The following is a 72,089-nucleotide window of genomic DNA, read 5'->3' as shown; positions in this document are numbered from 1 at the left end:
ATGGCATATCAAGCTCTTAAAGCATAGCATGAAACATAACATAATCGTATCTAATCATGGCATATCATAAATCATAGCATCATCACAACATGATCATAAGGTATATGCAATATGATTTTGAAAACATGTATCCGAAAAACATGTGTATGTCTCATGATCTTTAAAACCATTTCTTCTTACATATATACTTGAACATAATATCAACATAATCAGGGCCCCGGCTTGTACCACACATAGATGAATCACGTAGATATGTGCGCTTCCTAAGTATATCCAAGGTAGTAAGTCTTGAATCATACTAGGAACTAGGTCCGGATCACACAGCCATAGACCTAGGGGCATACTAAGGAGCCCATCCCTTTGTTTTTACTAGCCTGGATCACACAGCCAAACGCCTAGGGGCTGATTAGGAGCCCACCCTTGGTACAAGCCTTACAAAGTAAAGTAGCATGTATAAAAATGCATCATTTAGTCACATAGCATATCATAGAAGTATGCATCACTTAGGCATACGTTATGTCATAAAAGTATGCATCACTTAGGCATACATCATGTCATAAAAAGTATGCATCACTTAGGCATACATCATGTCATAAAAAGTATGCATCACTTAGGCATACATCATGTCATAAAAGCATGCATATTTTCACCACATAGCATATCATGAGAGCATGCATATTTTAGGCACATAGCATATCATCAAAGCATGCATATTTCTATCCACATAGCATATCATGAAAGCATGCATATTTTAAGCACATAGCATATCATCCAAGCATGCATATTTCTATCCACCTAGCATATCATGAAAGCATGCATATTTTAAGCACATAGCATATCATCAAAGCATGCATATTTCTATCCACATAGCATATCATGAAAGTTTGCATATTTTAAGCACATAGTATATCATCAAAGCATGCATATTTCTATCCACATAGCATATCATGAAAGCATGCATATTTTAAGCACATAACATATCATCAAAGCATGCATATTTCTAAGCACATATCATATCATGGAAAGTATAAATCACAAGCATACATGTTTAAGCATAAGGGTGTATCATGTGATTATACTATCATAAGAAACATGGTAACATAGTTAGCTTGGGTTCTAAGCTTCTTAATCCCTTGGGTTCTTATCATGGCCGAACCCCCCCTTAGATCTCAATTTAGGTAAAAACAACCTCCAAGCATGTGGAACCTAAATTATCATCACATCAATTTCATAGGAAGCATTATAAGCATGATTAACTTGGTTTCTAAGTTCTCCAAGTCCCTAAACTTCATGTGGCCGAACCCTATCAGGTGTGAAACAAGGTCCCAAATGTCATGAAAGCATGGAAACCTTAAACCATATTTATAACATTTTTTTCCAAGTAACATAGTAAGCATATTTGAGCTAGTTCCTAAGTTCTTCAAGCCCTTAACATATGTCATGGCCGAAATTTAACAAGTATTCATTAGGACTAAAAGCAAGCATACAAGCATGTGAACTTGAACTAACATCATGTATAAATTCATAATAAGGCATCATACAATGGGTATGGCCGAAACTTACCCTAGCCTCATTTTAGGTCATTGAACAACATATAGCATGAGAACTTTGGCTTTCTACTTATCATATTTCATGTAGAGTGACATGAGCATATTTAATTTTTGTTCTAGGGTTTCTAGGGCATCTATCCCTTCATGGCCGAAACATACAATGGTCCATGTAGGTCATGGAAAAATTATACAAGCATGTGACTCAATCAACATATTATCATGTTTCCATAAAAAGCATTTTTAACACAATTGGCTTCAATTCTAAGGCCTCTAGGTCATTTAAACCCTACTTGGCCGAGACTCATCAGTGTTTAAATTTGCTTCAAATAGCCTAAAAGCATAGGAAGTCATACAAGTTTCATAGCATGTACAAAGACAAGCATAATAAACATACATGTGAATTGTGTCTTAGGCTTCCTAGGTTTCTTTCCTTTTTCTTTTATTTTTCCTCATGGCCGAAACCTACCAATCTCTAAACTAGGTTTTAAGTGGCCTAAAGCATGGAAAACCTAAGTAAGTTTCATGGCAAAAATTACTAAGAACATCATATACAAATTTGGTTCATAAACAAGCTAGGACCCTTGTGATCTTACATGTCATATATCATGTAACTAAATTCTCTATACCCTAATTAAGCATGAGAGCATTAAACAACTTTCATATCTTAATATCACAGAGGTCTTGAGCATGTTAAAATTTTGTTTAAGCTTTTCTAAGCTATCCATCTTATCATGGCCGAAAATCTTAATGAAGAGTTCATGAATTTCTAGCAATATTCAACATGCAATTCTTTAAGAGAACTCTATATTCTATCATAAAAACATGGTTACTTAAATTTAAAGGTCTTCCTAACCCTAAGCTCTTTTCTTGGCCGAAACATATGAGTGGATTTCTTTTGGTTCCAAGTAACTTTTAAGCAAGAAAAACCCACAAAAGACCCTTAGTAATTCATGGAGGAAATCTTGTACTAGTTTGGTTAAACAATGATTTCCCTAACCTCTTTAAAATATTTTTGGCCGAAATTCTAGGGTTAGGTACTCCTCTGACCAAGCATCATATAGGTATAAAAAACATGAAGGAGAACCTTCCTACATAGCATAGAAAAATATCATGAAATGAGGACTTGTTTAAACCTTCCTAGATTTGAAAACTCTTCTTTGGCCGAATTTTTTTCTTAAATTCTATTCTAGGTTTAATCCTCATAAAATCTGAAAAGCACATAAAACGCCTTGTACCACAGGTGAGGGGAAGCTTACTTCCTTTTCGCTTGTGGATCTAAGGTGTGGTGATGGAAGAAGTAGCCTCTTCTTCTAGTTCCTTTCCCTTGATTCCTTGCTAAGTCCTCCTTGTATCTTAGGCTTTCTTAGGAGAAAACCTTGGCTTGGGCCGAAGATGGAGGAGAGGGGACTGAGGTTCTCGGTGATGGAGAGGAAAGAATGAGAGAAATGAGAGAAAAATAAAATCTCCTCTTTACATACTCTCTTTTATGTTAAGGGGGAAGAGGTAGCAAAATCGATTTTTGCTTTCCTTCTCCCTTAGCCCTTTTTTTCATTTCTTTTTTTTATTTTTATTTATTTATTTGTTCTCATCATTCATGATGAAACAAGGGGGAATGAATCCCCTTAATTCCTCTCTTTAAGTCACGGCAAAGAATGAAGAAGAGGGAGAGAAAAGAAGGAAGGCAAGTTGCCTTTCTCTTGTTCTTTTCTTGTTTTCTTTTGGCTAGCTTTTACTCACACCCTTATCATGAGTTTCCCTCCTTTGCTATCAATATATTATTCCTATCCCAACTGGTTATTACCCATTAATCCTATCATTTAATAATGAGAGGTTCAAGGTTCAATCCTTGACAACTCCCTATTTTATTTCTTTTTATTTCTTTTTGGTTCAACATTCTACTAATATTTTTCTAAGGTAAATTCATCATTCTCATATTTATCTTAAAAGCTTAGTGGGTGTTACAGTGTGGGCGACGATCTTCCAAGATGAAATCCACCCAAGCTTATTCCTTTCCTTCCAAGATCCGGCCACCAACTTGTTGGGATCGGAGCGCAGCGGAAGACATATAATGAATCATGGATCTTTCGTGGTACATATAGTTTTGCACAAAATAATATAAAACATACCTCGAGTCCTCGATAGGTGTGAATGATATCACAGACAGATAGACAGATAAGAGCCCCACGTGTGACTCCTCTAGCAGTATCCACGCGCACTAGATCACGAACTTGACACGATCCATTAGGTGCTAGCCACTTGGATCGGCAAAGTCTTGGAAGCACTACCGATCTCTTTCGGTGGAAGACGAAGTTGACGAAGGAGAAACTGAGAGAATGAAATCCTTACCTTGAATTTTTCCGAGGATGGCTATTTATAGCTTCCAAGGAATACGAAGAGTTAAGCTTTCAATTAATTCATCATTTATGATCTTCATTAGTAAGGAAGATGAAGAGTTATAGGCTCCATAAATTCTTCATTTATGACCTTCATTATGATGACTCTTCAAATTCTCCATTAATTATCATTATGATGACTATTCGAATTCTCCATTAATCATCATGATTATGGCTATTCGAATTCTCTCTTCTTTGTTTCAAATAAATCCATATTTGATCTCGATCTCGACTAGCTTCCGATACTATTGTTCATGTCTACGTGCTATGCGTGCGACCCTCTAGGTTTTATACACGAAGGCAGTGTAAATCCATACACAGACTAAGGTAACCGTCTAGCAACAGTTTTAAGCCACCCAACGTGATAAAATTAATATCAGTCATAAATTGTAAACCACTATGAACCGATTACTGTGTAATTCAATCTCTTCATCTAATGCCTACATCCCAATTAATTCGATACATTATGCATCATTATCAAATTAATTGTTTTACATGATTTCCAAGATATAATAGACTCCTCTTGAATGATAAATCATTCCTCCCATGGCCATGGATTTTGAGTCACTAATATCTCTATCAAGCAGCCAGGATGTTAACTCCTAATCCAAGAGAGCGATGAATCCTCTATTGACTCAACACTATTCTCTCTACATTTTGTCATACACCCAACTACTGTATTAATCACAATCCGATTAAAGACTGCTTTTAACGGCGTCAAAGCACATAACTCCACGCATAGAATAAATGAAGGTCTCAAGTCAAAAGATCAGTTACACTCGTTCATAAGAGGAATAACCAATGATGCTTAATATGTGGTCTCCTCTTGAGCGGGTCGTGTCCAGTGTACCTCTAAACTCAAGGCACCCCCAAGTACAACTTGGATATCCATCCCTCCGGTCTATCTCGACCTAGTCATACTCAGTGTTGATCTAGATATCCATGTCCCCTCTAGATATCTATCCGATCAAGGACTGTTTTCAGATTAATATACCCATTAATCTGTGGGACTTTATCATTAATCATATACGTACAGAAAAGTAAATAATTAATGATAAATTCTTGCCTTTATTAAATAATTATCCACAAAATATATAAGGAGTGTCTTGGCACATAAGTGCACACACTAACAATCTCCCACTTGCACTATTGCCAAACACTACGGACTCTCAGTCCTAAGCTCCTCACATGGGTCTCATGTTTCTGTAGAGGTAAGGCCTTTGTGAGTGGGTCTGCGATATTCTCGCTGGTATCTACTCTACTAACCAACACATCACCCTTATGAACAATCTCCCTAAGGAGGTGATACTTCCTTAGTACATGCTTGGATCGTTGGTGAGACCTTAGCTCCTTTGCCTGTGCTATGGCCGCATTATTGTCACAGTATAGCACAACTGGATCAACAATGCTAGGAACCACTTCAAGCTCCGCTGTGAAGTTCTTGATCCACACAGCTTCCTTTGCTGCCTCTGAAGCTGCTATGTACTCAGACTCAGCTGTTGAATCTGCAACTGTCTCCTGCTTGGAACTCCTCCAGCAAACAACTGCACCATTCAGACAAAACACATATCCTTGTTGCGACTTCAGATCATCCCGATCTGTCTGAAAACTTACGTCAGTATATCCTCTGATGACTAATTCCTCGTCTCCTCCAAAAACTAAGAACATGTTCTTTGTTCTTCTAAGATACTTGAGGATAGTCTTTACCGCAGTCCAATGACCCTCTCCAGAATCTGACTGATATCTACTTGTCATGCTTAATGCATTCGAGACATCTGGTCAAGTGCATATCATAGCATACATTATGGACCCTATAGCCGAAGCATAAGGTATCTTGTCCATTCTACTTCTTTCCTCTTGTGTTCCTGGACACATAGCTTTGGAAAGATGCACACCATGTGACACTGGTAAATATCCTCTTTTGGAGTCCTGCATACCGAATCTATTCAGCATTTTATCAATGTATACACCTTGACTTAACCCTAGTAACCTGCTTTGTCTATCTCGGTATATTCTAATACCTAAGACATAGGTTGCATCTCCAAGATCTTTCATTGAGAAACACTCTCCCAACCAAGTCTTGGTAGATTCTAAGCTAGGGATGTCATTGCCTATAAGAAGTATATCATCAACGTACAACACTAGGAATGTAACCTTACTCCCACTAACCTTCTTGTAAACGCATGGTCCTTCTGGATTCTTGACGAAAGAAAAATCTTTAATGGCTTCGTCAAATCGCAGATTCCAACTCCGAGATGCTTGCTTTAGTCCATAAATGGACTTCTTGAGCTTACATACTTTATTGGCGTTCTCGGATTTTATAAAACCGGGAGGTTGTACAATATATACTTCTTCCTGTAACCTTCCATTTAGGAAAGCAGTTTTAACATCCATTTGCCAAATCTCGTAGTCCTTGTAAGCTGCTATAGCTAGCAAAATTCTAATGGACTTAAGCATTGCAACGGGTGAAAATGTTTCATCATAGTCAATTCCATGACGTTGATTGAAACCCTTTACCACAAGCCTAGCTTTATAGGTATTTATGTTCCCATCCATGTCAATCTTTTTCTTGAAGATCCATTTGCACCCTATGGGTTTTACCCCAACTAGCACATCAACCAACTCCCAAACTTGGTTGGTGTACATGGAGTCCATTTCAGATTTCATGGCTTCCAGCCATTTCTCAGAATCATTTGAAGCAACTGCTTCCTCGTAAGTCGACGGTTCATCATCTTCGATGAGTAGCACTTCCTCATCTTGGGTTACCAGCCAACCATATCTGTTTGGCTCTCGATGTATTCTTGTAGACTTACGTTGATCTCGCGTTTCTTGAGCAGTCCCGGATGAAAGAGACACTTGTGCTTGTGGCACTGTCTCATTGTCCAACTGTTCATCTTCTAACCTGTTTGTAGAGTCTATAATTTCTTCAAGACTTACTTTACTCCCACTATTTTCTTTAGAAATAAATTCTTTTTCCAAGAAAGTAGCATACCGAGCAACAATAACTTTATGCTCACTTGGGAGATAAAAACAATATCTCATTGTAGCTTTGGGATAACCTACAAACATACATTTTATGGATCTTGCTGCAAGCTTATTAGAATTTTCATTCTTCACATAAGCATCACAACCCCATATCTTTAGATAAGACAAATTTGGTTTCTTTCCAAACCATAACTCATAAGGAGTCTTATCTACTGTCTTGGTAGGAACTCGGTTAAGTGTGTATGCTGCTGTTTCTAAGGCATAGCCCCAAAATGACATTGGAAGACTTGCATGACTCATCATTGATCTAACCATATCCATGAGTGTGTGATTTCTCCTTTCCGAAACACCATTCCACTCTGGCGTCCTAGGAGGTGTAAGTTGGGAAATTATCCCACACTCTTTTAGGTAATCAATGAACTCTTAGCTTAGATACTCGCCACCTCGATCACTCCGAAGGACCTTAATCTTCTTACCAAGTTGATTTTCTACCTCATTCTTGAACTCCTTAAACTTGTCTAGAGTTTCAAACTTATGTCTCATTAAGTAGACATATCCATATCTACTTAAATCGTCAGTAAAAGTCACGAAGTAGGTATACGCTCCTCTAGCCTGAACTTGCAATGGTCCACAAACATCACTATGTATGAGTTCTAGTGGTTCCTTTGTCCGTTCACCTATCTTGGTGAATGGCTTCTTGGTCATTTTTCCTTGTAAACACGCTTCGCATGTATCTATGGGCTCTAATTCAAAAGAGTCCAAATACCCATTATTGAGTAATCTAGCGATGCGTTTCTGGGTTATATGACCAAGTCTACAGTGCCAGAGATACGTTAAGTTTGAGTCATGTAATTTCTGTTTCTTACTTTCAATACAATAGATCGATTCATCTAAGTTAAGAACATAAAGACCATTATTCAATGAACCATTCCCATAGAATACATTATTCAAATAAAAGGAACATAACTTGTCCTTGAATTGAAATACAAATCCCTTGGTGTCTAAACTTGATACCGAAATGATATTCTTTGAGAAACTAGGAACAAAATAACAGTTTTCTAAATTCAAAACAAGTCCACTAGGCAAATTTATTGAATATGTTCCTATACCTAACGCAGCAACTCTCGCTCCATTAGCTACTCGTAGGTCCATTTCGCCCTTGGACAACCGTCTGCAGTCACTTAGACCCTGCATGTTCGCACAAATGTGAGAACTACTTCCAGAATCTATGACCCATGATGAAGAAACAGAAAGATTGCACTCTATCATAAAGATACCTGAAGCATCCGCTCCACTGGCATTCTTCTTCATGAAAATATAGCAGTTTTTCTTCCAGTGACCTTTCTTGCCACAATGGAAGCATATTGCCTCCTTCTCATCAGATTGGGGTACCTGCATCCCTTTCTTAAGCTTCTTCTGAGCTTGATATTTAGGATTCTTCACTGTATTAGCCTTGGGATTGAACTTCCCGGTGCTTGGACGCTTGTTGGTCTTTCTGACCATCATTGCATGCAGTGAAGGATTTACCTTCATATCCTTCTCAGCAGTTTTCAACATTACCATCAAATCAGTCAAACTCTTGTCCATGCTGTTCATGTTGAAGTTCAACACAAACTGAGAAAATGATGGAGGTAGTGACGATAAGACTAGGTCAACAGCCAAGTCCTGGTCTAACTTGGAACCTAAGCTCTCGAGCCTCTCTATGTACCCGATCATCTTGAGTACATGAGGCCCAACTTGGTTTCCTTCCTCCAGCATGGTACGAAACAGTGCTCGAGAGGTTTCATACCTCTCTACTCTCGCACTCTCTTGGAAGAGCTCACGCAAGTGCTGATCAATCTCCCTAGCACTCATGTTCTCATGCTGTCTCTGTAACTCGGGAGACATAGAAGACAGCATGATGCATTGCACATCCAGTGCATCTTCCATATACTGAGAATAATATGACTGATCTTCCTCTGAAGCATCGGGTGTAGGCTCTTTCAGTGGTTCGTCTTCAAGCACATAAATTTTTCTCTCATGTCTTAAGACGATTTTAAGTTTCCTATACCAATCTAGGTAGTTGGAACCGAGGAGGATATTCTCTTTCTCGAGAATGCTTCGCAGAGATAAGGTACTTGTGTTTGTCATCTAAAATTTAAAGCAAAGTTTTAGTATTTGTGGAATTATTTAATAAAGGTCTTTTATAACTCCTATTATTTTATTCAAGTCCAACAGCCCTCACTGTCAGAATCGGGAATTAGTTGGTAACAATTCCTAATAGGACCAAAACCCTGAATCATATAGAATGCACACAGCTGAGCTGTACCTACATGCTATATTCATCAAGTAGACCTTAACTTGCCAATCACAAATCTATGTGATTTTCGGTATATTCTTGTCGAGCCTTATATTCTCAACACTTGCCCCTCAAATCAGTTAACCTTAGCTGAGCTAAACAAGTCAACGAATTTGAGTTAAGTCGACCCACTAATAATTATAATAAATTATAGATGTTTTGACATAAGCCCACAGCTGAGCTGTACCGACTTTATGTAAAAACTCTAACTATCATCATAGTTATTAGTGGAGGGCATTTAACAAATCTTGACTTTAATATATTTAAGGGATTTTATAATTATTAAAATGTCTCACCATGATTAACTTCTTGTGCGTTTGCACAATCTTATTACGAGATTTATCTCCATTAATCCTTATAGTCTTTTAAGACAATAGGTCTCGAAGATTTTAACACATTAATCTACTTATGTCACAAGGAATTTTATATCTAAATTACAACATGCATTACTTCACAAGTTTTTAGACAAAATTCATTTCTATCATGAAATATTACGGCATATAACTTAAAATAAAGAAATTAAGATTTCTTCGAAATCTCTCGAAACACTGATTCCTTCAAATAAATTTTGAAGAATCGGTTTCGTACTATATGATCCGACCACGAATTTGCTCTGATACCACTGTTGGGATCGGAGCGCAGCGGAAGACATATAATGAATCATGGATCTTTCGTGGTACATATAGTTTTGCACAAAATAATATAAAACATACCTCGAGTCCTCGATAGGTGTGAATGATATCACAGACAGATAGACAGATAAGAGCCCCACGTGTGACTACTCTAGCGGTATCCACGCGCACTAGATCACGAACTTGACACGATCCGTTAGGTGCTAGCCACTTGGATCGGCAAAGTCTTGGAAGCACTACCGATCTCTTTTGGTGGAAGACGAAGTTGACGAAGGAGAAACGGAGAGAATGAAATCCTTACCTTGAATTTTTCCGAGGATGGCTATTTATAGCTTCCAAGGAATACGAAGAGTTAAGCTTTCAATTAATTCATCATTTATGATCTTCATTAATAAGGAAGATGAAGAGTTATAGGCTCCATAAATTCTTCATTTATGACCTTCATTATGATGACTCTTCAAATTCTCCATTAATTATCATTATGATGACTATTCGAATTCTCCATTAATCATCATGATTATGGCTATTCGAATTCTCTCTTCTTTGTATCAAATAAATCCATATTTGATCTCGATCTCGACTAGCTTCCGATACTATTGTTCATGTCTACGTGCTATGCGTACGACCCTCTAGGTTTTATACACGAAGGCAGTGTAAATCCATACACAGACTAAGGTAACCGTCTAGCAACAGTTTTAAGCCACCCAACGTGATAAAATTAATATCAGTCATAACCTGTAAACCACTATGAACCGATTACTGTGTAATTCAATCTCTTCATCTAATGCCTAAATCCCAATTAATTCGATACATTATGCATCATTATCAAATTAATTGTTTTACTTGATTTCCAAGATATAATAGACTCCTCTTGAATGATAAATCATTCCTCCCATGGCCATGGATTTTGAGTCACTAATATCTCTATCAAGCGGCCAGGATGTTAACTCCTAATCCAAGAGAGCGATGAATCCTCTATTGACTCAACACTATTCTCTCTACATTTTGTCATACACCCAACTACCGTATTAATCACAATCCGATTAAAGACTGCTTTTAACGATGTCAAAGCACATAACTCCACGCATAGAATAAATGAAGGTCTCAAGTCAAAAAATCAGTTACACTCGTTCATAAGAGGAATAACCAATGATGCTTAATATGTGGTCTCCTCTTGAGCGGGTCGTGTCCAGTGTACCTCTAAACTCAAGGCACCCCCAAGTACAACTTGGATATCTATCCCTCCGGTCTATCTCGACCTAGTCATACTCAGCGTTGATCTAGATATCCATGTCCCCTCTAGATATCTATTCGATCAAGGACTGTTTTCAGATTAATATACCCATTAATCTGTGGGACTATATCATTAATCATATACGTACAGAAAAGTAAATAATTAATGATAAATTCTTGCCTTTATTAAATAATTATCCACAAAATACATAAGGAGTGTCTTGGCATATCAGTGCACACACTAACACAACTAACCTCCAAGGGATGCTAGACAAGAGAGCTTCCTTCTCTTCTTCTTCTCCTTCAAGCAACCGGCCACCAAGAGAAGACCAACCTTGATGTCGTCGGCCTCTAAGAGAGAAAACAAAAGGAGAGAAGAGAAAGAATAGGGCCGACCACCAAGGGATTGGAAGAGAAGAATAAAAGATGTGTTATCATCAGGTGAGGCACCCCGTCCTTCTCTTTTATAATCCTTGGTCTTGGCAAAATAGGAAAATTTTAAACATAATTAAAACTTCCTTATATTCTTTGCTAATGACTAAAAAGGAAAGTTTTAAAATAAAAAATTAAAACTTCCTTTAATACTTATCATGACGGGCCGCCACCTACTTGTGCTCCAAATAAGAAAAGTTTTAAACATAAAATTAAAACTTTCTTATTTGTTTCCGGTAAGAAATAATAAAATTTCTCTTTTAAATCCCTTGTTGGTTATAAAAGAAAAATTTTATAAATTAAAATTTCTCTTTTAAATACATGTGGATGGTTAAAAAAAGGAAAGTTTTATCAAAAATTAAAATTTTCCTTTTAACTACAAATAAGGAAAGATATCAAACATTTCTCTTAAAACTTTGAAGAAAACTATAAAATGAAAGATTTTAAAATTTAAAAACTCTCTTTTAAAACCATGGCTTCCACAAAAGGAAAGATTTTGAAACCTTGCTTGGGCTCCAAGCTTGGCCGGCCATAAACTTGGCTCCATTCTTTGGCTTGGCCGACCCTAGCTTAGGCTCCAAGCTTGGCTTAGTCGGCCACCATAAGATGGGTAAGAAGCTTGGCTCTATGTGGATATAAAGCTTTATAAATAAAAGGCTACAACAGAGACCGAGAGGAGGAATTGGTTTTGATCTCCCGATGAGCTTGAGCTTCCCGTGTTCGCCCCGAACACCCAACTCAAGTTCATCAATAATAACTCATACCACTAAAGAGTTTTTATTGCACTACCGCATCAATCCCATTTTACAATATTGGCTCCTTCTTATTATGAGTGTGTTAGTCTCCATGTGTTTAAGATATTGAATGTGCACTAATTAAATGAGTTACTGACAACTCACTTAATTAATATCTAGCTACAAGAGTAGTACCACTCAACCTTATTATTATGTTAGATTAAGTCCACCTGTAGGGTTTACATGAAAATCCTTATAAGCTCCTCAAGAGGACATCATCAACCTAGATTACTAGGGCACGGTTTCATTCTATAATCAACAACACACCATATAAACAATATCATTTCTCAACTTATCGGGTCTATTGATTTAACGAACTAAATCACACCCTTTGATAAATTAAAGAAATAAATATTAAATATACGTATTTGTTATTATATCATGATTAAGAGTACGTACTTCCATAATAACAGAGACTTTGTTCTTTTATATAGTCAGTATAAAAAGAAACTACTTCAAATGGTCCTGCTCAATGCACTCATAGTGTACTAGTGTAATTTTATAGTCAAGATAAACTAATACCAAATTACACTACAACCACTCTAATGGTTTTCCCCATTCCATCTTGATTGTGAGCTACTATTTATAATTTATAAGGAACTGATAACATGATTTTCTGTGTGTCTAATCATACTATGTTATTTACAATATAAATTAAATGGACAACTATACTTAGCATAAATATAGACATTTGACTAATGTGATTCTTATTTCAAAATAATTGTTAATATAAAAAACTAGACTTTTAGTATACATTCTAACAGTCTAAGTCTAGTCAACCAGTGGGAGTGATTTGCCAAGTCATAAGTTGATTTCTCAACAACCCAACTTACGAAGAAATGGTTTAATATTGAGAATAAGGTATTAATAACACTCTCAGTTGACGCAATGAACCTCGAATGGTAGAGAAAGCATTAAGATACTCCGTTATAGAAAAAAAAAAAGGTAAGTTACAATGGATGAGGAAATGAATTCAATGAGAAAGAATCAAGTTTGGGATTTAGTCGATCTTCCTCTGAGCCAAAGGGCTATTGGGAATAAATTGATTCTCAAAATCAAAAGGAAAGTGAATGGATCAATTAATCGATACAAAGTTTGACTAGTTGCAAAAGGATAAACCCAAGTGATGGGTATTATTTTTGAAGAGAAGCTAAATACATCTTATGAGTGAAGATCATGTAAGATCGATCAAAAAGGCTTTTGAGTTTGTCTTAAGAGACTTATATCACTCAGATGCTACAACACTTAATTGCAACATTGTATCCCAAGACTCCTGAAGAAATAGCCGAAATAAAAAAAAACATATGTCAGTGCTATTAGTAGTTTTATGTGCACTATGTTATGTACTTATCCTGATATAAGTTATAATGTTGGCTTAGTTAGTCATTTCTAGTTAAACCCAAGGTCGAGACACTGGAAAGTGGTGAAGAGAATATTAAAATACCTCAGAAGGACAACAGATTATGTATCTATTTTCAAGGATCTAAGATGAGTCTGAGTGGCTACACAGATGTAGATTGGATAGGAGACCTTGATGACAGAAAATCCATATCTAGCTATACCTTCTTGCTAAATGGTGGCGTCATCCCATGGGATAGCAAGAAGCAGGTTTATGTAGTCGTGATGACAATGGAAGTTGTGTGTCTTGGCTTGTGTAGCCTTGTTGACAATAGAAGCTATATAGCTAGGCTTGTGTAACCTTGTCGACAATAGAAGTTATATGGCTTACGCATCAGTTGTGCAACAATCTATCTAGTTGAAAAGGTTCCTAAAGCATTTGAACATTGCTGAGGACAATGGGAGTCCTATTACAATGTACTATAATGGTCAAGCTAAGGATCCCAAATATCACAGTCAAGGCAAGCATATAGAATTAAGCATAATTTTATAAGGGATATTGTGGACAAGAAAATGATAATTCTTGAGTATATCCCTACACGTACTATACTTACAGATCATTTTACTAAGCCATTAACTAAAGAGTCATTTCAAAGAATGGGAAGTCTTTGTGACTTCGTAAAATGTAGCACGTTGTAAAATGTCATGATCTATTCAGTATATAAATTGCTACATTTTGGATTAAAGTCTCGATGAGCATGTTGGCAGATTGAGATTGGTTCACTCACATGGTCAATCATCTCTATATGTTAAGTATAAATAGAGGTAAAATCGTTATTTATGGGACAGCTTATGTAGTTGTGAATAAAGACATACCTATAAGTTAAGGTCACCTTGATAATTGTATTAAGATGAGATTATTTATGTAATGACCGGAGTAAATGTACCCACCATTTACTGAATCTGTTTAAAGGCCATATTGGAATTCATATGTTGAATTCAAGATTAGACATTAGATATGTCTAGATCGAAATCTATATGATATTAAAATTTGAGAAAAACATGCACTCTTTTTAGTAAAGAGACTAACATCGTAGTATGTGATTCATACCACATGTTCTATGGCGACAAGAAAGGTAATAGGAGAATGGATCCCTGCTTCTCTACTATGTGAGACCTTTGAGATTATAAGTTAATCTCAATTTTATCCTCAGTGACTATTTAGCTGTCTACTTGAAGTTATAATCAGTGTCTGCTACTTTAGCATGTTTCCTATTGACTATGGATAATTCAGTTTATAGAGCATAACTAGGAAAGTCACTGATTAAAATGAATAGATTCTAGCTAAAAAAGAAAAATTAAATAGATTTACATCTTTTGATGTTATTCATTGGTCGACCCATTTTTATTATGTATAGAAATGATTGTGAATATTGAATATGGAATATGTTATTGACATAATAGTCATTATGAGAAATTAGATATGTTCATATTGATGTAAATGAAGATTATTTAATCTAGGTAAATAGCAAGACATGAATATCTCCTAGATAATGGTTGTGTGCCACTGGGAGATTAGATATTTCCTGGGTAACGGATATGTTCCGCCAGGAGAGAGGCTATGTGCCATAATGAAAGTGTCTCTAATTCATTTGGAAGAGCGGCTAAGTAAAGTGTAACGAATTTGTTAGCATTGATCGCTCAAAGAGTAGCTATGTAAGGTGTAACAATCTTCTTAGCAATAATTGCTCAGTGTGCTTGTTGTCGCACAAACCATTTTCCCTAATGTGTGGAATGGATGTTCTTATTTGGTCTTTGTGACTAACTAGTTCTTATCTGGTCTTTGTGACTTGATTATAAGATAGTTTATGTGACTTATATGGTCTTTATGACCAGTTAACATTTAAGGATTGACTTATCTGGTATTGTTAGATTTTACTATTAATAATTTTATAAGCTTACTCTTCCCCTTCATCATTATATCAATATAATCATTATTCTATTAATGGAGATCTACTCTTTGTGTATTTTATCAACATGACACATTTTGAAGTGAAAACTGAACAAAAATGAACATTAGAGCATCTTTGGAGAAAAACAGCAAAGCATGGTTGTTCCCCCTTGGCAAAGTCATGTTTCATCAGCTAACATGACCGTGTCTCCAAGGAGCAGCAGAGCTGCCTAGAACTATACATGGCATGATCATGCCCAAAGACATGTCCATGTCTTGCTCCTACCAGCCTAATGATGAGGTCGTGCCCCAAAGGCACGACCGTGCTTCAGTCTAGTAAACTCCACGAGCAGGTTGTGCCCAAGAGACACTAACGTACCTCCTCTTTTTCTCAAATCTCACAGCCTAGTCGTACCTAAGAGGCATAGTCGTGCCCTCTCCACCGTGGCTTACACGTCATAGTCGTGCCTCTCAAGCACAACCGTGTGGGGTGCAGGCAGGGCCATGTCCCCGACTATAAAAGGGGATTTTTCTTACTCTTTCGAATGAGGAAGGATTTTCCCCTCTAGAGAAACCCACGAGGTCCAAATCCATAATAGATTCCGGTGATTCTTCGACAATCCGAGGTTGATTTCATTATCCCGTCTATCAAGTTTTCCTTCTCTATTCTTCTAGATTTAGGTTATAGCTTGCTTTCTTTGATGTATTTGGGTTCTCTTTCCCCTTGTTATGAAGTAAATATTTTCCCTTGTTATGAAGTAAATCTTTGAATTAGATATAGGTAATAATTGTAATGTTGATGTTGATCAAACTGATTTCTATGGTCTTGATTGAGCATCATACGACAGGCACAAATGAAGGAACTGGTTTCTGACTATCAATTTGCTTTAATTATCGGCAGGCCAGAAAAGACTGCTACTATTTCTGTGCCAGGGAGATAGTGAACTTGAGCTTAAAGAGAACAAGAAATTGTTACAATACAAAATTGATTATCCAAAGACTTTGGATACGAGTTAGAGTAGTTTGTGGACTGTGTTGAAACTATGGGCTTTCCCATTGAATGCGACAATGGGAACCTTAGACAGTCATCTCATATTATAAATGGCAGACGAGAAAATGCTTTGAACATAGGAGGAACCTTAGACACTGCAATACTCTATCACCTTTATTTTTAATCTTCTTCACCAATCTACCAATCTGCATAACAGATCCTTAGAAAAAAAAAAATAATAATCTTAATTAATCTCATTAATTATCTTTAGAAGATCGATCCGGTTCTATAAAAATTTTTCACCGATCATCAGAGTAAATCAGGAAACGCACATGGCAGCCAACCCAAAAGTCCAATATACATTAATTGCACCCCCATTTAAAGAAAAAATTCTTATAAATACATTATAAATAAGATTCGAATTATAAATACGTAGATGACAACTTAGATATCCTACATACTAAAAATGATGACATTCAAAGAATTGAGATATCGATGGCTGGAGTTAAAGACTTCTATTATAAAACAATATGATGTTGGCATACTTATCTTGAGAGATCTGAATATAAGAAACTACAAGTTGCAAAAATGGTCCTCTCTACTTTTTTTTTTTTCTTATTTAGTAATCTCACGACAAATTATGATCAACCTAGTTTGATCTATTTGGAAATCCATCCAAGAATGATCAGCCAAGTGATGCTCTTGGCGATCACAAACGATATTACAGGAGGCAGACTCACCCTGACAAATAAGAAGCTAATCACAAGTTCCCTTTAGGCAAGTGTCTATCTCCTAGTTAAATGGGCAATCCAAAATTGATAGACATTGAAAAGAAGCTTCCTATGGTTTGGATAATAAAACATGGGTGCGGGTCTAATAAACATTTCTCAAATAAACTAACTCACACAAATAAAACAAAAATATGATAGTGGTAGAAAATAAACTTTACAAGTTTGAGTTCAATAACTAAATTGCTCTCGTCAACAAAATTTTGATAGTGATAAAAAAACAAACATATTCTTACTTGAGTTTAGTAGTTTCATAAATAAATTTGCTAAATGTAGAGTAATAGCAAATAAATCTCACACTTGAGTTTTGTACAAATTGGTAATAAAAATATATCATTCTTGGCATACAAGTGCAACATATAAAGAAAGTTCCCCTCCAAATGTAAATGAGCAAGAAATGTGGTGATTTCCCCTCTTAGATTCTTGGTCAATTATATTGGTAAATGGTTTATATGGAATTTTCAATACCACAATACTGTTAATTTTTCTTTCTCTACATTTTGTTGTTGAACTTGACACGGGGCTTACCCATACTAAAATTAAGGACCTTACAATTCATATTATACTTGATCTCACCGTCATAAAGTAACTTGCGAATGAAGTGCTCGATGTCTGAACCCACCAGGCGAAGTGTGTACTCAGAGAGTGGTGCACCCTGTCATTGAAAAAAAAATAGTTAATTGACTCCCCAAATTCACAACTTATTTTTCCCCAGTGTTTGTGTCATATGTATGTTGCCACATGCAACTATGTCCTTGGCAGTTTAGTTCGATGTATGATGGACTCAATTGGTTGATTACTCTATTCCGATTATAGATATTACAAATTGGATAAGAAGAGTACTAGTAGAGGATATTAATTCCTTTTGTCTTTCCTTCTTTGTTTGTTGTAGTCAAAAGTAACACTATGTCATCCTATACTTAACCATGGCAGAGTTTGTGGCTACGTGAGGGTATGTTACGCAATCGCTTTGGATGATTCACACACTTAAGGATTATAGACTTAATTACAAGAATGTCCAAGTATTGTGTAACAATATGAACACCATAAATTTGACCAGATAATTCAATGAAATACTTAGGAAGAAGTGATTGAAGTAAAGCATCACTTATTCTGGAAATTTTGGCAAGAGATGACATAGTGCTTAACTATGTGAAATCCAAGTCAAACCGTGCTTACTTTTGTACTCTTTGAAAAAACCTTAGTATTATGTGTCTAGGACAGTGATTCTAGATTTGCATGATCACATGGGTAGGATTATACCTTAAATACATCTAAAAAAAAATAGGATAATTGATTTATATATTAAGATGCTTAGAAACCATGTGTGATGTTAGAGGTGGGTGCTTTTTTCAAGATTTTAATTAATGATGCATCACTTTAAACTAAAATATCATTATACAAATGAATAATGTAAATCACCAATCACAGGAAAAATATGAATAATTCATGTGCATATAGTTCAAAAATCATGATTGAAAACTTCAAAATGTTTATGAAAAATTGAAGTAAACAATTTTTTGTCTAATGTAGTTGGATGTAAAACACTGAGTTTTTTCTTAGTTTCTAACTTTGTGCCGAATTTTAAAAATAGAATTTAATTTCATAAAAATATGGGGAGGAACCTAACTTAGAGGACTTAGTATTAAGATCAACCTAGTGAAATGTTCAGTCAAAGTTCAAGGTTAAACTTATTCTTGACTACGTACCTAATTTTGTCAAAATACATGTATCATGGAGAATCGAAGTTGACTTTTGATACTTATTATGATCTTTTAAGGGTACTTAATAAAATACAAATTGGTATCATTAGAGCTCAAGGTTAAGCATTGTGTTGGATCGAAATTGTGACTAGAAGGGGGAAGTGAATAGCCAATCACTTCGTTTTTTGTTCGTATCTACAATAGAGTTAGTGCAAGAAGAAAACAAAAAAAAATACACAAACAACAAAACCCACAAGCAACAAACTAATATAAATGATTCAACAACCCTTTGTTCCTACTCTCTAACATATGATTAGTTAATGGATTACTCTCGGAATGTCTTGTACTTTCTCCTTCTCGAATACTCTCCATAGGTGGAGAATCCGCATACAACCTTGAACTTACATAACATGAGAATACAAATGTTAACTAAAACAATTACAACAAGAAAGAAGGAATTACAACAATGGAGCTTTACTTATTTTGTCTCACTTTGAATACTCAAGTAGGGTAAGGAATGTTGTTGCATTAACTCAAGAATTGGTGCCAAAATCTCCAACAAGTCCCCTTCTTACACAGCTCTTGCATGCTACTAGAACCTGCCTTATCAGTTGACTGATTACTTACCCCCAATTGACAGATTACTACTTCAACTAAGTCGAATGAACCTATATATAGTTGATTGATATGGCTTGAAACGGCTACTTGAGTCTAATGATCTTTCCAATTGAAAGAACCTTAGCATCTTAGTCATCAATCAAATTTGTTGTATCAATGGCTTTCTTCATTGATTCCTGTAGTTGCTTTAGTCGATCGATCTCACCTATCTATCGACTAGTCATACCCAATCAACTAACTCTCAAATAAAAACATTTTGTTTGTTTGCATTCCAAACTGAGATGACTGTCTAGTCAACTCAATTGTTAGCCGATTAAAACTTTACATTAGTCAACTAAACTCTTAACTCCAACCAATTTAAGGTTGAGTCTCATCTTGCCAAGAGGCACCATGTCTTTGGGACATCTTTATCTACCTAGTCTCGATCAACATCGACCTATTAGAGCTTCAACTGCATACAATCCTTGCCTCCAACATGATCATTTACCTAGTATCAATCGACCTTAACCTACAATGGCATTCGCGGCCTAGCCTCAGGTTAATCTTGACCTGCCAAAACTTTCACTTGATGAGCCTCACGTTAATCTTCACGGGCCAAGACTTCTATGCGCTAAGAGGCCACTCCTCTAGGACTTTCACTTGTTTCTCATCCAATCAACATTTTTCTTCCTATTGACCTACCGGATATTTAGTCAATCATTACTCACCAACCATCCAATTAACATTAACCTACTTAAAACTTCCACACCTATCAAACATTTAGTCAATCTTAATTTTTTTGGACTTTCCATCTATCAAGTCCTTGTTGGACTTTCACCCATGTCAACACTTGTTGAACTTCTCCATATTAACTCTGTTGGTGCAATCGACTACAGGGTTTTAATATTTGTTTGACAATATGTTTAATGGAGTCTAGTTAAGTCAAGGTTGACCGGATGACTAGTAAGGAAAGGGTAAGAAGTCTACCGAATGACTAGTCATAACTGCGATTAGGCAAGGAAAGTCCTAACTGCAGTTATGCAAGAGAAGTCCTAGTAGTGGCTAGGCAAGGGAAATCTAAGCAGATCGTGGAAACCAAGTAGGATACAATAGATCTAGAGGATCCAATATCGAATCCCTAGTGGGCTGATCTAATGCTGAGTCTTTGTAAGTGAAACTAGGTGGTCAAAACCCTAGAGGGAGATAATCCTAGGTCATGGTAAGTGAAGTCAGATGTTGAAAACCCTAGGGGGAAGTAACCTTAGGTAACGAGAAGTCTTGGAGGAGCAAACTCCAAACAAGATCTAGCGGATCTCGGTAAACCTAAGTTTAGTCTTACCATAGTATTTTGCATTACTATTATTGTTGTTGGCTAATTTAGTATTGCAGGAAAAGTCTTAGTGGATCAGGCGATTAAACACTGAGCATAGAAAGTTCAAATAGGTTTAAAGGATAAAATGTTTGGCAGCTACGATGAGATAATCAACTGGAATGGAGTGACGAAGAGGTCGTGTCCCAGAAAGGGACAACCCCTAGGTCGCTGATCCGACTGAAGAAACAGGAAGGTTTCCAAGTTGAGATCAAGACAGGTCTTACTGTCTTTTCTTACTCATGCAGCATTATACTACTGTGCTAACTTTGTGTCGTAGGGATATTTTATACTGTATAAACTAACTCTATTTTGTAGAAACCAAGTGGATTGGTTGATCGAACAGGAGGTTCGATCAACCGAACCTAGTTGATATGACAGGGTTTAGATCACACAGAGCAGACCTGGAAGTCAAGTGGATCGATCGATCGAACCCAGAGATTGGTCAATCGAACCTAATTTGGTAACACACTTGGCAGATTCGATCTCAGCAAAACTTGAAAACCAGAGGAATCAGTTGACCAATCAATTAATGCTCTTAATGACACGAAGATCGAATCTCAGCGAAGAAGGAAATCCGGTGGATTAGTCAACTGATAGGGGGATTGGTCGACCAATAGGATCAGTCAATCGAACGTCTTTTCGGTCAATCAAACGAAGCTTATAAAAAGACCTCGAGATTCGAACTGACAATAACAACTGTTGTGCAACCTTCTAATCTACTGCTCTTATGTTTGTGCTGCTACTACACTTCAACTACGTGTGCAAGTTGCTACGAATCTTCTCCGACGATCTGCGCTCTAATTCTTCAATTATTGTCGATATATTTGTGCTTGCATTATTTCTATAAGATAATAGTTTGTTACTATGAAATACATCATTTGTTCGAGTTACTTCTTCTCTAAAGTTTTCAAAAAGAAGACTATTAGTGAATTGTCCAATGGTGCGATCAAGGATCGCAGGTCTTGGGGTAGGAGTCGACATAGGTTATGAACCAAGTAACCAAACGAGTCACTTGTATTACTTTTACTATTCTATTCCGCTGCTTACTTTGATAAAAGAAAAGTATTTTAAACAAACGATATTCACCCTCCCCTCCCCCCTCTATCGTTTCTTTTCGATCCTTCAATTGGTATCAGAGCCAAACGCTCTAAATTAACTTAACTGTTTTTCGAGCACTTTAAAAATCTTTTCTTCTTTTTGTTAAAAAAGAAAATTACTCTTATTTTTGTTGTATTCCTTTTATAATTCCATACCGCACCACTAATCCTAAGATGGAGTCTTGAAAATTCGTTTTCTATTTTCTTTCTTGCAAAAATGTCAATATCCTATCAAGGGAGAAGCAACTATGAACCTCCATTGTACGATCAAGTCTATTTCAATTTCTGGAGATGAATGATAGAATGTTTCATAGGAAGTGCCAGTTTCGATAACTAGATTGCATTGAAACAACTTTCTTAAAACCAAGAAGCAAACACAAAGGTAATGGATATATTAATTAGTGTTTTGCCTAATGAAAATTTGTGTCAAATAGAAAATTATAAGAATGCATTCGAGTTGTGGACCCAATTGATTGAGCTTCACGAGACTCCATCAAGGCTAGAAGATTAAGGAAAAAGTGAATTTGAATCCGAGTCCGAAGAGTTATCCTCAGAGTTTAGACCAAAAGATCAAGACCAAATTAACTTCATAGCACTAATAGCTAAGGAGAAGGTGATGGATCCGAACTCGAATCGTAACAAATGTCCAAGCCCGAATCGAAGATGACAATGGTCAAGAGGAGAATCCTACTAAGAATTCAAAAGGTAAAATTGTCAATTCAAAATTTAAATATCATATAACATGTTTCAAGTGCAGTAAAAAAGGACACTTTAAAAGTAAATGTCTAAAGAACAGATCCGCACAACTAGAGATAAAGTAAAAGGAAGGAGCAATTAAGGAGCAACCGATGCCTGGAGTCCTGAAAAGGAAGGATCACATCAAATGTTTCAAATACAAAAGAATGAGTCATTACAAATTTTAATGTCCGGAGAGAAGATCAAGATCCAGGGGGAGCAATTAAAGAAAATAAATTTAAATTACATGAAAATTTATATACTTTAGATCTTTCTTATTTAGATTTTACTATGAATTTAAAAATGTATGAAAATCCAACATTAACATTACATAACAAAAATAACTTAATTAATAAAAAATCAACTAATTCAAATTTAACAAGCATGGATATAAAATCAACCTAAACTTTAATCAAAACTTAGATCTAGTTAATCAAAATCTATTTATTCAAGATAATTTAAAATTAAATTTAAATGATAATTATCTATAAATAAAATTTAATTAAAAACTTGGAAGATAAAAAATTAAACTATAAAAATTTAAAATTTAATCCTTTAACCTTTGAATATATGAATTTAAAAAATAAACTTTTACTTATAAAAATTAGAAAATAAAAACAAGAAAATAAGTTTTCTAAATTTAAAAATACAAATACAAATTTTAGAAAACTAGAAAAAATAATCTTTTGAAAAATAAAATTGATAAATTAAAAAATTTAATTAATAATTTTACTAACTCACAAAAATCTAGACGTAGGTTACAAGTTTAAGTCAAATCTTTTCTTCTTTTTGTTAAAAAAGAAAATTACTCTTATTTTTGTTGTATTCCTTTTATAATTCCATACCGCACCACTAATCCTAAGATGGAGTCTTGAAAATTCGTTTTCTATTTTCTTTCTTGCAAAAATGTCAATATCCTATCAAGGGAGAAGCAACTATGAACCTCCATTGTACGATCAAGTCTATTTCAATTTCTGGAGATGAATGATAGAATGTTTCGTAGGAAGTGCCAGTTTCGATAACTAGATTGCATTGAAACAACTTTCTTAAAACCAAGAAGCAAACACAAAGGTAATGGATATATTAATTAGTGTTTTGCCTAATGAAATTTTGTGTCAAATAGAAAATTATAAGAATGCATTCGAGTTGTGGACCCAATTGATTGAGCTTCACGAGACTCCATCAAGGCTAGAAGATTAAGGAAAAAGTGAATTTGAATCCGAGTCCAAATCCGGAGAGTTATCCTCAGAGTTAGACTAAAAGATCAAGACCAAATTAACTTCATAGCACTAATAGCTAAGGAGAAGGTGATGGATCCGAACTCGAATCGGAACAAATGTCCAAGCCCGAATCGAAGATGACAATGGTCAAGAGGGAGAATCCTACTAAGAATTCAAAAGGTAAAATTGTCAATTCAAAATTTAAATATCATATAACATGTTTCAAGTGCAGTAAAAAAGGACACTTTAAAAGTAAATGTCTAAAGAACAGATCCGCACAACTAGAGATAAAGTAAAAGGAAGGAGCAATTAAGGAGCAACCGATGCCTGGAGTCCTGAAAAGGAAGGATCACATCAAATGTTTCAAATACAAAAGAATGAGTCATTACAAATTTTAATGTCCGGAGAGAAGATCAAGATCCAGGGGGAGCAATTAAAGAAAATAAATTTAAATTACATGAAAATTTATATACTTTAGATCTTTCTTATTTAGATTTTACTATGAATTTAAAAATGTATGAAAATCCAACATTAACATTACATAACAAAAATAACTTAATTAATAAAAAATCAACTAATTCAAATTTAACAAGCATGGATATAAAATCAACCTAAACTTTAATCAAAACTTAGATCTAGTTAATCAAAATCTATTTATTCAAGATAATTTAAAATTAAATTTAAATGATAATTATCTATAAATAAAATTTAATTAAAAACTTGGAAGATAAAAAATTAAACTATAAAAATTTAAAATTTAATCCTTTAACCTTTGAATATATGAATTTAAAAAATAAACTTTTACTTAAAAATTATGAAAATAAAAACAAGAAAATAAGTTTTCTAAATTTAAAATACAAATACAAATTTTAGAAAACTAGAAAAAATAATCTTTTGAAAAATAAAATTGATAAATTAAAAAATTTAATTAATAATTTTACTAACTCACAAAAATCTAGACGTAGGTTACAAGTTTAAGTCAAATCTTTTCTTCTTTTTGTTAAAAAAGAAAATTACTCTTATTTTTGTTGTATTCCTTTTATAATTCCATACCGCACCACTAATCCTAAGATGGAGTCTTGAAAATTCGTTTTCTATTTTCTTTCTTGCAAAAATGTCAATATCCTATCAAGGGAGAAGCAACTATGAACCTCCATTGTACGATCAAGTCTATTTCAATTTCTGGAGATGAATGATAGAATGTTTCGTAGGAAGTGCCAGTTTCGATAACTAGATTGCATTGAAACAACTTTCTTAAAACCAAGAAGCAAACACAAAGGTAATGGATATATTAATTAGTGTTTTGCCTAATGAAATTTTGTGTCAAATAGAAAATTATAAGAATGCATTCGAGTTGTGGACCCAATTGATTGAGCTTCACGAGACTCCATCAAGGCTAGAAGATTAAGGAAAAAATGAATTTGAATCCAAATCCAAAGAGTTATCCTCAGAGTTTAGACTCAAAAGATCAAGACCAAATTAACTTCATAGCACTAATAGCTAAGGAGAAGGCTGATGGATCCGAACTCGAATCGGAACAAATGTCCAAGCCCGAATCGAAGATGACAATGGTCAAGAGGGAGAATCCTACTAAGAATTCAAAAGGTAAAATTGTCAATTCAAAATTTAAATATCATATAACATGTTTCAAGTGCAGTAAAAAAGGACACTTTAAAAGTAAATGTCTAAAGAACAGATCCGCACAACTAGAGATAAAGTAAAAGGAAGGAGCAATTAAGGAGCAACCGATGCCTGGAGTCCTGAAAAGGAAGGATCACATCAAATGTTTCAAATACAAAAGAATGAGTCATTACAAATTTTAATGTCCGGAGAGAAGATCAAGATCCAGGGGGAGCAATTAAAGAAAATAAATTTAAATTACATGAAAATTTATATACTTTAGATCTTTCTTATTTAGATTTTACTATGAATTTAAAAATGTATGAAAATCCAACATTAACATTACATAACAAAAATAACTTAATTAATAAAAAATCAACTAATTCAAATTTAACAAGCATGGATATAAAATCAACCTAAACTTTAATCAAAACTTAGATCTAGTTAATCAAAATCTATTTATTCAAGATAATTTAAAATTAAATTTAAATGATAATTATCTATAAATAAAATTTAATTAAAAACTTGGAAGATAAAAAATTAAACTATAAAAATTTAAAATTTAATCCTTTAACCTTTGAATATATGAATTTAAAAAATAAACTTTTTACTTATAAAAAATTAAAATCCTCCCTTGAAAATAAAAAACAAAGAAAATAAGTTTTCTAAATTTAAAAATACAAATACAAATTTTAGAAAACTAGAAAAAAATAATCTTTTGAAAAATAAAATTGATAAATTAAAAAATTTAATTAATAATTTTACTAACTCACAAAAATCTAGACGTAGGTTACAAGTTTAAGTCAAATCTTTTCTTCTTTTTGTTAAAAAAGAAAATTACTCTTATTTTTGTTGTATTCCTTTTATAATTCCATACCGCACCACTAATCCTAAGATGGAGTCTTGAAAATTCGTTTTCTATTTTCTTTCTTGCAAAAATGTCAATATCCTATCAAGGGAGAAGCAACTATGAACCTCCATTGTACGATCAAGTCTATTTCAATTTCTGGAGATGAATGATAGAATGTTTCGTAGGAAGTGCCAGTTTCGATAACTAGATTGCATTGAAACAACTTTCTTAAAACCAAGAAGCAAACACAAAGGTAATGGATATATTAATTAGTGTTTTGCCTAATGAAAATTTGTGTCAAATAGAAAATTATAAGAATGCATTCGAGTTGTGGACCCAATTGATTGAGCTTCACGAGACTCCATCAAGGCTAGAAGATTAAGGAAAAAGTGAATTTGAATCCGAGTCCAAATCCGGAGAGTTATCCTCAGAGTTAGACTCAAAAGATCAAGACCAAATTAACTTCATAGCACTAATAGCTAAGGAGAAGGCTGATGGATCCGAACTCGAATCAGAACAAATGTCCAAGCCCGAATCAGAGATGACAATGGTCAAGAGGGAGAATCCTACTAAGAATTCAAAAGGTAAAATTGTCAATTCAAAATTTAAATATCATATAACATGTTTCAAGTGCAGTAAAAAAGGACACTTTAAAAGTAAATGTCTAAAGAACAGATCCGCACAACTAGAGATAAAGTAAAAGGAAGGAGCAATTAAGGAGCAACCGATGCCTGGAGTCCTGAAAAGGAAGGATCACATCAAATGTTTCAAATACAAAAGAATGAGTCATTACAAATTTTAATGTCCGGAGAGAAGATCAAGATCCAGGGGGAGCAATTAAAGAAAATAAATTTAAATTACATGAAAATTTATATACTTTAGATCTTTCTTATTTAGATTTTACTATGAATTTAAAAATGTATGAAAATCCAACATTAACATTACATAACAAAAATAACTTAATTAATAAAAAATCAACTAATTCAAATTTAACAAGCATGGATATAAAATCAACCTAAACTTTAATCAAAACTTAGATCTAGTTAATCAAAATCTATTTATTCAAGATAATTTAAAATTAAATTTAAATGATAATTATCTATAAATAAAATTTAATTAAAAACTTGGAAGATAAAAAATTAAACTATAAAAATTTAAAATTTAATCCTTTAACCTTTGAATATATGAATTTAAAAAATAAACTTTTTACTTATAAAAAATTAAAATCCTCCCTTGAAAATAAAAAACAAAGAAAATAAGTTTTCTAAATTTAAAAATACAAATACAAATTTTAGAAAACTAGAAAAAAATAATCTTTTGAAAAATAAAATTGATAAATTAAAAAATTTAATTAATAATTTTACTAACTCACAAAAATCTAGACGTAGGTTACAAGTTTAAGTCAAATCTTTTCTTCTTTTTGTTAAAAAAGAAAATTACTCTTATTTTTGTTGTATTCCTTTTATAATTCCATACCGCACCACTAATCCTAAGATGGAGTCTTGAAAATTCGTTTTCTATTTTCTTTCTTGCAAAAATGTCAATATCCTATCAAGGGAGAAGCAACTATGAACCTCCATTGTACGATCAAGTCTATTTCAATTTCTGGAGATGAATGATAGAATGTTTCGTAGGAAGTGCCAGTTTCGATAACTAGATTGCATTGAAACAACTTTCTTAAAACCAAGAAGCAAACACAAAGGTAATGGATATATTAATTAGTGTTTTGCCTAATGAAAATTTGTGTCAAATAGAAAATTATAAGAATGCATTCGAGTTGTGGACCCAATTGATTGAGCTTCACGAGACTCCATCAAGGCTAGAAGATTAAGGAAAAAGTGAATTTGAATCCGAGTCCAAATCCGGAGAGTTATCCTCAGAGTTAGACTCAAAAGATCAAGACCAAATTAACTTCATAGCACTAATAGCTAAGGAGAAGGCTGATGGATCCGAACTCGAATCAGAACAAATGTCCAAGCCCGAATCAGAGATGACAATGGTCAAGAGGGAGAATCCTACTAAGAATTCAAAAGGTAAAATTGTCAATTCAAAATTTAAATATCATATAACATGTTTCAAGTGCAGTAAAAAAGGACACTTTAAAAGTAAATGTCTAAAGAACAGATCCGCACAACTAGAGATAAAGTAAAAGGAAGGAGCAATTAAGGAGCAACCGATGCCTGGAGTCCTGAAAAGGAAGGATCACATCAAATGTTTCAAATACAAAAGAATGAGTCATTACAAATTTTAATGTCCGGAGAGAAGATCAAGATCCAGGGGGAGCAATTAAAGAAAATAAATTTAAATTACATGAAAATTTATATACTTTAGATCTTTCTTATTTAGATTTTACTATGAATTTAAAAATGTATGAAAATCCAACATTAACATTACATAACAAAAATAACTTAATTAATAAAAAATCAACTAATTCAAATTTAACAAGCATGGATATAAAATCAACCTAAACTTTAATCAAAACTTAGATCTAGTTAATCAAAATCTATTTATTCAAGATAATTTAAAATTAAATTTAAATGATAATTATCTATAAATAAAATTTAATTAAAAACTTGGAAGATAAAAAATTAAACTATAAAAATTTAAAATTTAATCCTTTAACCTTTGAATATATGAATTTAAAAAATAAACTTTTTACTTATAAAAATTATGAAAATAAAAAAAAGAAAATAAGTTTTAAATTTAAAATACAAATACAAATTTTAGAAAACTAGAAAAATAATCTTTTGAAAAATAAAATTGATAAATTAAAAAATTTAATTAATAATTTTACTAACTCACAAAAATCTAGACGTAGGTTACAAGTTTAAGTCAAATCTTTTCTTCTTTTTGTTAAAAAAGAAAATTACTCTTATTTTTGTTGTATTCCTTTTATAATTCCATACCGCACCACTAATCCTAAGATGGAGTCTTGAAAATTCGTTTTCTATTTTCTTTCTTGCAAAAATGTCAATATCCTATCAAGGGAGAAGCAACTATGAACCTCCATTGTACGATCAAGTCTATTTCAATTTCTGGAGATGAATGATAGAATGTTTCGTAGGAAGTGCCAGTTCGATAACTAGATTGCATTGAAACAACTTTCTTAAAACCAAGAAGCAAACACAAAGGTAATGGATATATTAATTAGTGTTTTGCCTAATGAAAATTTGTGTCAAATAGAAAATTATAAGAATGCATTCGAGTTGTGGACCCAATTGATTGAGCTTCACGAGACTCCATCAAGGCTAGAAGATTAAGGAAAAAGTGAATTTGAATCCGAGTCCAAATCCGGAGAGTTATCCTCAGAGTTAGACTCAAAAGATCAAGACCAAATTAACTTCATAGCACTAATAGCTAAGGAGAAGGCTGATGGATCCGAACTCGAATCAGAACAAATGTCCAAGCCTGAATCGAAGATGACAATGGTCAAGAGGGAGAATCCTACTAAGAATTCAAAAGGTAAAATTGTCAATTCAAAATTTAAATATCATATAACATGTTTCAAGTGCAGTAAAAAAGGACACTTTAAAAGTAAATGTCTAAAGAACAGATCCGCACAACTAGAGATAAAGTAAAAGGAAGGAGCAATTAAGGAGCAACCGATGCCTGGAGTCCTGAAAAGGAAGGATCACATCAAATGTTTCAAATACAAAAGAATGAGTCATTACAAATTTTAATGTCCGGAGAGAAGATCAAGATCCAGGGGGAGCAATTAAAGAAAATAAATTTAAATTACATGAAAATTTATATACTTTAGATCTTTCTTATTTAGATTTTACTATGAATTTAAAAATGTATGAAAATCCAACATTAACATTACATAACAAAAATAACTTAATTAATAAAAAATCAACTAATTCAAATTTAACAAGCATGGATATAAAATCAACCTAAACTTTAATCAAAACTTAGATCTAGTTAATCAAAATCTATTTATTCAAGATAATTTAAAATTAAATTTAAATGATAATTATCTATAAATAAAATTTAATTAAAAACTTGGAAGATAAAAAATTAAACTATAAAAATTTAAAATTTAATCCTTTAACCTTTGAATATATGAATTTAAAAAATAAACTTTTTACTTATAAAAAATTAAAATCCTCCCTTGAAAATAAAAAACAAAGAAAATAAGTTTTCTAAATTTAAAAATACAAATACAAATTTTAGAAAACTAGAAAAAAATAATCTTTTGAAAAATAAAATTGATAAATTAAAAAATTTAATTAATAATTTTACTAACTCACAAAAATCTAGACGTAGGTTACAAGTTTAAGTCAAACCTAAATCAAAATTTTAAATTTTACAAACAATGTTATAATCAAGTATATTTTAACTATAAAACTAATCAATAACAACAACAACAAGAAGACTTGTTTGAATTGATTGACTTGTCATGATCATGCATATTTTAAATTACTTGTTATATACCATGTCATGCATTTTATCCTTATGCTATTAGTTTAGAACGATTAGTTACAAAAAGTTTAACAAACACTAAGAACATAGCATCGAAATGGATTGAGAAGCTAATACGCTAAGGAAACTTTATCGAAACATGTCTAGATTGAATCATATGTGTTCTACCTGGTATAGTAGGCCTAATGGATATGGCCGAAGCTACTCCAGTCAAACATGAGCTAGTTAGATCAAAACCTAGTATTAAACTCTTTGGGTTGGTTGTTTTTGGGAAGTTATCTTAAATGTGATTACTTTAATGATGTCCATTGTTACTCATCACAATTTAGAAACTTACCTTATAAACTCCTTGAACCTAACAGGGTCAAACAATATTTTTCAAGAATTCTTAATAATTCAAAATAATTTGATTAATCAACTTCAATTGAAAAAATCTTAATCAATACTCAAAACAATAATAAACATTAATTCAAATTAGATAATCAATCAAATAATTACATTAATTAATTAAATTTGAATACCCAAATTAATTAAACTAAATAAAATAATTATTAATTCAGATAATAATAAAATAATAAAATAATAAATTCAACTAATTCTAAGTATAAGAAATATTTTGAAATTAATTAATTACTTTAATTAACTTAATTCATTAATGAATTACTTAACATTAACTTAAAATTAATTAATTAATTACTTTAATTTAAATTAATTAATAGTATTAAATTAATCAATCAATAAATCATTCTCATTAACTCAAGATAATAATAAACTAATTACTTTATCAACTTTAATTAATCAAAACAAAAATTTTAACTTAATCTTTAACTCTTAAATAATTTAAACCTAATTAATTTTAACTTATTAATTAATCTTAAATTTTTACCTAATTAATTCTTAATTAATTTTAACTTAAACTTAATTCCTACCAAATTAATTAAATTAATTCTTAATTAACAATAATTCATAATCAATTAATCCTTAACTAATTAATTATGAAATCAACTATTAAAAAAAATTGAACTTAATAAATTAACTCTAAATTAATACAAAAATTAATCAATTATACTAATTAACCCTAATAGTTAATCCGAAAGTAATAAAAATAATAACTAATCAAATCAATTTGAATTAATCACCTTAATTAATAAAATTAATTTTACTTAACTCAAAATTAAGTTTAATCATTTTATTAAATCCTAAATTGATTTTAACTCAATAATCCAAGTTCACTAAAATCCAAACTCAATTTTAACTCAATTTGAATTACAACAAACTCAAAATCATGAAAGTCATCTCCCACAATTATAGGATTACCATATTTGAAAATTTAAAATAAGTGAGATGCTAAGAAAAGTAAATCGAAAATATTTTTAAAAACTTATAAATCTATTTTCTTCTCAAATTTTAGTTGATAATTGATTGGGTGTATTATATATATTTTAAAAAAATTATTGTTACCAACACCTAAGCTCATAGATACTAAAGTCAACCATAATCTCTCAAACCTCTAAATGTATAGGAATGTCTTCCTTGTATGTAACAAAGATATCCAAAAGAGCGTCCGGTTAAAGGGGAGAGACTCTATTGAAATATATATTTTGAAAAGAGGTTCAAACTAAAATATTTCTAAAAATATATCTTAAATAGAAAAGAGGTTTCAAAGTTGACTTCAAATATTCTTTTAAAAATATTCTTCCAAATCATATTTTAAAAAACATTTTGAAAAATTATGTTTTGAAAAATATTTTAAAAATTTCTTTAGAAAATTATGTTTCTTACATTGAAAAACTCTTTTAAAATATGTTTGATAAAAATACTTCGTAAATATTTTTAAAATTTTTTGAGAACTCTTAATCCTTGTCGAATAATTTTGAAAATTTATTTTGGATGCATTAATTATTCTACGAAAAAATATCTTGATTTTACAAAAATATTTTAAGTCTTGAAAAATCCTTTTGAAAAACATTCTTGAAAGATATTACTTAATAAATTTTTTGAAAATTCCTTGAAAATATTTTTGAAATTAGCTTGGAAATATTTTTAAAAATTATTTTAGAAAGTATCTTGAAATATTTGCAAATGATTTTACAAATTCTTTGAAAATTCCTTCAAAAGAATTTTTGAAATTATGAAAAGATATTTCTAAAAATTTTGATTCATTTTCATTTTAAAAACCCTAAATACATTTTATTATTGTATTTCAAGAGGGAAAGCAAAATGTGTATAATTGTTGAGACAAAACCTAAGGAGTTCCTTAGTGCGGGTGCAATCGACCTAGGTTTGATCCGGTACGATCATGGTTTTGATGTGTGTCATAGAGTTTAAGTTAGGTTTTGATATGAATTAGATATGTGTGTTTGAGTTGTACAAGACTTGGTGAATCACACATGAAAAATTTGATGCGACCAAGTTTGGTAAAGTGCATCTTATGACTTGAGTCCTTGAGATCGATGAAGGATGGTCCATCCGAGGGGTCGTCGGACGAGGAGCAAAGGAGTGAACTGAGGGAAGTGTACTTCAAGGAAATGCAAAAGATGGCTCGAAGAGGAGTTGTGGGCTCGAGCGTATATGAGGGATGAAGGCTGAAGAAGAAGGTTTTAAGAAAGACTCTGGAGAGGGTAAATATAAGATAATGTAGGGAATCAGTCGACTGACATTGAGGCCTATCGACTTATCCAAATTTACGAGGGCACAGAATGTTTCTATGTCCGACGGTTGTAAAAATCAGTCAACTAGTACACTGTAGCCAATCGATTGGTACTGTAGTCAGTCGACTGGTACACTGTAGCGGTCGACTAGTAAATAGTCGTTGAACAAAATAATGGATTCTGTGGAGACCCATTGGCTGTGTCCAACGGTTACACCAGTCGACTGGTCCAACTAATGTATGGACCAGTCGACTAATGCAAGAAATGAGTTGACACGGGATCAACTCTTTCGTCTCTATTTAAAAGAAACTTAGGGCTTAAATGTTTGCCCTCAAGCTTCCAAGCCTATTCTCTTCCTCCTAAACCTAAATTTCCATCTTGTAAAGAGGAAGAGAGCTTTGTGAGAGGTTATACTCTACCGAGAAGGAGTAAACTTTAGTCAGAGTTTGTCAATAAATCATCCACCAACGGATAAGGACCGTCCACCTTACGGGTACGCCATGGAGTAGAAGCTTTATCTCCGAACCACGTAAATGAATATGCAGTATAGTTTGATTTCTTATCTTTGTAGTCTTTAGATTAACTTTCTTTATATTGTTTGTATTTCCTCTATGCAACTAACCTTGTAGGGAGTTAATGATTTAGGGTAAACAACTATTCAACCCCCATTCTAGCCGAGTCACGATCCCCAATAAGTGGTATCAGAGCGAGGTTTCTCTTCAATAGACTAATCGCCAATAAGAGCATCATTATTGTAATACCCTGGTTCTAAGATTCTGGTTAAGTATGGCTTAAAAGGTTAGATGGTACTATCCATATCACCAAAGTGCACCTTCCTTTTCGGAAGCCCAAACTTAAGAACATCAAAGTTAAGCGTGCTTGGCATGGAGAAATCTGAGGATGGGTGACCTCCTGAGAAGTTTTCCAGGGTGCGTGCGAGTGAGGACAAAGTACACTGAAAGAACCTCCGATGATCTGTGGAGCTAGTCGTCAACCCGATGGGCAATTCTGGTGGCGTTCCCGGTTTGGTCCGGGTGGGGCCGCGCCGAGGTCGGGCCGTTTATAGATGGTATCAGAGCGACCTTGCGACCGTGAGTGCATCTGTGGCAGGAGCACCCAGGGCACCACCTAGCGAGGGAGATTCTGGGATTTGTCTGTGGTGTGATTCGTGGTTACACAACGAGGGTGTTGTGTCTTTAAGTGGGGGTGATTGTAATACCTCGGTTCTGAGATTTTGGTTAAGTATGGCTTAAGGAGAGATCTTCTCCGAACTCAACTCATTAACATCAAACATGAAAAAGAAGAAAATATATCAATATTTCATTCTAAAATTATGAAAACTCTAAATAGACTAACAAATGTAGGTGAGAAACTATCCAATCGGGATGTGATGATGAAAGTCATCCATGCTTTCCCAAGAATCACCATTTGGATATCAATTGTAAACTCATTTTACATTTCAAAGGATCTAGAAAAGTGTACTCTAGATGATGAGAAGTCCATAGATCAAGGGGAGTAGCTTTTGTAGCTAACAAGGAGAAGGGTAAGAAGAAGTCTCTATCTCCACCATCCTTTAATTCCGAGGAGTCAAGTGCTTCAATGGATAGCGATCAAGAGGCATATATGGTAAGAAGAATGAGAAAAGTATTTAAAAATTTTTGATCTAACAAATCACATGTTAGGAAAAGTTCAAGGAGCAAGAATAGGACAAGGAGGACAATATGCTATAATTGTCAAGAAGAAGGGCACATGAGAGATCAATATCCCCTCTTGAAGAAGAAGGAAAGAAGCAAAAAAAAAGACAAAAGAAAAAGGGAAGAAGACTCAAAACTTAAAAGAAACATGAGTCTCTCATCGGAAGAAGAAGAAAAACATCACAAACCCCATTTTGCTTTAATGGGAGTTGATGACATTACCTCCACTTCATCGGAAAATGAAGAAGAAAAGAGCTCAAGTGAAAAAGACAGCTCAAGTGAAAGGAGAGGACAAACTTCCGATTTGGACTTCTCGGTAAGTGAGGTATATAAACTTCCCACTCGTGCTTTATTTAAAATTATTTCAAGCACAAATGAAGTTTTTTTAAGACTAAAAAGAAAAATAAATCCTTAAAAAATGAGATTAGTATTCTAGAGGAAAAATTAGAATACATGTCTCCTAAGGTAAATGATTCCTCTAGTATGCATACTTCTTCTAGTTCAAATGTTTCATGTTTAGAAGAAAATAAGGAACTAAGAGAAAAGATATAATGCTTTAGTAAAGCCCTTGAGAAATTCACAATTGGCTCCAGTACCTTAAATATAATCATAGGGAGTCAAAGAGCAAATTTTAACAAAAAGGGTTTAGGATATAAGGAATCAAACAATGGAAAATTTTACCATTGGCTAATTGCTAGGGGCAATCAAAGACAAAAACCATAAATAGAAAATGGATCCCTAAGAAATATTTGATTAATGCAATTAGAAAGAATTTCTATTAGGTGTCAAAGTCAATCCTCAAGGGTTATACGATTTTGGGATAGTCAGCCATAGAAGAATTAATTCAAAATTCTTTTATAAATGGTTGACTTAAGACAAAAAAGGAAATTAAAACCATTACCTTCATTACATCTCACAACACCCTATAAGCATGACTTGTTTTATATATTTCTAGACATAGATGTGAGATGATAAGATGATACTCATAATTTGCACTTTGATGAATTATAAGATTTATCAAATTTTAGTAATCATTGACCAACTATATAGAAAGCAAATATTTAATTAATGGACATCTTGCCCATAGATCATAGTTGGACATTTTAAATGTTTTGAAAATAATTTTATGTTTTGTAAACTGAAGTTTAGCTTTTTAAAAACATAAGAATTCAAAATACGGGTTTAAAGTTGATAGAAAATTGAATAGTTCCAAAAATTTTGAGTTTTTGTCAAAAACTTTAAAAATATAATGAATTTTTATGAAAATATATTTTTCCTTGTTAGAAGACGTTAAAAGAAATATGTGTTCAAAATTTCATGATTTTTTAAATTTTTTAGATTTTTCTGTGCATTTCTGAATGTGGTTTCGAAAATTAAAAAATACACTCATGTTTGTGTCAGTCGACTACAGCAGAGGGAAATAAACTGGTGTCTGTTTCTAGCAATTCTGAATTGTTTCAAAAATTAAATTTTGGTCAAATTTTAGGTCAAAATTGATACCATAGTATGTATGATTGTTGGTGACAATCTTTTGATGGTGTCAAAAGGGGAGAAATGGAAAGGTTTAAGTTGAAAACTTTTATTTCTCTATATTTGAACAAACTTGAAAATTAAGTGATAAAGCATATGTTATGGGGGAGCTTAGATTTTATGCTTCATGTTTATACTACACTTTTAATTTGCAAGTGTTATTTATGCCTAACTTAAAAATATTACCACACATCAAAAAGGGGGAGATTACGGGCAATTGACCTAGGTTTGATCGGGATGATCATGGTTTTGATGTGTGTCAAAGATTTTAAGTTAGATTTTTATATGGATTTGATATGTGTGTTTGAGTTGTGTAGGACTTGGTAAACCACACATGAGAAACTTGGTACGACCAAGTTTGGTAAAGTGAATCATATGGCTCAAGTCCTTGAGATCGGTAAAGGATGCTGCATCCAAGGGACCATTGGACGAGGAGCAAAGGAGTGAGCCGAGGGAAGCAGACTTCAAGGCAACGCAAAAGATGGCACGAAGAGGAGTCATGGGCTCGAGTGCATCTGAGGGACAAAGGTCAAGGAAGAGGATTTCAAGGGTGACTCCAGAGAAGATAAATATAAGTAAATGTAGGGGATCAGTCGACTGGTACTGAAACCAATCAACTGATCCAAATTCACGAGGGCATAGAATGTTTCTATGTCCGACGGCGATGAACAGTACCAGTCAACTGGTACACTGTAGCTAGTCAACTGGTACAGTGTAGCTAGTCGACTGATACACTGTAGCAGTCGACTAGAAAAGAGTCGTTGAATAGAATCACGGACTATGTGGAAACTCGTTGGTTGTGTCAAATGACTGCACTAACTGATGTATAGACTAGCCGATTGATGCAGAAAATGAGTTGACACGGGATCAACTCTTTCCTCTCTATTTAAAAGAAGTTTGGGGTATGAAGGAGGTTATTGATTCTTATTGAATTCTCCTAAGTGTTTACCCTAAACTTCCACACCTTTTCTCTTCCTCCTAAACATAAGTCTCCATCTTGTATAGAGGAAAAGAGCTTTGTGAGAGGTTCTGCTCCACCGAGAAAGAATAAGCTTTAGCCAGAGTTTGTCGGAAAATCATCTACCGACGGATTAGGATCGTCTACTCTACGAGCACGCCGTGGAGGAGTTTTATCTCCGAACCATGTAAACGAACGTGTAGTGTGGTTTGATTTCTTGTCTTTGTAGTCTTTAGATTAACTTCCTTTATATTGTTTGTATTTCCACTACGCAACTAATCTTGTAGGGAGTTAACGATTTGGGGTAAACGACTATTCAACTCCCCTTCTAGCCGGGCCATGATCTCCAACACTTAGGAATTAAAGCAATTAAGTTAGTAATCTTGTTGATGTATGTCAAAGGGAGAGAAGAAAGGTTTAAGTTAAAACTCTAATTATTTTTGGGCATAAGACTTGATAAGTTGGGTTAAATAGCCTAACTTAAATATATTGTCAAACATCAAAAAATGAGAGATTGTTGGTTAGGCAAGGGAAGTTCTAACTGCGGTTAGGCAAGGGAAATCCTAATCATAACTAGGCAAGGGAAATATCGACAGATCGTGAAAATCAGGTAAGATTCGGTAGATCTAAAGGATCCGATATCGAATAACTAGCGGGCCGATCCGATGTTGATTCCTGGTGAGTAAAACCAGGTGGTCAAAACTCTAGGGGGAGGTAACCCTAGGTCTTGGTGAGTGAAGTCAGATGATAAAAACCCTCGGGAGAGGTAACCTTAGGTAACGAGAAGTTTTGAAGGAGTGAACTCCAAACAAGGTTGATCGAAAGGTTTCCAGTCGACCGCGCACGGTCGTCCGGACTAGCAGATCTTGGTAAACCTAAGTTTAGTTTTATCAGAGTATTTTGCATTACTATTATTGTTGTTAGCTAATTTAGTATTACAGAAAAAGTCTTAATGGATCAAGTGATCAGACATTGAGCAAAGAAAGTCCAAATAGGTATGAAGGACAAAATATTTAGCAGGTAGATTGAGGTAATCAACTGGAATTGAGCGATAGGAAGGTAGTGTCCCGGAAACGGACAAACCCTAAGTCGCTGATCCAAATTAAGAAACCGGAAGGTTTCCAAGTTAAGATCAAAATAGATCTTACTATCTTTTCTTACTCATGCAACATTATAGTATGTTAATTTTGTGTTGCAGGGATATTTTATAACGTGTAAACTAACTCTGTTTTGCAGAAACCAAGTGGATTGATCGACTGAACAAGAGATTTAGTCTACCAAACATAGCTGATATGGCAGGGTTTAGATCATGCAAAGCAAACTTGGAAGTCAGGCTGATCGATCGACCGAACCTAATTTAGTAACACACTTGGCAGATTTGATCTCAGCAAAACTTGGAAACCAAAGAGATCAGTCGATCGATCAAGGTGATCAGTCGATTGATCAATTAACACTCTTAATGACACGAAGATCGGATCTCGACGAAGAAGGAAAGCTGGTGGATCAGTCGATCGATAGGGAGATTAGTTGACCGAAAGGATCAGTCGACCAAACGTCTTTTCGATCGACCGAACGAAGCTTATAAAAAAGACCTCAAGATCCAAGGAGACAACGACAACTGTTGTGCAACCTTCTGATCTACTACTCTTCTGTTTGTGCTGCCACTACGCTTCAACTACGTGTGCAAGCTACTTTGAATCTTCTTCGATGATCTGCGCTCTAATTCTTCTATTATTGTCGGTATATTTTGTGCTTGCATTAATTCTGTAAGATAGTAGTTTGTTACTATCCTATACATTATTTGTATGAGTTACTTCTCCGAAGTTTTTGGAAAGTAGACTATTAGTAAATTGTCCAATGGTGCGATCAAGGATCGTGGGTCCTGGAATAGGAGTCAGCATAGACTCTGAACCAAATAACCAAACGAGTCACTTGTATTGCTTTTACTATTCTATTCCGCTACTTACTTTGATAAAAGAAAAAGATTTTTAAACGAATGATATTCACCCCCTCTATCATTTCTTTTCGATCCTTCAAACTCCTTGATGAACCTTCCACCTATCATGATATCACTTGTTAAACTTCCCTAATGCCTTCTTGTTGAACTTTGCCAAGCAATTGGTCGATATGGATCCATAGTTCATAATACTATTACACTAGCATATTATTCAAACATCAAAGGGGAAAGTAAGCTTCTTGATGGATTTTATGAGGATTATGGTGATTATGACTGCTAAGTAGGTGGTTTCTTTTTTAATATGTCAAAAGGAGAAATGAGATGGCTTTATCTTTAAAATGTCATTCTCATTATGCCTATTGTATGGTGGCAAAAAATGACTATGTTCACTCCCAGTACTCCCGTCAATCTGATCAAAGCTAACACAGAGGAGGTAAATCATGGATAACTACTAACCTTTGAAATAGTGACTCATTAGGCCTATTGTATGACAAAAGGGGAGGATGTGATGGGTTTAAGTTTAAAAAAGCAATCATCTCATGATTATGATGGAGATATGATGATAATTGCTAAAGGCAGAGATAGGAGTGATTGGAAACCACTTAATGTTTTTCTATTTCATAAAAGGGAGAAATGATTAAAAGTGTTGATTGTATATAATATTGCATTTGTAATTGTGTTATTGTTGTTACATGCTTATATAAGATCCTATGAAACATAAAGGGGTGATTATTAGTGACATCATGCCCCTATGTTAAGGTAAAAATTAAATTAGGTGATATTATTAATCTCACATGTGTGTTTACCAAAAAAAAAAAACAAAAAAACAAAAAAACAAAAACGTTAATATGTATTATTACAAGTTCAATAACGAAAGTCCATATAGGTCGATAAGGATCATATATTTGACAAGTTGAAGTCCAATAGGCTGACAAGGATGGTGTTAGGATGTATACTAAAAGCCTAGTTTTTTATATGAATATTTATTTTGAAATGAAAATCACATTGGTCAAATGTCTGCATTTAGTTAAATACAATTGTCCATTTAATTTATATTGTAGATAACATGATGTCTGGTGTCACACAGAAGATCATGTTATCAATTCCTTATAAATTATAAATAGTAGCTCACAACCAAGATGGATTGGGACAAACCATTGGAATGGTTGTAGTGTAATTTGGTATTAGTTTATCTTGACTATAAAATTACATTAGTACACTATATGTGTATTGAGCAAGACCATTTGAGGTTGTTTCTTTTTATACTGACTACATAAAAGAACATAACCTCTGTTAGTATGGATGTGCGTACTCTTAATCCCGATATAATAACAAGCACATATACTTAGTATTTATTTCTTTAATTTATCAATGGGCCAGATTTATTCGTTAAATCAATAAGCCCGATAAGTTGAGAAATAATATTATTTATATGGTGTATTATTGATTATAGAAGGAAACTGTGTCCTAGTTATCTAGGTTGATAATGCCCCCTTGAGGAGCTCATAAGGATTGTCATATAAACCCTGCAGGTGGATTTAGTCCGACATGACAATGAAGGTCAGTGATACTACTCTTGGAGCTAGATATTAATTAAGTGAGTTGTCAGTAACTCATTTAATTAATGGACATTCGATATCTTAAACACATGAAGATTAATGCACTCATAATAAGGAGCCCATAATGTAATATGGGATTGGTGCGGTAGTTCAATAATAATTCTTTAATGGTATGAGTTATTATTGATAAACTTGAGTTGGGTGTTCGGAGCGAACACAGGAAGCTCAAGCTCATCAGGAGGCCAAAATCAATTCCTCCTCTCGGTCCCTGCTATAGCCTCTATAAAGTCTCGCGTTCACCCGTTTTGATTTTGCTTCTTACCCAAATGAGGGGTCGGCCACATCCTTGCTTGGTGCCCAAGCAAGGGGTCGGCCAAGCCATGCTTGGTGCCCAAGCATGGGGTCGGTCATACAAGAAAAGATAAGGAACTTTTGTTGAAAATAAAATTTTGTTAAAATTTTTCCTTTTATAGCTTTCTACAATGGATTAAAAGAGAGATTTTAATTTTGTTAAAATCTTTCTTTTTTTTTTTAGTTATCTACAATGGTTAAAAGATAGATTTTAATTTTGTTAAAATCTTTCCTTTTTTGTAGTTATCTACAATGGTTAAAAGTGTTAGTTAGAGCCCTAGAGCCAATCATTTGATGAATGTTGTATGGACTCATTGTATCATATTCTTGTATATAAATAAAGGCATTTGTATATGGTTATTATGCTTACTTGTATTGGTGTCAAATAACTAAGTATAATAGCGTCCTTGAGTAGAAGGTTCTTACCTATATCAATCGGTTAATTGAATCGATAGTGAGATAATATAGGGAACACTACTCTTAATCATTCCTAGTCAAGTATTAACATTCAGGGACAATGTTAATGCGACGAGACTAGCATGTAGGTCAACTCGATGACTTAATCTCACAAGTCATGGATATGGAGATATCAAGTTGGCACATGGGTATGCATTGGAGAATGGTATACTGAATGACCCGCCATGAGAAAGTATCATGGATCGTTATATGAGTGTCATATACTTTCTCATGTGGCTATTAGTATGACTACTAGTCCTTGAACCTGAAGTCACTAGGGTTCCCTATATAAGGAGTTACGTACTTTGGCTTCGTCAAACGTCACCCGTAACTGGGTGGACTATAAAGGCGATTATTGGGTATGTAACAAATTATGCGGAGGGATGTGAGTGATGTAAATGGGATCTATCTCTCCTATATGACGGGAGTGACATCGATATTCTTGATAGAGTGAGACCACGAAGTGCATGGCCATGCCCAAATGAGTCAATATGAGATATTGAGCTCATTTGATTGAGTGAGTCTACTTGGAGTTCAAGATTTAGATTGATTAGAGGATGACACGGTCTATGCCTCATATTAATCAATCTAGATGTCAAGGATAGAAGGGCACTTGTCATATATTGTGAAGAGTCACAATTAGTAATCACAAGGTGATGTTGGATCTCAACATTCTTGTAACTTGGGTAGTAATGATGTGTTGCTAGATACCGCTCATTACTTATACTTCTAAATGGGTTTAGGAGCATTGTCAACGTTACAAGAACCTATAGGGTCACACACAAAGGGTAATTAGATGGAGATTAGGTTCATTTGATGAACCTAAAGGATTAGGCTCATGTGATGAACCAAATTGGATTAAGAGTAATCCAAATTGAGCTAATTGAGTTGGACTCAATTTGGTTCATGTGTTAAGTGAGTCTAATTTGGACTTGATTCATTTAATTAATTTAATTCAATGAATAGAGATTCATTAAATTAAAATTGACTTGAACCAATGGTTAGATTAGATCAACCAAGAGAGAGAAGTGGTCAAGTTTGACTTGACTTGAGAGGAAGATGAAGGGTCAAGTTTGACTTGACCATTTGTCACCTCATTGGTGAGTTGGCATTAAGTGGCTAATGGTGATGTGTCACATCATCAAGGCTAGCACATGTGTGTGCCATCTCATGAGGGAGATCAAGAGCCTTGACTCTTGATATTCCATGGGGTTTAAAAGTCTCATGAAAGTGGCCGACCACTTAATCATCTTGGGAGTTTTCATTTTGTTTTGAAACCTCCATCTTCTTCCTCAAGCTTTCTTCTCTCCCTCTCCTCCTCCTTGTCGAGACCATCAAGGGTGCTAGCACATCCTAGTGGTTTCTCTCCATCTCTTTCTTGTGTGGATACACATAGAGGAGTATCTACTTTGATACTCTCGAGATCTGGTGAATCTTGGACGAGCAGGATACGCGAAGGGCTTCGCTTCAAAGGTATACCCTCTGATCTTGTAGATCTAGTGTACATCTAGGAGTAGAAAACATGTATATGAAATTTTAATACTTTGCACGGATCCGGTGGCATGGATTTCGGGATTTCCGCAACGCAAAAAGCTATTTTTGCGGCCCGAAAAATCCAACAGTGGTATCAGAGCCACGTGCGAAGCGTATACATGTTTTATTTTGTATTTTTATGAAAACTACAGACCTGTTAGTTTCTGTATTTTTATGATTTTTATAGATTTTATGGGTAATTTTCTCGTAGAAGCGAAGCACAAGTGTTTAGACACTTGTAGGCTTCGACTACCGAGAAAATATTTCCGAAACGGCAAGGTTTCACCCCAAATCGTTTTGGGACGGCGGGCTAAGGCACTGTAGGATCGCTTAGGAACACTCGCGATAGTTATATCGCGGGTAGGGGTACTGCCCCTAACTCCGCAAGGGGCTTCATTCCGCGATTACGCCCGAAAATCGCTAAACGGGACCGCCGGGAATTTTTACTTATAAAAATTGTAAAAATTGTAAAAAAAATTACAAAAATTTATAGAAATTACATAATTTAGAATTATATATTATTTTGTGATGATCATGGTCCAAAAGACCCAATTTGATTGGATATTATGTGTTGTAATTCATAATACGGCCTGCGTGCCGTCATGTGATTGTGCGTGTTGTATATTTAATACGCGACCGGCGCGTCATGCCTTTCTATTTATTTATTCTTGTTATAAATAGTTTAGACTCGAATGTAACTCAAGTTTCACTCTTTGTAATGTACAAAATCAAGGCGGTGGAAGGTCCACTCGAGACGGAGTTACGAGGAGGGCGCGAGCAACACAAGGTGGTCAAAGGAAGGAGCTTGAGAAGCTGTTGACCTTAGGTTGACCATCCGATCTTCTCATTGGCATGAGAAGATCGTAGTAGGCCATAACTAATCACAAAATATTTAATTAATTGCTTGTGTGTGTATATGTGATGCATGCTAGAATAGTAATTAATTAGCGCCTTAACGATTAAATTAGATCTAAATCGCGTACATGATGCGCCCTCACGATTAGATTAGATCTAAATCGAGTATATGATACGCATCGTCGATTAGATTAGATCAAAATCGCGTCAACTCGAAATGCCTACCATGCCGTGATACCCATCACTACCTCGATCGCATGTTGTTGTTGAATCTGCTAAAGCAGAGCAACGCATACTATCTTGGTAGGGTGCGGAGGGACAATCTTAGTCCCGTCTATCAACGCATGGGTGAGTACAACTCAATTAGATTGATTAACTAGTTAACTCAATTGGATCGAGTTTAACTATAAGCATTTTCCAATTGTTGGTAGATAGGTCAAAATCACGTTTATATTAACTCTTGGGCGTATTAGCCAAAACTAACTCGAGTTTTAATATAAATGCGGATCTTGATCCTATAAACAAGAGTTGCATAGAGATGTAATTGGTAAATTAGTTACCTACCGATCATACTAAGTCTTGGGCGATTTAGCCAAAGCTAACTCAAGGCGTAGTATGATGTGGATCTTGTCCCACATGAATTATAGAATTCAGTGGGAGCATCATTTATTTAAACGGCCTAATTAAATGATTAATAGAATATGATATTTATTTTTCTGTATTTTTCTGTTGTAGATAACCATGACGTCAAATACGAACTCTTTCTACCTGCGTTCCGTCCTTGAGAAGGACAAGCTCAACGGAGCTAATTTTCTGGACTGGTACAGGAATCTGAGAATCGTTCTCATACAAGAACGTAAACTATACGTTCTGGAGCAGCCCATTCTGGAGGCACCTCCTACCACTGCCACGCGAGCTGACCGAGATGCTTACAAGAAGCATCAAGAAGACACATTAGATGTGTCTTGTCTCATGCTCGCGACCATGAACTCTGAGCTTCAGAAGCAACACGAGTTGATGGGCGCTTATGATATGGTTGAACATCTTCGTCAACTATATCAAGGACAAGCGAGGCACGAGAGATTCGAAATCTCTAAGGCATTGTTTCAGTGCAAGATGCAAGATGGGACTCCCGTAGGCCCATATGTAATCAAAATAATTGGGTACATAGAAAACCTATAGAGGTTGGGATTCCCACTTGGCCAAGAGCTGGCCACTGATCTGATCTTACAATCCTTGCCAGATAGTTATAGTCAATTCGTTCTAAATTATAACATGAACAAAATTGACAAGTCACTACCTGAGCTTCTGAGTATGTTGAGAACTGCTGAGATTAAGCTTAAGAAGGTTAAGCCCAACTCCATTTTGATGGTGCAAAAGGGCAAAGGCAAGGGAAAGTCCCAAACCAAGGGCAAAGGCAAGGCACTGAAACCCAAAGGAGGGGTCGCCAAGAATGCTACCTGCTTCCACTGTGGTCAGACCGGGCACTGGAAAAGGAATTGCAAAGTGTACCTGGAAGATCTTAAGAAGAAGAGAAGTGAGACTTCCACTTCAGGTATCTATGTTATAAAAGTCAATCTATCTATTTCTTCATCATGGGTATTAGATACCGGATGTGCTTCTCACATTTGTACTAATGTGCAGACGCTGAGAAATAGCAAGGCATTGACGAAGGGCGAGGTGGACCTATGCGTAGGAAATGGAGTACGAGTTGTTGCTGTTGCTATAGGAACTTATCATCTATCTCTTCCTTGTGGGCTTGTATTAGAATTAGATGAATGTTGTTATATGTCTGCTTTAACTAAGAACATAATTTCAGTTTCTTGTTTGGACAAGAAAGGTTTTTCATTTATTTTAAAGAACAAATGTTGTTCAGTTTATTTAAATGAAATGTTCTATTGTAGTGCACCTCTGATAAACGGACTCTATATTCTAGACCTTGAGAACCCTATCTATAACATAAGTACCAAGAGGTTCAAGTCAAATGACATGAACCAAACCTATCTCTGGCACTGTCACTTAGGTTATATAAATGACAAACGCTTATCCCAACTCCAGAAAGATGGTTTGCTGGACTCATTTGATTTTGAATCATATGAGACATGCAAGTCATGCCTTCTAGGCAAGATGACTAAGACTCCCTTTAGTGGACACAGTGAGAGAGCGACTGACTTATTAGGTCTTATACATAGTGATGTATGTGGCCCTTTCAATATCACTGCTCGAGGTGGTTATAGGTACTTCATTACATTTACTGATGACTTCAGTAGATATGGTTATGTGTACTGATGACACATAAGTCAGAATGTTTTGAAAAGTTCAAAGAATTCAACAATAAAGTACAAAACCAGCTTGGCAAAAGTATTAAGATATTTCGATAAGATCGAGGTGGTGAATACCTTAGCCATGAGTTTCGTAACTATCTAGTTGAGTGTGGGATTTTATCTCATCTCACTCCCCCTGGAACACCACAACGGAATGGTGTATCCGAAAGGAGGAATCCTACCTTATTAGAAATGGTACGATCTATGATGAGTCACACAGATCTTCCTATGTATCTTTGGGGCTATGCTCTAGACACAACAGCCTTCATTCTCAACCGAGTTCCATCTAAGGCTGTAATAAAGACTCCATATAGGATATGGACTGGGAGAGATGCCCAGGTGTCTTTTATGAGGATTTGGGGTTGTGAGGCTTACGTTCGACGTCAAGTCTCGGACAAACTAGGACCCAAATCCGACAAGTGCTATTTCATTGGATATCCCAAGGAAACGAAAGGATATTACTTCTACATTCCCAGTCAACACAAGGTAGTTGTGGCTAAGACTGAGGTATTTCTAGAAAGGGATTTTGTTTCTAGAAAGACTAGTGGGAGTACGTTCGATCTTGAAGAAGTTCAAGATGTGAACAATAGCACTGAAGCCTTGATGGAAGGTGAACTGGAACCACAAAGTGTTGTGGATGATGTTATTTCACAAGGAGTTGAGGAACCACAACCAGTTCATGTAGACATACCTCTTCGCAGGTCTGATAGGGTACGTCGTCAGCCTAAGAGATAGTCATTTCTCTTGTCTGACCATGATGACATTGTGCTCATAGAGGATGAGCCTACCTCCTATCAGGAAGCTGTGATGAGACCAGATTCCGAGAAATAGGTAGAGGCCATGAGATCCGAGATGGAATCCATGTACACTAACCAAGTATGGACTTTGGTTGATCCACCTGAAGGGGTCAAACCCATTGGATGTAAGTGGGTCTTTAAGAGAAAGTCTGACATGGATGGACTTATTTATAAGGGTCGCTTGGTAGCTAAAGGTTTCAAGCAAATTTATGGTATTGACTATGATAAAACCTTTTCTCCAGTAGCGATGTTTAAATCCATTCGAATCATGCTTGCTATTGCAGCGTACCACGATTATGAGATCTGGCATATGGATGTCAAAACCGCGTTTCTGAATGGAAACCTGCTCGAGGATGTGTACATGACACAACCTGAGGGTTTTGTAGATCCACAGCATACTGGCAGAGTATGCAAGCTGCATAGGTCCATTTATGGACTAAAGCAAGCTTCTCGGAGCTGGAATCTTCGATTCGATGATGCAATCAAACAGTTTGATTTCATCAATAATGAAGATGAACCTTGTGTCTACAAGAAGGTTGTCGGAAACACAGTTGTCTTCCTTATATTGTATGTGGATGACATACTACTCATTGGGAATGGCATCCCTTTGCTACAGTCTGTAAAGACTTGGCTAGGAACTTGTTTCTCAATGAAGGACTTAGGTGAAGCCACCCACATTCTAGGCATACAGATCTATAGAGATAGATCTAAGAGGTTGCTTGACCTAAGTCAGAGTACATACATTGACAAGGTATTACTTCAGTTTGCCATGCAAAACTCTAAGAAGGAATTTCTGTCGATGTCACATGATATGAGTCATTCGAAGACTCAAAGTCCCTCTTCTAGAGAGGAGAGAAACCGCATGGATCAGATCCCTTATGCTTCAGCCATAGGATCTATCATGTACGTCATGCTATGTACTCGTCCTGATGTCTCGTATGCTTTGAGCATGACGAGCAGATACCAGTCAAATTCAGGTGAAAGTCACTGGATAGCGGTCAAGAATATTCTTAAATACTTGAGAAGGACTAAAGAATATTTCTTGATATATGGAGGCGATGATGAGTTAGCTGTAAAGGGTTACAGTGATTCCAGCTTCCAGACCAACCAGGATGATTATCGATCGCAGTCAGGGTTCGTGTTTTGCATCAATGGTGGTGCTGTGAGCTGGAAGAGTTCAAAGCAGGACACAGTCGCTGATTCTACAACAGAGGCCGAGTATATTGCTGCATCAGAAGCAGTAAAGGAGGCAGTTTGGATCTGCAAGTTCATCACTGAACTTGAGGTGGTTGCTAGCATCGCTGACTCTATTGAGATGTATTGTGACAACAATGGAGCAATAGCACAGGCCAAGGAACCTCGCTCACACCAGCGGACCACACATATACTACGACGCTTCTATTTCATTCGAGAGATCATCGATAGCGGAGATGTGAAGATTTGCAGAGTACCCACTGAGGATAACATCGCAGATCCCTTGACCAAGGCTTTGGCACAGAGAAAGCATGATGGTCACAGTAGGTCATTAGGCCTTAGAGCCTACACTGATTGACACTAGTGTTAGTGGGAGATTGTTAGTTAGAACCCTAAAGCCAATCATTTGATGATTATTGTATGGACTCATTGTATCATATTCTTGTATATATAAATAAAGGCATTTGTTTAAGATTATTATGCTTACTTGTATTGGTGCCAAATAACTAAGTATAATAGCGTCCTTGAGTAGAAGGTTCTTATCTATATTAATCGGTTAGTTGAATCGATAGTGAGATGATATAGGGAACACTACTCTTAATCATTCCTAGTCAAGTATTAACATTCAGGGACAATGTTAATGCGACGAGACTAGCATGTAGGTCAACTCAATGACTTGATCTCACAAGTCATGGATATGGAGATATCAAGTTGACACATGGGTATGCATTGGAGAATGTATACTAAATGACCCACCATGAGAAAGTATCATGGATCGTTATATGAGTGTCATATACTTTCTCATGTGGCTATTAGTATGACTACTAGTCCTTGGACCTGAAGTCACTATGGTTCTCTACATAAGGAGTTACGTACTTTGGCTTCGTCAAACGTCACCCGTAATTGGGTGGACTATAAAGGCAATTACTGGGTATGTAACAAATTATGCGGAGGGATGTGAGTGATGTAAATGGGATCTATCCCTCCTATATGACGGGAGTGACATTGATATTCTTTATAGAATGAGACCACGAAGTGCATGGCCATGCCCAAATGAGTCAATATGAGATATTGAGCTCATTTGATTGAGTGAGTCTACTTGGAGTTCAAGATTTAGATTGATTAGAGGATGACACGGTCTATGCCTCATATTGATCAATTTAGATGTCAAGGATAGAAAGACACTTGTCATATATTGTGAAGAGTCACAATTGGTAGTCACAAGGTGATGTTGGATCTCAACATTCTTGTAACTTGGATAGTAATGATGTGTTGCTAGATACCGCTCATTACTTATGCTTCTAAATAGGTTTAGGAGCATTGCCAACGTTACAAGAACCTATAGGGTCACACACAAAGGGCAATTAGATGAAAATTAGGTTCATTTGATGAACCTAAAGGATTAGGTTCATGTGATGAACCAAATTGGATTAAGTGTAGTCCAAATTGAGCTAATTGAGTTGGACTCAATTTGGTTTATGTGTTAAGTAAGTCTAATTTGGACTTAGACTCATTTAATTAATTTAATTCAATGAATAGAGATTCATTAAATTAAAATTGACTTAAACCAATGGTTAGATTAGATCAACCAAGGGAGAGAAGTGGTCAAATTTGACTTGACTTGAGAGGAAGATGAAGGGTCAAGTTTGACTTGACCATTTGCCACCTCATTGGTGAGTTGGCATTAAGTGGCTAATGGTGATGTGCCACATCATCAAGGCTAGCACATGTGTGTGCCACCTCATGAGGGAGATCAAGAGCCTTGACTCTTGATATTCCATGGGGTTTAAAAGCCTCTCATGAAAGTGGTCGGCCACTTAATCATCTTGGGAGTTTTCATTTTGTGAAACCTCCATCTTCTTCCTCAAGCTTTCTTCTCTCCCTCTCCTCCTCCTTGCCGAGACCATCAAGGGTGCTAGCACATCCTAGTGGTTTCTCTCCATCTCTTTCTTGTGTGGATACACATAGAGGAGTATCTACTTTGATACTCTCAAGATCCAGCGAATCTTGGACGAGCGGGATACGCGAAGGGCTTCGCTTCAAAGGTATACCCTCTAATCTTGTAGATCTAGGAGTAGAAAACATGTATATGAAATTTTAATACTTTACACGGATCCGGTGGCATGGGTTTCGGGGTTTCCGCAACGCAAAAAGCGATTTTTGCGGTCCGAAAAACCCAACAAAAAGAGAGATTTTAATTTTGTTAAAATCTTTCCTTTTTTTGTAGTTATCTACAATGGTTAAAAGAGAGATTTTAATTTTGTTAAAATCTTTCCTTTTTTGTAACCAATCATTATAGGAATAAAAGGAAGATTTTGTTTAAAACAAAATTTTGTTATAATATTTCCTTTTATAACTATTTACAATGGTTTAAAAGAGAGATTTTAATTTTGTTAAAATCTTTCCTTTTTTATAACCATCTACAATAGCAAAGAAAAGAAAATTTTATTAAAAACTTTCTTTATTAGCCGCTAGCAAAGATTATAAAAGAGGAGGAGGGGATGCTCTTTAAAAAAATAACCTAAGGCTCCTCTTCTAATTTCTTGTGGCCGGCTCTTCCTGCTTTTCCCTTTCCTCTTCATAAGGGCCGGTGGCACTTGGAGAAGGACCTTCACCTTGTGGTCAGTTGCTTGGAGGAGAAGAAGAAGAAGGAGGAGGCCTCTTCACTTTGTATTCTTTGGTGGTCGAAAGCTTGGAAAAGAAGGAGAAGATCGGGTGTCTTCATCGCTCAGACGACATCCAAGAAGAGGAGAGAAATACAGTAGAAGATCAAGAGGTCTTTAGCTACAAGGAAAGGTACAACTAGTTCTTTATTCCGCTGCGAACTAGTTTAGTTTTTCTTTGTATGGATCCTGAAATACCAACACAAGAGGCTAGCGATTTTGTGTTTCGATTTTGTGCTTCGATTTTGTGTTTCGATCTTGTGCTTCGATTGAGGTCTCTTTAGTTAAACCTAGGGTTTACTGTGAGGAATTTAAATATTCAATGTCTTTGAAAAGCTTTGTCTAAGAAGTGGTGGATGATCTCATAACCAAGAAGGTCGAGTGTCTCGCCAATGACCTGGAAGTCAATCCTTGAAATAAATATTTAATCAACTTCTGTAATATGGCTTAACTTCTAAAGAACACATGAGTTGAACTTGGAGTAAAAATATTAAGTTTCGTTTGCAATCCAAGTTTAACTTCTGAAGATAACATGGGATGAACTTGGATTAATAATGTTAAGTTTCGTTTCCAATCTAAGTTTAAGAACACATGGATTGCTAGGAAAAGTTCTGTGCTTGTACAAATTTTTGTACAAGGAAAACAGAACGAAATTCCTAGTAGCACCCAACAGATGGGATAGTTAACACGTGAGAGTCTAAATAGGTAAATGTGGACTAAATACTTAACATGTGGAAGACCGAGTAGGTTGACAAGGAAAAAATACTTAGTACTTAAGACATGGAACGTTAGGAAAAGTGATAAAGTTCTAGCGATGAGGAGTCCTTAGGCATGGAAGACTAGAAAGCGAGAAGGCTTATTTGCATGACAACTCTCCCAAAGGCATGGAAAGCATCTTGGCATGAAGATAAGCTCTCAATAGTAGAGTCAAGTGCAATTATACTTGGGGCACAAGACTAGACTTATAAAGCAAATTCAAAATTAGAAGTAATTAAGGTACCAAGAACAATCGTCCAGTGAAAGAGTCTTTTACTCGACTGGTATATGAGTCAAGTAGGTAGTCAACTTAGGGCTAATTCATGGGTATAGGTGTACTGATACTTCAAATCAATTGACTCGACACTACATAGAAATGAAAATGAACAGAATGTTTGTATTCAAGGATCAGTCAAATAGTCAATCAACTAAAGTCAAGGCAGATGACTGGATGTAATGGTCAATTGATTGATGAGCAATTGAAAATGAAAAAGAGCTATTAATCTAACAACAATGGCCTGCAATGGCTAGATATCTACAGGTCAGTCGACAAATGTATTTATTATGGTGCAGCCAGGTTAACAAAATCAAATTAGCAGTTAAAGGATAGATATCTATAGTTAGTCAACTTAAGTATCTATTATGGGGCAGCAAGTTAACAAAATCAAGTTGGCAATTGACTGATTTATGATTTAGTTGACTAATTGCAACTTGGAAAAACATATAAAAAGGAGAAAAAACCTGAGCATATATATGGGGTCTTGTAGACCTAATATATAAGATTACTGAAGTGTTTTATTTTTTTTTTCATAAGCTCAATATTCTTGTTCCCATGTGTAATTGATTTCCTTCTATTTACTCAATCTTAAATCCTTTTATAAGAAATGTAATAGATTTCTCGAACTCTAGTTGTTTGCCAAGGAGAAAATATAGTGGACTTCAAGAGATAATCCACTAATAGATCATAGGTACAATTTTGGTTGTTTGTTCTTATCTATTTGTTGTATATTTGTTTGTTTTCCGTTGCACTAAACTTCATTATAGAAATAAGCATGAAGCAAAGTGATAGGCTATTTTGGAAACTTCATTATCTATTCACCCCACCCCCATCTCTCTCAATCCAACACCGTGGAATTTTGGAAATTTTCGAGTGCCCTATGTCCACCTTTATAACCCTCTAAGTGGCCATGGCTAAACACCAATAATTGTTCTATAATTTTTGCAGCTTACTTAAGCCACCAGTCAAAGCTGAATGACAAGATTAACTGTTGTCTCCAATTGACCCTTTGTCCATTCAATTGACTCAAAACTAACAAAGTTGAATCAAAGTCACGTTAGAATTGCTTTGAGCAAGATCTTCTTTAAACAATCTTTTTTTTTTTTTAATTTATAACGAGCAAGATCTTCTTTAAACAATCTTTTTTTTTTTAAATTTATAACTCAACCAATTAATCAATTGACTGTTCAGTCGACTAAGCCCATATTGAAACCAAACAGAAACATTCTCTTCATAGCTAATTAGACCTTAGTTGACTCTTAGTTGACTTAACTCATTAATTGTCTAAAACATTAACTATAACCTTAAAACACTTTTTCTTTTACTTTTTTGAATCTTATGCCTCCATAAGAATCTACTTAACACTCACAACTCACTTAAGAACTTACCATCATTAGCTTGACTTCCCCGTCAAGGTCATCTCTTATTAGGTTACTTGTTCTTCAAATGCATTGAGCTTCCCTCCAATGTCTCCATGCTTCACCAATGTAGTTCGCCTTCTTCTAACTGTCATTAACATTGCCACCTCAATGCTCGTTGTTTTATGGTCCCTCAAATGTCTCATTCCATCCTTCTCCAATCTTCAGTGAATCTCAAGCTATCAACTATAAAAACTTCATGTGAATCTTGCTATGTTCATGCACTACTTAACTCCTTCGTCAAACACATTAAACAATATGATACAAGGGGACCACTTAGGGTAAGAATGCACTAACACAAACTTATAAGTAATCCCAAACCTTCTAAAGGGAAGGCTAGTAGAATTCCTTTTAGAATATCAAATTTTATAGGTAATTTAAATGTCCTAAAGGGTTATTCCGACTTCCCCAGAGTCCCCGGTAGCACAACCGAGACAGCGATGGGTTCTCTGTCCTGCGGGGATGGAGCGACAGAAGTATTGAGAATTCAAGATAAGCTCACGGCGAGACGAGCCGTTTATCATTACGATAGGTGTCAAGTGGAAACATTCACTTATCTTATTTTTTTTAAGTTCTAATTTTCTTGATTGTCATCCTTGAATTAATTCTATAGTTGAGTTAAACTCAAGGTATTTTTTTTTGTTTGGAGGAGATACTTTATTGTCTTTCACTTATTGGGATATTTAATGTTGTATTAATCTTATTCTACATTTTTATTTCCATATAAAGTAGGTATTCTAAATTAGGCGGTTGATGTTCTTAGTAGAAGACACTATTTGCTTATCAATGTAGGTGAAATTGAAGTGTTGAAATAATTAATTTGGCGAAATTTGAAAAGTATATCAAGATCATCCTTTTCAACAATTTTTGCACTAATATGACTTTCTTTTAAGTAGTAATCTCTATCATGTATTCCTAATTGTTCACTATGTGAATTTGTTATTGAAGAAGCATATGAAGATAGACTTAATGGATCTTTTGGTGAAGATAAAAATTTTACATTATCACAAGAACATAATTATTGACCATTTTTACCTAAAGATGTCCTATAATAAGAGATTCCATATTTTCCATATTGCTAATCCACATTGAAAGGTAGAATGATTCAAATATGGCAGTTGATGATCATTTTTCTAAAATGAATCATTTCATAAGTTTGGTTATTTTTCATTAAGTCAATCTTGGTTTCAAAAAGATGGTCAAATTGCAATGATTTTTAAAGCCCTATTACATCGAACAAAGATTCTAAATTAGTAGTCATTTTTGTCATACATTATCCAGGCGACATGGTACCTTACTTCAATGTAGTTCTTCTCATCATCCTCAAACTAATGGATAAATAGTAACAACCAATCAAATTTTTAAAAATCTCTTAAAGAGTTTACTTGGTAAGAATCTATGCCAATGATACTTGTTTTTAACTCATGCTAAATTTTCTAACAATGTCTTTAAGTAAACAAGTTTCTTTGAAATTATGTTTGGTCATAATCTACTAATTCTATTTATTTAAATCCTCTTCGTATTATTCAAAATTTTAGTTGTGATCTCAAAGAAACAGCAAAGATCATCTAGAAATTACATGAGCGTACTTGAGCAAGGTCATGAATGCATCATCAAGAAAAATGAATAAAAATGATCCTAATAAACACCAGAAGCTGGTTTCAAAAATTGAGACAGTTTAAATTCATCTTTTCAAAGAACTTTTTCTTTAAGGTTGTTAAGGAAACTCAAGACTAGAGTAAATAGATCATTTAAAGTTCCTTTTCTATTATCTTGCATCAAACTTTTTTTCATCACTCAACTATTTGATCATAGTGTTCAGCATGACAATTGGACAAATCCGTCGAACAGCTAGACTAAACTACTTCATGATAATTAGAACATTAGAAAGAGACACCACACAAAATATGAGACATGCAAATATTCTTATTGTTGTACTTTAAGATTTTCTTTTATTATCATAGGGACATGAGTATTTAGGTTGTATGGGCATAAATTTTATCAACGCTTTTTCTTTTTCAAACTTTGCAAAAGTGATTTTTTATATAATTTCAATTATGATGTTATGAATGAATACATTAGCATACTCTTTCAATATTCATTGTGAATATACAAAATATTGAAAAGAGCACAATATAGGAGTGAAGTGTGCCTGATGACCTGCTATGGTGATAATTGCTAGTCGTTTATTTGTAATGTGTCTCAGACAACTTCAATGGAATCTCTTCATAGGCACTTTGTTTTGTTTGACATATTAATGAAATCATACATTATTAAAGGCTCTTTGAGAATAGATTAACAGGTTTTAATTTATTATGATCAAGGAGGAAATTTAGCGGATGAGGTGCTTGTTAACATGAGGTTGGTGACGGGATGTTAACAATGGGTAGGGCTTACAAGAGCATCCAAGGCCCTCCTCCTTTCAAGGAAGATGGTACTCTCATACTTGTTTTAGTGTCAAGTTTAGAGGTTTAGTTCCAAAGGAAGGTGTTGAGTTGGGATCGAAGGCCAAGAGGCATTCTTGTTCTTATGATGACGTTGTGGCCTTTAACAATGACCTTATTATTCAACATAGACCCTCAAGCTTCACTATCTTGCGCAAGGTCATCTAGCGACTGAATGTCAAAATATTATCATTTTCTATCAATGCTCAAAGCATGGTCATAGAGCAAGCCTCTATACCATGGAACTTTTAATGCATGTCTCAGAGTGTCGACCCTAAACCCTAAATCCTGAGATCAAGTGACATTTTGGTGTGGCTCAATAGATGGTCAAGATATGGCATCATTGCCATTGAGGACAAACAAATGCTAATCTCTTGCTCATTGATTCTACACGAACAAGTTGGTGGAAGAGGGCTTTATAGGGTCCCTAGATCACTATGTTGGGGTTTCACTATAATGTTTGGTTGACTCTTTTGTTAGGGTGAAACTCAAAGTAATATTGACTTTTGGCCGTTAGCTATAACTAATGAACATTTTGGTCAATGGGTGAGGATATTTCCTTGAATAGGAGAATCATAATAGTGATAGTTTTCTATCTATTTACTTAGAAATCTAGTTCATGTTGTTGATAGTGAGATTCATTCATCAGTGGGAGGATTGTGATTTAAAATCTCAATATGACTAGTGTCATTCTCTTCTCTAGAAGATCATCGAGCTCTTGTTCCACACTTGGAATATCACCTTATGATGACATCTTTGAGTGATGTTGTAAAAGATTCAACCGAGAGATTAGTAGGGAGTAGAACAATAATTTACATTTTTGTAAAAGGCTTTAGATATAAGTTCTAACATTGAAGCAAAGATTTTTTTTTTTTTTTGGGTGGTGGGGATTTCATAGCTCAGTCTCATCAGTGTTAATCTTAAAGGTACTAGCTACTTACTATTGAAGCAAAGGATCTCATAGATAATATTAATTATATCTAGTGATCTCAGGCAATTCTAGTCAACCATAATATTGGTTATTAGCAAAGTTTCAAATGTTGAACCATATCATAGTTTCAGTCTCCGATCAGAATGATAAAATTTTAGTGTCATACCATGTCGTACTGGTATAAAATTTTGAGACTTATTATATATGATATATAGTTATTCAATTTTGTTTTGGAATACCTAAACAAGGAAGAAGTAGCGATGGTGACTTTTTCACCATCGTGCAACATCTCACAACTTCAACTTTGCACCACCACCCTCTATTAACTGTCTCCACTCACCTTCCTCCATGACTTCACCTCTCTTCTCGTTTGTGATTCCATCTATTAGCTCCATCCCCCAAATGAATTATTGGGTCAACATAGGTGGTGCCACCCAACATGGCCATTTACCACCACGGTTCTTGGTTCTAATGTTGGCGGGGGTTAAGCCAAGTAATCAATTGTGTTTGTATCTCTTCATTAAAACATTTTGTTGATGGATGTTTTATAGCAAGCATTACTCCATGGTTAGGCCAAGGACCTTAATAGGAGTTGCTCTAAGTCTTGGTTCTATATGTAAATGATACCTTGCTGTTCTCAAGAGCAAAACCCTTTACAGTATTATTATACTACAAGCTTTCATTATCTTAACTTTGAGGATGGCTTTAGTTTGGATTTTTTTGATACCCTGTCCAACAACTATCCCATCTTATCTCAGTTTTCAGCTTTGTTCCAATAAGCCTTGTCAGAGATTTTTAGGATGGTCTTATCACTAAAGTATCTTGAGGATTGGACCCTTGGTAGGAAGTACCCTAGTGAGCATTGTTCTTATATCTTACATAACCGATTATCTAGCCCCAGTGTCTCTTCTTCTTGTTCAGGTTAGAGATTATCCGGACAATCCTAGGGGATCTTTTTGGCACCATAGGCAATGCTTGGTTCAATGTCTAGCATCTTGGAGTTTTGTTTGTTGGCCAACTTTGATGAGCGAACTTAATCCATCTACGTAAATGGTGATTGTTGTATTTGACTTGTACATGTAACCTCTGATGAAATGGAGTCCCAAGAACTTATTTTGTAGACAGATAATGGTCATTTGGCAATTTTGTCAAATCAACATTAAAGTTGAAGCTCCAGAAATTCACAGTAGATAGTGTGATGGGGTTACCGTTGAGAAGGCAACATTTGGTTTCATCTCGTGCGATTGGTGTGAAGAATTCAAGTGCGTGCGTGAGCTGTGTTTTCTACTACTCATATTCTACTCATTCTTTGAGTTTCACAAAAGTCAAGTGGGTGAACTTTTACATTTGTCTCATTTAAATAAGCTAAAAATTGGTTAGATCCTGCTCTGCCTAACGTGAAATGTATTAGCTAAAAAAGTTCCTGAATCTCTTGCTTGCTCAACAAGGTTAGACAGGACGGTAATGGACTTGTTAAGTACGAATACACGTACGTACCTCATAATGATCGACGAGTTCTTGGAAGTAGGCGTAGACCTTTTGACAGGTATCGGGCGTCCACACGAACTCGTCGGTGGGATCGAGAAGGAGGGTGAGCTTGTCCATCTGCGTCTGGTCGAAGGCATGAGTAACGGGATCAATGTAGGCAGCGTATATCCTCACATGGCGGGTACAGCAGCTCAGCCACTGCCCTCCGTACTCTCTGCTCATGTTCTTGCTCTTCGCCATTGACTGTGGCGGCGATGGCTGCTGCTGCTGCACCCTTGCTCCTCCCCCTTGCTGCTGCTGCTGCTTCCCCGGCAACTTTCCTTCGCTTAGTGTTTGACTTTGCTGTTCTCGTTCCTGTTTCAGCTGCTGTTGCTGCTGGGCTCTTATAGAGCATGCTTTCTTCCTCCCCCGTGCTTCGCCATATGCTGACAATCTCTGGATGGAGAAGCCACTTGGAGCAAGAAAAGCAGTGGTAGCCATAAACACTCTTTAATTTCGTCTGCGGAAGCTTGTTCCTCTTTCGAATTTTATTCATTTTCATCTTCAGTTCCACTCGTTGCCTCAGCCCTCAGTCTCAACCTCAGCCTCAGCCTCAGCCCTGCATCCCTAAATGAATGGATAAGATTTTAGCCATTTAAGACACTGTAAACCGATTGGCTTTATTTTTTCTGCTTTATCTCTGAGATTTCAACACCACTGTAGATTATAGGGACATTTTCTAGCCTCGGCCGTTTAAAGTTAATTTTACTTAATTAATAAAAGTAAAAGATAAATATTTTATTTTAGGAGTTGCTTATCATAAAATATATTAATTAGTGAATCAAAAATTAATATAAAATAGATATTTAAGTGATGAAAACTTTTTAAAATAATTTTATTTTATTTTGAATTAAATTCTAATCAAATGTAATTAAAATAAATAGGAGCATAATTATTAATCTAAATAAACGAAAAGGGAATATTGTTTGAAAAACTTGAGGATGCAAGAGGTAAATATGACACCAATGTTGGTGCCCACAGACCTATCCTAGTCGGTTGGAAAGATGATTGGTGCATATATATCCATTTTTTTAATCCATATTCAAATCCTTGGACCGATTAATTTCGGAGACAGACGACTCTCCTTCCTAGTTTAACACGCACGGTAATTTGCCCGTAGTCGATATCCACTGAAAGGTATGTCCTTGCCCCGGTTGAGTTTCAAACGTTATACCCTGTGAATCCATTAAATGTTGTATTGCTTCATCATAACGGAGATATCCAACCTAAACAGAATCATAAATCCGTCATCTCAGGAGTCTCTCAATGTAGCATATGCTCTTCTATCTTTACCTTTCAGAATAGACGTTACTTTTTGAATTCTATTTTTATATATATATATATATATATATATATATATATATATATATATATATATATATATATATATATATTATCTACTATTCAATTCAGAGATCTATTCTGAACTTATTTCGATTGATAGGACGTAATTTGGAACAAAATGGAGCTGGGAGGGAGTCTAGAGCTTCTAGATGTTGGTGCAATATTCCCTAGGTCAAGATTGACCTTGTTGACTGAGCTTGAATTGACTCAAGCTCGAGTCTTGATATTTAGATTTCGATATTTGACAATACATATAGACAACACATGGAGATTGCAGGTGCAATTGTTCATGTGGAGAGATTGTGAAGGAGAGTCAAGTAGGTCAACATTGACTGGATACTTGACTGGAAAGTCCTAGTGAGTGAAGCTAGGCAGAAGGAAAGTCCTAGTGAGTGAAGTCAGGCAGAAGGAAAGTCCTAGTGAGTGAAGCTAGGCAGATGGAAAGTCCTGGTGAGTGAAGCCAGGCAGATGAGAAGTCCTAGTGAGTGAAGTTAGGCAAAATGAAAGTCCTAATGAGTGAAACTAGGCAGATGGAAAGTCCTGGTGAGTGAAGCCAGGCAGATGAGAAGTCATAGTGAGTGAACCTAGGCAGAAGGAAAGTCCTAGTGAGTGAAGCTAGGTAGATGGAAAGTCCTGGTGAGTGAAGTCAGGCAGATGAGAAGTCCTAGTGAGTGAAGCTAGGCAGATGGAAAGTCCTAGTGAGTGAAGCTGGGCAGAAGGAAAGTCCTAGTGAGTCAAGCTAGGCAGAAGGAAAGTCCTAGTAAGTGAAGCTAGGCAGATGGAAAGTCCTGGTGAGTGAAGTCAGGCAGATGAGAAGTCCTAGTGAATGAAGCTAGGCAGATGGAAAGTCCTAGTGAGTGAAGCTAGGCAGAAAGAAAGTCCTGGTGAGTGAGGCCAGGCAGATAGAAAGTCCTAGTGAGTGAAGCTAGGTAGAAGGGAAGTCCTGGTGAGTGAAGTCAGGCATGGAAAATCCAGGTGGATCAAGGCTGATCGGACACCTCGTGGAGAAAAGTCCAAGTGGATCAAGGATGACTGGACACTTGGCACGAGGAGAAAAGTCCAAGTGGGTCAAAGGTATTGACCGGACACTTGGTGAGGAAGTCCTGGCAGGTCAAGGGTGACCAGATGCGAGACATGATGTACCAACAGGTCATAGTTGACCGGATGTTCGTTTGGAGGACTTTGGAGTTGGTTTTGGGCAAAAATCATGAGCTGGATCGATCAGCTGATTGATTGACTCATGCCCAATCGATCGGCCGATCGATTGGGTGAGTCCCCACGATAAGCTTCCTCCTAATCGATTAGTAGATCGATTGGGAGAATCGCCGATCGCACAGAAAGCCTCCCAATCGATCGGTCGATCGATTGGGAGCCTCCAATCGATCGGCTGATCGATTGGGAGCTGCGATTTTGCACGATAAGCCCTGGATCGATTAGCCGATCGATCCAGGCAATTTCCAGGAGTACAAAGGCGCTCTGGATCGATCGGTCGATCGATCCAAAGCCTCCCCAATCGATTGGGAGCAATCCAATCGATTGGGATTCAACCGTTGGCGTCGTATTTAGCTGTTGGCGAGCATTTCTCTCCACATATCTCTTGGCGTTCTTCTCAAACGATAACAGTGACCACAGAGCTTCTTCACAGTCACTCTCACGCCAGATCTTGAAGGTTCTTGGAGGTATTTCCAAGTCAAGAGGCGAATCTACAACAAGAAGAAGACGCTAGGGTTAGGGTTTATTGTGTAAATCGTGTAAGCTTTCCCTTGTATTTGCTTCTCTTTGTTTCTTATTGTATTGAGAGTATTGTAGGGTTTCTCCGCCTTCGGTAGTTACTGAAAAAGGAGTGTTTAAATAGTGGAGGGTGCGTGAGTGTGTGGATCCTTGGATTAGTCACCTCTTCTTGAGATGGATACCAAGTAAATCCCTAGTGTTAGCGTTGAGTGTTGTTTCTTTGTATTTCCCGTTATCTCGCGCCGAGCTATTCACCCCCCCCCTCTAGCTACATTTCGGTCCCAACAAGTGGTATCAGAGCGAGGTCGCTCTTCATCGGAATCATCGCCGGAAGGGGCAAGAAGCTAGAGGGTGAAGAAGTTTGAAGCAAATTCATCAAGTCAAAGAATTCAAAAAGGGCTCAACTTCAAGATGGAATTTCAAGACGGACTTGGATTCGATACAAGGGTGTCTCCACCATTCACAATGATGAGCTTCGATCTTTGGAGATCAAGGATCGAGAATTTCTTGATGGTGGAGATAGAGCAATGGTTTGCTCTAATAGAAGGCTTCGAAGCTCCAAAGAATTCAAAAGGCAAGATCTTAAAGAAGAGCAAATGGAGCCAAGAGCAAATTCAAAGAAGCGAGACAAATGACAAAGTGACCAAGCTATTGGTCAATTTATTGCCAAGCAATATTTTGGCTCAAGTCAGAGAATTCAAAGATGCCAAGGAGTTTTGGAGCAAATTGACAACGATTCATGAGATCCCCTCCACTATACCAATTCAAGAAGAATACAAAGAGGGTGACTCCGTGGGTCAAGATCAAGAGGAAGTGGACTCCGAAGTTGAGAGATGCTCAACTTCCGAAGAAGAAGTCCAAGAAGCCTCATCTTCAAAGAAATGCAATGAAAAGAGCAAAGAGGGAGCATACTCTTTGTTCCATGTACAAGATGAAGATGATGAAGCCTCCACCTCTAGGATTGAGGGGGAGCGATTTTCATTGACACCGGATCAAGAAGAAAAAGAAGTCTCCACATCCAGGTCAAGAGATGAAGAGGATGAAGAAGCTTCCACCTCCACAAGTCGAGTCAAATCTATTGGAGGAGCATCAGTGTCAGATCAAGAGGAAGCAACTACCTCCAGATCAAAAGGAGGATCAAGTGTCATCCCTACACATGAAGGTATAACTAGTTCAATTAAAAATAAAAATCACATTATATATTTTGAGTGTAGGGAACATGGGCACTACAAGAGCAAATACCCTAAATTAACCAAGAAGAAGAGCCAAGTGGCACCAAAGGGCAAGGAGAAGCCCAAGGAGACCGCTCCCGGAATAAAGAAGAGAAAGGAGCACATTATGTGCTTTTCTTGCAATCAAAAGGGACATTACCGGAGCCAATGTCTGTAACGACCACCCTTCTCACTACTCCCTAAAGGTGACTGTTACATATCTACTATAGATTCTTACTTAACTAGTATAGCAAACTGTACTTAATTTTTTTTTTTCCAGAAAACTTGAAATTTCGACAGAGTATATGCAGTTCGGCAAGACTAAAATACAATGCAATACTTCAAATTCAGAACATGCACATATAACTCATAATAACATAAACATGTGAAACTATATCTCAATGCAACCACAAAAGTACCTACTTACTAAACTGAACTCATCTTAGCATGCAATCTAAAACAAGAATAATCTCAAATGACATAGAATATAAGGTACAATCTCAAATATTTCTTATCCACTAAAACACGGAAACTTAATAATGCCCCAAGTCTCTCCCATAGTCCTGGCATCACACATCATCTAACACCTCCTTGTCGCCTTCCTTTGCTATAGCTCTTCCTTTCCTTTATCTGCAGTAAGAGGAAATGCAATCTATAAGCAAAATTATTTAGTAAGCGCTATCTAACTCACAAAACTCGGATATGCATGTATTCAAAAAGAAACTAGAAACTGAATGCTTTAACAGAGAAGCTGCTCATGCTCATCTGATAGCAAGGAAAATTACTCAAGCTCAACTAATAGCAAGGAATTAGAAATAAGAATCAATACTGCTCATGCTCGAATCAATAGCAAATGAAAACTAAAGAATCTGCTCATGTATATCTGATAGTAAAGAAAACTGGTCATGCTCAACTCATGGCAAATAAAAGCTGCACGTGCTTAATAATAGCAAATGAAAACTAGAAAATCTACTCATGTAATTCTAATAGCAAAGAAATCTAGAAATCTGCTAATTAAAAATTAATATCTGCAATGCTTCACGAAAGTAGCAATCAAACTAAGGTTTGCAGTGCTAAAAGAAACCATCAATTCTAACTTGCTGAACTTGAAAATAAAGAAGCTAACTTGCTGAATTAAACTTTTATGACACTTGCTTTGCTAGTTCAAATACATACAGTTTAATACTTCAAAATAATAATAAAGCTTCTCTTGGGCCCAGTCTTAGTACCAATGTGCTCTCCCTAATAGAGACTGTGGTAGCTAGTCATCAGTCCTACGAGGGTAAAGACCTTGGTCTTACCAGGGCCAAGACCTTGGAATTGGTCACCTGGATTTGTTTAACGACAACCTTGGAAGTCGGGTACTAGCCTTTTTAAAAATAAAATACTTGTTATCTTTTAATATTCTTATAATAAAATGTCTTGGCATTTCTTTGAGCACTTGGTGTGCTGCTGATCCCAATTCTTAAAATTTAGGAATCCTATCAAGACCTTGGTCTTTTCTTACTTATAGCTACTCATAATCCTCAAAAAGGGTTTAATGGAACACAAAAACACTCCACCAAAATTCATGGCTATTCATGCTTATTAAATGGCACAGAAAATCTAGGACTACATGCACAAAATGAGAAGCTGTTCAGGTTCATGAAAGTAGCATAAATTCTGTAATTGCATGCTCTAAAATAAAACTGCTCATACTCATTGGATAGCATGGAATTAATTAAATCTGCATGTTCATGGTAGGGTTGTTCATGCTCACTAAAGCCACAAAGGAACCATAAACAGAAAACTGCAAGGCTAAACAATCATTCATGCTCAGTACCGTGGCAAAGTAAGAACCTAAATCTGCATGCTCCTATATATGAAGACTATTTCATGCTCACAACAGTAACAAGGAATCCAAAATTGTATGCTAAATATAAGGGTTGTCCTAGCTTGACAAAAAGAATAGTAACAAAAGAAATACAACTCTTGAGGGTGTGCTATGAAATAAAAAGGAAGTACGACTCTTGAGGCATGCTGTGAGACAACAATACCTCATCAATTCACCTACAAGCAAACTCTAAGGTTTCATGCAAAGCTTCGGGAACAAGGAATAAACCTTGGAGCTATCCTACTGCAGGTGAGTAGCAACTTACCTTGGTGTTCTTGGACTTACAACCGAAGGGGAGCTTCTAGGGTTTTGGAGATGTGCTTCCTCAACGATCTCTTTGTATCTACTTGCTCTTCTCGACGAGGGGTTCACGAAGGTGTGAAGACCTCACGGAGAAAGGTGCTCGTCGGCCGCCGAAGACGAAGCCCTAGATCCGTCTTCTTGTTTTCGCCCGAACAGAGAACGACGCGCGCGAGAGAAGGGAAGAGAGGAATTAGGTCTCGGGAAAATTAAGTCCTGTTTTTATAACTAGGGCATTCTATTATCTAACTACTGCTTAAATATAATTCCGACCTCTATTTGATCAGCAACGCCAGCTTGGGCACTTGGCTATCACGCTTCGCTTAAGACTCGAGTTGGGTCGGAGGTCGCGGGTTCGAACCCCCCCATTTTTTCCAACTTCTTCCTTTTGGTAAAAATACCAAACGACCTCTAAAAATTACATAAAAATACTCTAAAAATTTCTAAAAATCTCTAGAATTTTTCTAAAGCATTTCTAAATATTTTTAAGTACTATTAGGACTCGGAATGAGAAAAGTTGGGTTGTTACAATGTCCAAAGGAGAAGAAGCGGTCAAGGCTCAAGGAGGAAGCACAACTCTCGGGGGAGCCTCCAAGGTAAAATGAAAGGTATCATTTGTTGAGCCTACCCCATTAAATAATGGTAAAAAGCATGCTAATTCAAATTTATATCATTTTAATTCTATTTACCATAAGAATAGGAAGCATGATAACATTAAAAAAAAAACATATGGCTCTCCATGCTAAGACTATCACACCTAGGGTTAGGAAGGTAGGTAAAAGTTTAGGCAATAACACTAAGGACCATAGTTATAAGCCTAGAAATAAAAATGCTCAAGGATTTAATAAAAAATCTAAGGTTGAGGAGTTATGGAGAGAAAATCAAGTCTTGAGGTCAAGACTTGATAAATTAAAGAGGTCTCTTAGAAAAATCACAAATAATACACAAGGGTTAAAGAGTCAAAACCTAGGTCTAAGAGCACAAAAACCATCCAATGGCTATAGAGATTTGGGATACAAACCTAAAATCAAAAAGGATGAGCCTTCTTACCATAGAGTTCCATATAGTTATGGAACTAACCCTACGCCTAGTGGTCAAGTTAAAAATACAAGGGAAGTTATCTCTAGAAGTATTTTTGCAACAACAAACGTGACTAAGACTTCTAAGAAGTCTAAGAAAGTCACAAAGAAAGTCACAAGGGAAGAAATCCCTAGAGCTGACCTAGAAAAGATGACCAAGGACTTTAAGAAGCCTAACAAGGTCACTAGGAAGGTATCTAGGAGCACCAATAGGTTTTGGGTTCCTAGGAGCATTTTCTCTACCCCTTAGATGGGTTAGAGAGTGTCAACTTCGATTAGAAGGGTAGTTAACCCAACTTTGATGAAGTTGATACTCGGAGAGCATTTTCAAGGTTATTGTTAACCTTTGAAAATGAAAAGGATTTTGATTTACTCTTGAAATGAGTAAAATGTGCCATGATTTGAGAAAATTGATTTTAAATTAAATTGGCATAAGTAAGAGAATCGTAAAGAAATATCAAGTTGGGATTTTGACATTTTATTGGGAAGTTAAAGGCAAATCTAAGCCTTATTTTAATGTGCTACTCTTTAAAAGAGTAATTTGTGCCAAAATGTGAGGAATATGCTTAATTTATATTGGCACAATGTAGGAAAAGCAAAGGAAATGTCAAAATTGGGTGTTAACATTTTTTTTTGGGAAAAATTGGGCAATCTAGGTTTAAACTTTAAGTTAGCTAAGACTTTAGGATACTTAGATAGGTAGCCTAGGTATATTTTATTTATGTTAAAATTTGTCATGCTTTGTTTGCCTATCATATGTCATGACATCATATTTATTCTTGCACTCATGCCTTATTATGAAAAACACAAAAATATCATATCATGTCATACATACATCATATAGTCATAGGAAATTTTCTTTTGAAAATTATTTATTTTTGATGTATGCCATAACATATCATGCATTATGTTTAATTCATCGCAATTAAAGACAAATGACATTTATTAACAAATAAGATCCTTGGTGGTTGTTCCTAACCTCAAAATGCCTAGATAGATATGCATGATCCGTAGATTAGGGCAAAACCTAACTTTACATCTCACAAAAGAACTATAAGGTGACTTGTATGTGTTTTAGTGCACATTAGATACAAGTGAGATGTTATGATGATGAACAAAACTCAATATGTTGATTTAGTGTATTTTTTTTAGTTTTAAGTTCATCAAAACACATAGGTATGTGTTTTCCAATCATTGGGAAAGCTAATGTACAAGTCATGTGCATTGAGCCCAAAGAACATGGTTGGATATTGGTTTTAAAAATCATTTTTAAATGCTTTTAGAAAACCTTGATGAAGACTATCTTTTGATAGTAATCATCATTGAAATGTTAGACACAAACTAGAAGAAAACACTAAAGTTTTTACAAGTTTTCAAGTTTGTGTCAATCTTGGAAAATAGAAAGTATTTTCATAGAAAACTATTTTTCCTTGATAGTATATCCCCTAAGTAGTGTCTACATGAATTTTCACGATTTTTAGAATTTTTTTGAATTTTTGGGAAGTTTCTGAAGTTGACTGAAATGGGATTTCGGTAATTTTAGAGTTTCAATCGATCACCCGATCGATTGGAGTGCCTCAATCGATTGGGCGATCGATTGAGAAGGCATTTCTCGTGAGCAGAAGCTCGCTGGATCGATCCACCGATCAATCCACACTAGCTGGATCGTGATCGATTCAAGCCGGTTCAATCGATTGAGACCCAACTCCAATCGATTGGGGATGCTGATTTTGGCTGGGAAAGCTTATTTTCATCATTCTAAACCATTTTTAGTCTATAAAACCACTCCAAACCCTTGGAACATATTTGTATACATTTAGGGGGAGTTTTCATGATGAAAACTGTTGGGTTTTTCGGACCGCAAAAACTGCTTTTTGCATTGCGGAAACCCCGAAACCCCCGCCATCGGATCCGTGCGAAGAATAAAATTTCATAAAACTTCGAGTATGAGTTTTCTAACCTAGATCTACACTAGATCTACAAAGGAGAAGAGTTTACCCTTGATGCGATGCCCTTCGCGTATCCCACTCGTCCAAAGTTCGCCGGATCTCGAGAGTATCAAAGTAGATACTCCTCTATGTGTATCCACACGAACAAATGATGGAGAAAACAACTAAAAGGTGTGCTAGCACCCTTTGAAGTTTTGGCAAAGGAGGTGGAGGAGAGGGAGAAGAAGATGAGAGCTTGAGAGGAGGAAGAAGATGAAATCAATTAGCACACAAAATGCACTAAATTTCCTCTTTAAGTGGTCGGCCACTTCAAGGCTTGTAATCCCCATGGAATATCAAGAGTCACAACTCTTGGTAACTCCCATGAGGTGGCATTTGGTTAAGTCAAACTTGACCAAATGAAGAAGCCTTGATGATGTGGCATTGGTCAAGTCAAAGTCAAGTCAAAACTTGACTCTTCATCTTCCTACTTAAGTCAAGTCAAACTTGACCACTTCTCTCCCTTGGTTGATCTAATCTAACCATTGGTTCAAGTCAATTTTAATTTAATGAATCTCTATTCATTGAATTAAATTAATTAAATGAGTCTAAGTCCAAATTAGACTCACTTAACACATGAACCAAATTGAGTCCAACTTAATTAGCACAATTTGGATTACTCATAATCTAATTTGGTTCATCACATGAACCTAATTCTTTAGGTTCATCAAATGAACCTAATCTCCATCTAATTGTCCTTTGTGTGTGACCCTATAGGTTCTTGTAACGTTGGCAATGCTCCTAAACTCATTTAGAAGCATAAGTAATGAGCGGTATCTAGCAACACATCATTACTACCCAAGTTACAAGAATGTTGAGATCCAACATCATCTTGTGACTACTAATTGTGACTCTTCACAATATATGACATTGCTCTTCTATCCTAGACATCTAGATTGATCAATATGAGACATAAACCATGTCATCCTCTAATCAATCTAAATCTTGAATTCCAAGTAGACTCACTCAATCAAATGAGCTCAACATCTCATATTGACTCATTTGGGCATGACCATGTACTTAGTGGTCTCACTCTATCAAGAATATCGATGTCTCTCCCATCATATAGGAGGGATAGATCCATCTACATCACTCACATCCCTCCGTATAATTTGTTATATACCCAGTAATCGCCTTTATAGTCCACCCAGTTATGGGTGACGTTTGACGAAGCCAAAGTACGTAACTCCTTATGTAGGGAACTATGGTGACTTCAGGTCCAAGGACTAGTAGTCATACTAATAGCCACATGAGAAAGTATATGACACTCATATAACGATCCATGATACTTTCTCATGGCGGGTCATTCAGTATACATTCTTCAATGCATACCCATGTGCCAACTTGATATCTCCATATCCATGACTTGTGAGATCAAGTCATCGAGTTGACCTACATGCTAGTCTCGTCGCATTAACATTGTCCCTGAATGTTAATACTCGACTAGGAATGATTAAAAGTAGTGTTCCCTATATCATCTCACTATCGATTCAACCAATCGATTGATATAGGTAAGAACCTTCTACTCAAGGATGCTATTATACTTAGTTATTTGGCACCAATACAAGTAAGTATAATAACCAAAAACTGTTGGTGCAAGCTGCACCAGAATCAAACCTGAGTTTTGATGTTGTCAAAGGTTCAAGTTAAGTCTTGTTATGATCTAACAAGTTGATTGAGTGTGCAGGATGTTTACTCAACCGGGAAAGTCCTAGCTGGAGGCTAGGCGGAGAAATCTTAGCAGATCGTGGAACCCAGGTGGAAGTCCAAGTGGGTCGAGGGGATCCGAAGCTTGGCAGAGTGATCGAGAGGTCTAGAGGACCGAAGATCGAAGGAAAAGTCCTGGGGAGCTGATCAAGGCTAAGTGAAAAAGTCCAAACTAGATCTGGAGGATCAAACTTTGGCAGGTAGGTTGAGGTAAACAAACTAGAGGAGCGACAGTGAGGTCGAGTTCTCGAAGGGAACAACCTTAGGTCGCTGATCCAACTGAAGAAACCAGGAAGGTTTCCAAGTTGAGATCAAGAACAGTTCTACTGTTCTTTTATTTCTCATTATTATACTATTGTGCTAATATCTGTGTTGCAGGTTATTTAGGTCTAACATCTGTGTTGCAGGTTATTTTAGTCTAATACTGTCTTGCAGGTTAAGTTGGATCGGTCGACCGAACCAGAGGATCAGTCGACCGAACCAAGTAAGATCAGCACATAAGTCAGTCCAAATCAGAACTAAGACAGAATCAGATCAAAGCTTGATCGGTTGACCGAACCGTAAGATCAGTCGACCGAACCATGATGACTCAGCCTAGTCAGTTCATCAGCACTGATCAGCAGCAAAAGAAAGATGGGTTGATCGGTCGACCGAATCCAGGGATCGGTCGACCGATCCAATCAACATTAAAGCTGCATTAAATCAAGATCACGACAGATTCTGATGAACAAGGAAAAAGCTTGTTCGGTCGACCGAAAAAGGGGTTCGGTCGACCGAACCATTAAAGACCAGTAAATGCAAAAGATCGAGCCAGCTTCGAACTTCAGCCAGGAAGGAAGGGAGTGGGCTCGGTCGACCGAACAGTGGGATCGGTCGACCGAACCTCCAGTACATCTATTAAATCAGGCTCGAAGACAGAGGCCAGAGTAACAACTTTCTGATAAAAAATTCCTATTCTGTAAGCGACTCGTTCTCATATGTACAGCAAGATACATCATCCGGAAGTGCCGACCTAAACTATATCTTCATTTTAGTTGTCGGTAAAATTTATTTTAAGCTTGCATTTGTAATTCATTTAAGCAAGGTAGTAGGGTGTTACTATCTTGCTCCATTGTACGATCTGCTTCTTTCTGAAGAATTTCGGAAAGAAGAGTTATAATGGTTTGCTCACCGGTGCGGTCAAGGACCGCGAACCTTCGAGTAGGAGTCGAGCTAGGCTCCAAACGAAGTAAACAAACTGTCTCTATTTACTTTCCGCTGTGCATGACTTTGATTTGAAAGAAAAGAATAGTTTTAAAAAGCGCGATATTCACCCCCCCTCTATCACTCCAAACGATCTATCAATTGGTATCAGAGCGGGTTAGCTCTGAAATTTTTTAACCGATTTTCAAAGCATTTTTAAAACTTTTTCTTTTCTGTTAGAAATATTTTTTATTCTATTTTCTTCTCAAGCACTACTAATCCCAAGACGAGAGTCTTGGAAATATTTTTCTTAATTTTTTCTTGCAAGGATGTTGAACTCATATCAAGAAGGCTATAGTACGGTCCGACCTCCACTATTCAAAGGAGAGAATTTCAGTTACTGGAAGAATAGGATGGAGTGCTACTTAAAGTCCGACATTGAGCTCTGGTTCACAGTTTTGAAAGGCTATACTCCCCCAATGAAGGACGAAACAACCCTAGAACCAGAAGAATGGACTCCTCAGATGATCAAGAAGGCACAACTGAACTACAAAGCAATCAATACCATTCAGTGCGGGCTCACGATGGAGGAGTTGAATAGAATTGGTCCCTACGACAACACCAAAGAATTGTGGGACTCGCTAGTCAAACTACACGAAGGAACGGACGACTCGAAGGTAAACAAACGAGATCTACTTTTAAATAATTTGTTAAATATAAAAATGTTTCCTGGAGAGACGACCTTACAACTACACGCT

General features: G+C 35.6%; 1 protein-coding gene across 1 annotated transcript; it reads right to left on the bottom strand.

Annotated features, from left to right (window-relative positions):
- Positions 1-17,703: 17,703 nt before the first annotated feature.
- Positions 17,704-59,459, bottom strand: LOC122018537 (NAD(P)H-quinone oxidoreductase subunit M, chloroplastic-like). Its single transcript, XM_042575878.1, has 2 exons — positions 58,887-59,459; positions 17,704-18,080 (listed from the first exon to the last, which is right to left on the bottom strand). Exons 1-2 carry the CDS (start codon positions 59,355-59,357, stop codon positions 17,919-17,921), a joined length of 633 nt encoding a protein of 210 aa, XP_042431812.1. The 5' UTR covers positions 59,358-59,459; the 3' UTR covers positions 17,704-17,918.
- Between the last annotated feature and the right edge of the window lie 12,630 nt (positions 59,460-72,089).

The sequence above is a fragment of the Zingiber officinale genome, chromosome 9A, assembly GCF_018446385.1.
Source record: "Zingiber officinale cultivar Zhangliang chromosome 9A, Zo_v1.1, whole genome shotgun sequence".
Lineage (NCBI taxonomy): Eukaryota > Viridiplantae > Streptophyta > Magnoliopsida > Zingiberales > Zingiberaceae > Zingiber > Zingiber officinale.
The sequence above is the reverse complement of the archived record's forward strand: the minus strand, read 5'-3'. Positions and strand labels throughout refer to the sequence as shown.

Coding starts and splice junctions, on each gene's coding strand:
- LOC122018537 (XM_042575878.1), bottom strand. CDS start 59,357: ATGGCTACCACTGCTTTTCTTGCTCCAAGTGGCTTCTCCATCCAGAGA. Junction 18,081..58,886: donor AACTCGTCGATCATTATGAG/GTACGTACGTGT, acceptor TTTCAATGACAG/GGTGCACCACTCTCTGAGTA.